The sequence below is a fragment of the Haliaeetus leucocephalus genome, unplaced genomic scaffold (genome assembly GCF_000737465.1).
Source record: "Haliaeetus leucocephalus isolate CR32 unplaced genomic scaffold, Haliaeetus_leucocephalus-4.0 Scaffold784, whole genome shotgun sequence".
Classification (NCBI taxonomy): Eukaryota; Metazoa; Chordata; class Aves; order Accipitriformes; family Accipitridae; genus Haliaeetus; species Haliaeetus leucocephalus.
The window spans coordinates 964,949-1,037,037 of record NW_010973220.1 but is presented as its reverse complement, the minus strand read 5'-3'; the positions used below and the strand labels follow the sequence as shown (position 1 = coordinate 1,037,037).

At 36.1% G+C, this 72,089-nt stretch overlaps 1 protein-coding gene across 1 annotated transcript; it reads left to right on the top strand.

The window, feature by feature from the left end:
• Nucleotides 1–50,329: 50,329 nt before the first annotated feature.
• On the top strand, nt 50,330–57,062 carry SLITRK6 (SLIT and NTRK-like family, member 6). Its single transcript, XM_010581505.1, has 2 exons — nt 50,330–50,867; nt 54,159–57,062. Exon 2 carries the CDS (start codon nt 54,174–54,176, stop codon nt 56,697–56,699), a length of 2,526 nt encoding a protein of 841 aa, XP_010579807.1. The 5' UTR covers nt 50,330–50,867; nt 54,159–54,173; the 3' UTR covers nt 56,700–57,062.
• Nucleotides 57,063–72,089: the final 15,027 nt, after the last annotated feature.

Below are 72,089 nucleotides of genomic sequence, written 5' to 3'. Positions count from 1 at the left end.
CCAAAGTTCTTTAACGAATGTTTGAGACATTGACTATAATTTGTCAGACCGTCACAACAGGTCACAAGCTTTGCGCTGTCCTCCTGTTGGCTCCTAAATAACTTTCATTTTCCCCTCATTTTACACTCTAAATGTCTTGCAGACCTGACAGTTACAAAACAGCACTCACACCATACCCTTACCTCTGACTTTGATATCACAATTCCTAGCACTGTAGATTTCTCCTGTTCAGGGACCTCCCACCCACTCCAGTGAAATCTTTTGACCACATTCAACTCTGAATGAAGACATTTACCAATTCTTAGTGCCATGCTGATACTTTGGCTTAATACAACTTCATGCAAGGAATGGAAATAAGAAGTTAAAAATACTCTTGCAATTCAGTTGAACAGTGTTATTCAGGTATTGATCAACCCTCAGATATACAATAATCAACACAGTAGGAGAACAGGTCTGAGCCTGTTTATTTCATAATTGTCCACAGAATTCTCCTCTAAGATGGTCTGGATAGAAGCACTTTGGGCTTCTGTATCTGAAAACATTATTCCATTTCATTGGATATTCAGATGTCCATTCTTAATTGTGTCCATTGCTTGCTGTTATATTAAATTTGGCCAATATGCTCTTCTATGTATATATGAGAATATTATTCTTGCAGTCAAAAAGTACTAATTACAAGGCATATCATTATATACAATTACTTTTCACTTTCCTCATTTAATTTCATGCTGGTACAATAATGCTTTTAAGAAAGAAATTACATTCAGGTAGGAGCCAATGACAACACTTCACCACATGGTACTGAACTATTTGCTGAAGAATTGTGCTTGATACCATTTAAATAGCAGTTCTTTTTATGGTTTGTAATTTGCTAAGGAAGTTTCTTTATACTGAAACATTCATGACTTGGATCTATACAAGCAATCCCTTGCTGCTTCTCTGGTTTCACAGGTTCTACATTAAAAAGAAGTCATTATTTAGGTATCAGCAGTATTGGAAACATAAGAAAGCTAACTTTGTAAAGAGTTATCTTTTAAGGAGAAATTCTGGATGTTATAGATTCAAATGTTTTGCCTTGGTAACATGTGATGGAAAGCAAACAAAGCAAATATACAGAAATAGATAATATTACAGAGATTCATGGGTCTGCAGAGATGTTTGACTTGATTAAAGTTCAGATGAATAGATTGGGAACATCCATTATGTAACATACAGTGTGTATCTCCTGCTACCTGTATCAACATAAACAGTTTACAAACAAAAATATTAATGGCACTTCAAAACTACCTTTCTTTAGGGGGAAACCAAACAAAGGAATCAAAGATTTTCAGTGGTTTATCATAGTTCATCTTCTATTACCTGTACAAAAAAAAATTTGGATTTTAAGAAATCAAGTTAAACAAGGTTATGTTGAGCACTGCTTAAATTCTGCTTGCTTGGTCCTTTATGTCTCTATGGAAAGTTTGAACAAATTTTTTTCTATGTAAACCACAGGTAAGTATGAGTTGATGAAACCAGGAATCAAAATGCCATGCTGTATGAAGGTTTCTACTATGAACTCAGCTTTTTCAACAATGTGTCATACAGGAGTTATTCTAAAGAACGTGTTCATAGGTGTGTCACGACCCAGACTGGACAGACCAGGGAGTCGTGTTTAATTCGAAATTCCCTTGGGCTAAATTAAGGTGAAATGACACCAAAAGATCCGATCAGTTAAAGATTTTATTCATGACAGAAGCAAACTGAACTGGGGAGGTGTGGTAGTAGATGGCAGGGTTTCTCACAACAGGAATTGGCATAAGACTACTTGTGTAAACCATGTAACCCAGGGTAACCATATACATCAGTTCAGGGAATAATGAGATCCCTCATTGAGTCACGAGGTTCAGAGCAGACCCCCTTGCTTTCCAGACTCCTCCTCAGAGAAGGGCCCAGGGGCAGCTGGATCCGCTCATCTCAGACTTGGACAACAGTTTATATCTTGAAACGGATGAGGTGTAGGGATTGTGGAAAAGGAAAGAGAGTGATACCAAAAAGCCGGTTGAAGAAACTCTCTAAGACTCATTTTGGAGTTTTAGAAAGCAAGCATTCTTTATTGCAGCGCTGGATGCACGGGGGATAGTTCCACCTAGCATGCATACCACAGCTTTAGCACAAACAGGTTATATAGAATAACTAATTGCATATTAATCAGATTAGTATACATATACATAAAAATAATTGCAACTGATTATCATAGTACTGCCTACATCCAATCATGCACAATAAAGGATCCATCTGAGTTGAAGGGCCGCTTTTGCGACCACTGACCCATTTGAAGTTCTTGCTGGCTGTCCTTGAAGTCTTTATTCTTGTCCTTGTTCTTTGATCTTGAAGTTTAACGCAGTTTCAATCACGTGGTCAGTTTCAACATTGTTCTCATCTGGCGTACAGGAACATCTAGTCATAAGAGCAAAGAACTGCAAAACTTATGAGTAACTACCTCTACTAGTTAATTGCTTGGCTATACTTTTGTCTGTTGTTTCAATCATAGTGTTAGTATAAGATTTCTAATAATTATTTACCAAATCTCACTTTTAGAGTCACCTAGCAGCAAACCAGTTTCCACGGCTGGTACAAAATATTAAAACCATCAAAATATTTAGACATACCATACAGAATGTATGGAAATATGCTATCAAGAGAAGAAGACAGAGAGAGAGAAAGGAAGAGAGAAAGATTTCACAAGGCCTGGGTCCAGCGTTGGTTCAGTCAGCCAAGGGGTCCAGTTCTGGTGGGCTTGTGCACCCGGGGCTTCAGTTTGTGTCCTTTTATCATCCTTGCCCCTTCTTCAGGTGGGCACCCAAACTCGTCAGGCTAACGAGCAGTTTGTGAGCCTTTGGGTTTGGGGGTCGTTTGTGGAGTAACTTCTTCCCTGCAGAGGTAGCCATTGTTTGATCTTTGTATCAGAACAGCTTATCAGAACAGGGAGCTGCGCACCCTCCAGCACGCCCTCCCCCTCCTGTTGTTGATATCTGAGCTGATGGGCTTTTCACCTTGGTTCCTTGCTGTGCAGGGTTTGTCTTTAAGCAGAACTTGCCCCACAAGGTGTATAGATGCAAATGCTTGAGAGTATGACCACTGATACAGCCCTGGGAAGGGCCCAGACATGATGTCCCTTCATTCTGGTTCCCTTTGTGCCCCATGCTCCTTTGTGGATGCGTAGATCAGCTTTTATCACAAAACCTTACACCCTGAGGTGTGGATTCATATGTACTGACATATATATTTCTTGGCCTCAGGCAGTGATTTCCAGCCAATAGTTGTTACAGACAGATTTTGTACCCCATTATCCTTGTTTTCTTTAGGCATGAACATTTAGAAGCAAACATTTAGAAGACTGAACAAACTCATCCTGATGCAGAACTATCATCCTTGCTATTTGATGATTTTAAGTAAAGAAAAAGCAGATAAACAGTGCTGCATGAAGCAAATCTGAAAATTGACAATGAATATTAATTTCCTCACGTGAGCAGCTGAAGGCTCAGGGGCAGTGTTTTACCTGTGAGTGCTCAGAACATCTGTACTCCCAGCGTGATCAGCCACAATCTATCTTTTGGTTAATTTAATGTATTCTTTATATATTGTGTTTGAATGTGTGTTTGTTGGCTACAAGGTGGCCTAGTGTGTGCCCTACAGATCCTGTGGATAAAGAACAATGGGAATCATGATTTCTGAGACTCATTATGTAAACTGCTCCCTCAGATCCATATTATACTACATTTGAAAGTCATTCCACATGCTCAAATGTTCATTTTCATAGCACTTCATTTTTTCCACAGACAACCTACACCATGACAGTCTGTACAACAGTGTGTCACGCTGATATAATCCAGTGAATAATACAAGATATGTGACCCAAAGGCTTTTTGTTCCCTGCAGCAGTTCTCCTGGTAATATCCCTGCAGTAATTATGAAGAAACTGGAGTGATGTGCAGAAGTACTCTTTCCTCTGACACCCTAGGGAATTCTACAGAGACACATCCTTGGACTTAACTAGATTGATGTCCTACAGGTCTTTTTTTAGTAGAGTGTATGTGGATAATTTTTTATTCTAATGTCTGTGGAGCTCGTCAGAGTGATGCCCTTGAACCCCTGCCAAAGTGATTCCCTGAAGGCCTTGTATTAGATAAGCATGGTTCATCCAAAATCTTTCAGAAAAGCAAGTTTATTACTGTTGGAGATTTTTAAGAGGGTGATGACTCCTGCAGTGTATATTTGCCTACAATTTTAGACTGACAGAACCCCTGAGAATATTCCATACAGGTGTTTTGTCACTTGTATTAGTTTTATTCATACAGGGTTTTTCCCCTTGTCATTCTCAAGCACTGTCGCTAACTATTCCTCTCATTTATAAAAGCTCAAGTGTATTTCACGTCTGATGTCACAGTCTTATCAAAGACTGCTTTTTATTAATTGAGTATAGGCAACATAGCAGTGATGCTGCAAATGTATCTGAAGACCTATAGCTGTGGAAATATACCAAAGCTGGTATCATGGAAGCCACCAAGAACAACCTCCAAGTCAGAATCCAATAAAATCAGGGGAGATGTGTGACTTGGGCCAGACAAGCTCACCACTGTACAGCTGGATGCGGACCCATACTGAAAGAAGTGGGAGGTACAGATTATTCCTTCCATGCTATGCAAAATAAAAAAAAAAACCAAACATTGGTGGGGAGTTAAGATTGTCAGAGTTGATGTCTCCATCTTTCTTCTCAAGATACTTTCTAGGGTAACAGTCAGGGGAAATTCTGAAGATACTCTGACAAAGAGTTGGAAGTAAAAAGTTGGACAACAAACCCCAGTACTGATGAAGATAATCCTGGTTTACTTTACAACCCACTGGTGGATCAGGGAACATATACCTTTCAGCTTTGGATGGCAAAGGGATCGCCAGTGATTTAGCTGTTGAAAAACCTGCCTACATAGGTGCTTACAGATATTTCTTACCACTGCAGAATTTCCCAAAAGTATTTATAAAAGAGACAACAACTGAGGGCAGACCTAACATAATATCCTAAACTCACTTCTAGGATAAACTAATTTTGATCATAAATGCATTGCTTGAATTACTATTAATTACTTGATTTCTATTTTTTGCAATCTTATTAAAATATGTTTTTGTATATATTGCACACAGATATACATACTTTTTTCTTGTTAATGACTTTCTTATTGTCCTTAAAATAAAATCTCAACCTCTCTGTTGTCCACCTAAAGCCATAAGAATCACTAATACCTTCAGAGAATTTGTGTCAGACTCTACCATACCTTTCCATACCCTTTCTCTCCTACAGCTCGTTGAATGCCACTTTATTAAGATCAGTATATAATGACTTTTGTTCTTCTTATCTGCCCGCAGGATTCTCACTAAAGATAGTAGTAATTAGGCTAATGCAAAAGAAATGAAACAGACTTATGATCTTATGCCTGTCCAGGAGATATGTATTCTAGCCTTTACTTCAGGCATTCTACCCATTCTTTCACTGTTCAATCCATTCATGTGTCTACTGTGTAAATCCAAAGCTCATGTCTTGTAAGTGAGATTAGTGAAGATTTGTGACATGGAATTATTTAACATGTTCACAGGCTCACATGGAAATATGATCACATAGAAATTCTATTCCAGATCCACAAAGAAATGACCTAGTTAAAAAATCATACGCAACAAATGTAGCATCAGTTAGATCAGAGCATTCAAAGTATCTTGAGATAAAATGTTTCGAAAGTATGCATGTTTTAAGTTTTGCATTTTGAGATTTAGCAAGGTCATAAAGTTTTAGTAGAAACAGTCTTTCAGTACTGGCAGAACAGCAATGTGGCAAGATACTAATAATGGACCTCGGGGTTTGTAAAGTTTTCATAAATTTAATTTGAAGGCATTCACTCTTTTAACTGCAAAAAGGACACAGTAAGTTTTGGGTAAATTTAAACACACACACAACTAAAGTGTCTTAACAATAGTTTGGTTCATACCTTCCAACTGGCTTTTGAAAATATTATGTTCTTTTTCACTCCCAGCTTTATGGTTATTTCTGCAACAGTAGTATCTCTTTAGAGCTTCTGAAATGGAAAAGCAGCTCTGTAAGGTTGTGAATAGTTCCCTGTTGCCCTGGTGATTTGCCATTGCATGCAGTTTCAACATGGTTTTTATATAGCTCCATATTAATACTTGTGTATAAGCCACAGGGAAAAAAAAATTGATTATTTGCAATGTGGTTGAAAGAAGCAGTGTATAGCAAAGTGCCATGTGGGGTGCTGAAGATGTAACAGTTGATGTTCATTCACTGAACCCATGAACATTAAAGCTCATAATATTCTTTGGAATACAAAGAGAATGTAGAGGTGAATTGAACAGTCTGCCTTCCTTCCACTGAAATAAAAAAAGGGGGAAAAAATACTGTTTAGCTTTTCTTTATCCTGATAATTTTCATAAATACAATCCACAATTAGACTTGATAGCTATGCAACTGTATCAATTCACAGTGACCTAACATGCCATTATTTGTTTCCAAAATGCAATACAGCCAGTAAACCCACACTAAGATTTAAAGACATAGATTTTTACAGTTAATTAGGTAGCTATGTCAAGTCTCACATAGTGGACATGAAACCCACATATCATTGCTGGGAAGCCTTCTTCACATGGCTCCATCACCATTCCCTCATATGTGCTGTAGAAGCTGTTCTACATTCAGGAAAGTCTTTGAGATTCCTTGTGCCAGAGGAGAGGGATTCTGTAGGACATCTGAGAGTTTCTTTCCTTGTCCTGTCAGTTTGTGCACTTTTCATGGTGTGGTTACAGGATAAAATTTACATGAAAATCCATGAGACCTGGCACCAGAACTCACCTGTGCGTTTTAGGAAAAGGGTCTGCTGCCACCCCAGAGCATGTTCTCTTCCAAGTTTGTGTTTCAAAGGAATAGAGAAAATCCAGAATTTTTTAGTAGCCACACACATAGCTATATCAGGGTCTTAAGCTGAGCTGAACTTTGTCCCTGAAGCTTTGAACAGAAGCCTCTGAGATTCACCCTCTTCTTAAGTATTTCTTACTGGCTACCTCTTATCAACCACATTCTGCCTCTTCCATATTTCAGCCTCAGGCAAATTGTTCCATCTAACCACTGTAACCAGGTGTAAATTGTTCTTGTACTTCTAGTTCTCTCCATATACTACATAGGGAACAAAGTTATCTCTACTATGAATCTTTTTTCTAAAGATAGGCTAAGAACTCCAAAATTGTTTTTTAGATATTAAGTAATCAGATAATTAAGGCATATATATGAATTGGTTTAGAACAAAAATCCCAATTTTTTTTCCTTGCTAATCTTGAAAAATATATGTGTTTAAAGGTGAAGCCAAGATATTGCTGAATTTAAAGATTTTTATTGTTTGATGCACATTTTAGAGAGGAAAATCCAAGGAAGGGCTAGCGATACAGTTCCTGTTAAAATTACAAAAATATTTTTATAAATCTGCAATACTGTTTCTACCTTTTTTTTTCTTTATTATGACTTTTTGATGATTTGAAGGAATGGAGAACTTTATTGCATCTTAGCTATTAATCTTAGAAAATTTAATTATATGTTCAAACTCCCAAAGTTTCTGGAAGAAAAAAGATTTCTTTTTTTTTTTCATTTTGGCCTTTTGTGTTTATTTAGTTATTAAGTTACTGAAGTTTGGGGTTTATGAACTTGAAAAGGGAAATTGACTTCTATAAGTTGGGCTGACCTTAAAATTTAAAGCATAAGGGCATGACCAAAAAAGTCAACACTCAAACAATATAAACATAAATTATGCTGATTTGCTGTTTTTGCAAAGTGACTTTCATAATTACACCTTGTATATTGTGAATGACAGTAATTGTGCATTGGTGATAAATGTTTAGCATAATGTAATAAATTGTTGGAATAGCTTAATCATGCATTTAAAAAAAATTTCTATTGTGGCTGTGAGAGTTAAGAAATCAGCACTCTACAAACATCATCAGTTAAATACTGTATGTGATCCAAAATGATATTCAGACAATGTGGAAAGAACATAATTGCTTTTTGCTGCAGGTATACATATTCAAGTAACAATTCAGTTTGTGAGGATGAAGATTATAAAAATGTGGAAAAACATAATGAGGCTGAGAGTACTGCTCTCTTTTTTTTTTTTCCTCTCCTGTTAAGAGAAATCCTGCAATGTAGCCCTACTACATTGGCAAGGTATCTTGGCTAGGGTTTACTAGCGCTGTCATAAAGCTTTTGTTCAGCATGAAGTACAGCAGAGACCTTCTGGGCTTACCCAGAATAAACCCTAATGACTTCTTTTTCTCTGAGAAAAGAGTAATGACCCACTTTTTCTGAATTAGTAATATACATAATGGTATCAATATCAACCCCCAAGCTGCTCCACCTCCCCCATAAAGTAAGCATATAAACCAGGTGCCAGTCACCAGAATTTTTTGCTTTCAGGGATTTATTGTGCTTAGTAAATAGTGCATTACTTTTATGTACAAGAATTTACATAATCTTTAAAAGTATAGCAGACTGTGACCTGTGATAGTGGAACTGGTGTACAAAAAAAATGTGAGCAAAGGAATTTATATCGATCCAGGATAATAACATTAATTCATTGTTACATCTATCTACTAGGCTCCAGTTACAAATTACATGAAATTCACATTTCAGTATGAGCCCCTCTAAGTTTAAAGAAACCCTACCAAAAATCATGAAATGAAAGGCTCTAAAAGTTTAAATGCTGTGTGGTCACTGCAGCATTATTTTACCTAATCTAGCCATCTAAAATTAGGCATTTAATCTAAAGAAATTGTCTTGACTCTAAAAATAGGTACTATTATTCTAAAAGAACAGAATAATTCATTTCAAATAGAAGTAGAAACATAAATTTTATTGTCTCTATAGATGCAATTGACTACATCTGCATTATAAGCAGGTATGCTCAAGGGAATCTCCCACAGTCATAGTCTCCAGCTGTCATTGCAAACTTGAATAAAGCATACAGCAACTCCCTTCCAGCCTCCATGCAAAATTTCCTTTCTGTAGAAATGTGAAACAACAGAGAGACATTCCTGAGCCCTGTTATGACATAGACTGAATCTAAACAGCCAGTTTGGGCTAGATGCCTTACTTTTAGCCAACATATGCTTGATGAGTTTGGTAGTGCAGAATTTTTCATTTAAATTTTACACACTTTATGCTGTGAAAGTCTGAATTGAACCTGTTCATTCTATATTCTGTTTATAGTCAATGGAGAGAAAGAAGCATTGTAACTTGTTCACTTATGCCTAGCTAGTCCTAGCTTTGGATGCAGTAAATCACACCCCTGGTGTGCCTGGTTTTCCTTTATTGACAACAGAGTGTACAGAGAGTGACCAAAGCATACATAGTTTTCTGTACGTAGACAGGTAAGTACAGCCTTCTGTGATACATCCTATCCCCAAATGCTAATAGATACAGTATAAAGCATGTGGGAAAAGCAAATATGTTGTTTTGTTTCATAGAGATTAAAACCACAGCATGAGAATAGTTTTCTTTTCCAGATCCTTGTTTACCCAATAACAGTGTACAAAGTATTATATTTTTGTAATAATATGTAGATTTTTTTTTCTGCATTTTGATAGTATTTAGAGTATCTGGAAAACCAGTATGTACACCTTTATGTAAACATAAGCTACAAAAGCTTGGTCAAAATCTATCAGAATTTATCTATCAATAACACTCAAATCTGTCATTAAATGCAGTTGCTTATGATACGAGATTTAGTAATCAAAGATGATCACACAGCAGCACTTCTGTATTTGGTTTAAGATAAAAGTTAAATAAGAAGAAACAATATTACCTGACATATTTTAAATATTTTCTTCTTGCTTAATGCGTGTAAATCAATCTCCTGAGGACAGCTGGGCTATCGTACTCTTTCTTCCACAAGTGTCTGGTGTTTTTAATAAACATTAAAGACATTACTTTGACACTGCACTCAAAACTTTTTATTTCTATTGCCATGTCTTTCCCTTAGGCTCTGGTCAGTTGACATTTGCAACTGCCTCAGAAAGAAAGATCAGTCTACGCTCTTTAGCATTTATTGTAACAAAAGCAAAAGATAGAAGGGTGGAGTGAAAAGCAAATCATTCTGGATAGGAAATGTATGTATGTGTTCTCATCACTAGTTCACAAAATCCAGTAGTATTGGCACTAAAGATTTCAAAATGCATAGAAGAAAGGCCAAAGCTGGTTGAAATACGCAGCTAACATTTCTCTCTGATGTTCTGTACTCTGTGTTAGTGAAGTTATAAAGGCAAGGGTATTAGTTAAATTATTTTGTAAGTGAACATAGTACCTCCAAGGTGCATTTTATTGCAGCTCATGAAGTGGCTATGGCATACAGAAATTCTAAAAGAAGCATTTATAGTCAATCAAACAAAACAGAGGAGCTGAATAAAAATCCCGCAGAGCCAGAGCAAGAAGGAAGGGTCCAAAATATATATTTTGTTTTATGCTACTGTGAGAATGATATTTTGCTAGAAATCTTATAAAAGCTTTCATAAAATATTTTATTTCTTTTAAAAAGATTAATATTTGTCATTGCACACAGGTATAGTAATGAAATATGAAACTGTTTTAGTCTGACATACTTGGGAAAAAACCAACAAACACACCAAGGATGCATATCCAGCATAATACAAATAAATGTCCCTTTCTTTTCTGATTGGTTCTGCATGGATCATTGTAAAACAGGAAATTTATATTTATGAACTTCACTAGTGTTGTTTGCTTTAAGGAAAAATAGCACAAACCAGTCTCTGCAGAAGACAATCATGGAGTTGTATGATTGGGGCATCAGTATTTAGAGACTGAAAGGAAGAGGACAAGGAGCAGTAATATTTTGTTTGGACTTGGGAGAAACTCACCGGCAAAAGTGATCAGATACTGTAGGACAAGCTAGAAACAGCAGATCTACTTAGGATGAGGTGTTTGAGAGGATTATGCTGTTTCTCAAGATACTGTAAAATCTGGAGAGAGAACACTCTCTGCTCTCCCAAGCAAACAATATGGTTGCCCCTTTAAAATAACTTGGCAATTACAAGCTCTTTGCATTAAATCCAATGTTGCTGACACTAAAAAAACTTCCAAAGCAGTTAACAATTGCTACAAAACGAGGACAGTCTGGAAAGGTGGAAACAAGAAAAGCTGTCATCTGCAGTACAGAACAGTGCAGCAGTTACATTGTAAGGAGGAACTCTAAGGCCAGAGGAAAATGCCAATCCTTTCATCTGCAAGTGGTAAGACCTGGAGTACGTTACTTTGAAATGGGTTGAGCGGTTATACTAATGCAACTAGAACATATGGTTCTGAAAAAGGTTAGATCACAGCCATGAGGACTGTTAAAGGTCTATCATTTCAAAGCCTACAATTGATTTTAGCTTCCATCCCCTCCACACCAGTTATTTTGCTTTGTATTTGACTTGGGCTTCTTATTTCTAAAGGAAGAAGTCATTCACTCGTCTAAGCTCCATAGACAAGGCAAGAAAAACAGAAACCATTCAGACCATAGAAGACCTCTGCTGTACTGATCGATCTCTCCTGCATCTCTTTCTGTCATCGAAAAGACCTTTTGCCAGGACTGCATTTTTGGCTTAGCTCAGGAAAGTGATGAAAAAGTCAGACGTTACCACTATGTTTGAAACAACAAAGGGAATAGAGAACAGCAGAAAGTATTGAAAATCATTTTGAATGCTCACTTCATAAATAAAGCTACAAATGGTCCTCTCTGATCAATGACTTCAGGGGCTTCTAGCACAAAGGAGAACAACAAATTCAGATCACTTGTTATGCTTGTAAAACTGTTCCAGAGTCCCAGTATAGCTTGGTAGAAGAGGGAGATTGATTGACCTTTAGAGCAGCAAGACACAGGGAGAAACAAATGTTCTGTATTTGCTGTCCTTGACATATTCCAAATCCCTAGCATTATGGTTAAGTGAACTCTTGCTAAGACAAGAATGCATAAATTCATGACAATTCTTGCTGTTGCCAAAATAGTTCATGTCTCAGTAAGTGACAGAAAATCTGGCTATTATGTTTTGAGAAAAAGTTGAGGGCAAGATATGTATCTTTAAAGATACTTCCCTTGTATGTATACATACATATATACTAAATTCTCTGATAATGACTTATGTCACTGTACATCTCTCCTCATTTATTACTGACAGAAAGCATGATTTCATTATGCAAGGAGATTTTAAAAAAAAAGAAGAAAAGAAACCTCTCTGCAAACTTTCTTTGAAGAAATAGTAGTGACACAGAGTATTTGGACAAAGAAGGAAAAATATGCTGCAACAGCTCTTAGCCAGGGACTCCTGCTTTTTAAGGTAGAAAAGATAAGGATTTCCTTGGTTGTATTCCAAGGAAATTTTCTTCTAGTACTTGCTTGTTGAGAAGCAAGGTCAGTCTTTCCGTATGTCTTTCTAAATGAGAGGCCTTTTGCTCATCCACCCAACAACATAGAGCTCCCGAGACCACTGCATTGTTGATGATGAGGTTGCAGACCTGCACCACAGCTTTGCCCTGTTCTTCAGAATGATTTCAAGGCAATCTGTCCTTTCAGTGTAACTATTCTTTCATTTCTACCAGTTCTTTCCATAAATCCTCAGAAATCTCAAGATTGCTTCCTATTACCTGGAAAAAAAGGGAAACTGAATCTTTACTCTTACACAGTGAGAGAAAAATGAATGTCTTCTCCAGGTAAGGCATCTCAGAAATACGATCAACCTCTCAATGAGAAAATATAAATTCCTGCATAAAGCTGGCTTTTGGAAAATATGCATAGTATTAATATAAGCTGCTTGATAAAACAAGAATATCTGTAAGGTTCTCTGAAATGTAATGTAGACACAATTAATTTTTTTGCATGTGACCATGATCACGAGTAACCACTGAAGTACCACCCACAAGAAAAAGGATTAGGTTTATACAGAAACTTTCTCAGATAATGACTCACGGGTGGTGACTTGACTCCCAAAGCAATGACCACCCATCCTCACCAGTTTCCAAGAATGCTTTAGTGGTTTGAAGGTTTCCATTTTTTTTTTAACTTCAGATCAACATGCACAATCAACAGCATGTCAGATCAACAAGTTGCCTGGCAGGAAGACACAGAGAAGTCATTCTTTTGAATTAAGCAAAGTGTTCATGTGCCACAGTGATAAAAATGCTGTAAATATCTATACTAGACAGATGAACAGAAAAAATAAAATTAAGATGTTTTCATGTAAGTGACTCCTTATTTCAGAAGCAAGCTCCTTTCCAAGGAACATTTGTATCCATTTTGAATGAATAACAGTAGAGCCAATACTTCATAGCAAGGCTGTGTGTCTGTCTTCAGGTGGATGTTTTAAGGGAGCCAACCACAGAAAATATACTACTTCTTGGGGAAGCCACCTACTGGTATTTTTGAGTGGTTGCATATCTGAACAAAACATGTGATTAGGGACCTTGTATTTTGTGTTCCACCAGTAGGATCTTCCTGTTATGACTACATGTTTTTGGTTTTGTTTTTTTTTTATTTCACTCCTTACATACCCATAGTCCTCCCTCTAATTTTAATGTCTTTGGGTTCCTGCTTCTGCAGAGATCACAGAAGAAAAGCAGCCTGCCAGTAAAGTAACTGACTCACATTTTTTTCACAAAAGAATTGAAAGATGAAGGAAATTATGACAGTATTTATTATGTGTCTAGCATAATGAAAAGCATATATAAACAACAAAAAAACCCACTATTATGGTGAAGACTCAAATCATCCAGATGACAGTTTGCATGTTAAAATAAACTATTCCAAAATAAAAAGAATATATCTACTCATCTGAAATTACAAATGCCTACCTATAAGGGAAACACCCAATAAAGGTGCATTTCCTTTTAAGGCAGTTACCGAAATGAGATAGGAAAGCAGGATATTGTTTCTTAATGCATTTGCTAACTAATCCCACTCACCTTTCATACATGGAGATTGTTTGAATTCTTACCTGGGCACTGTTTCCTGTGCTTTTTTAAGCACATTGTCAGAGTGCAACTTATTAACAGTTATGATAAACACCATAAGAAGATTGACAGAAAATGTATGAACACTGTCATTGAGAAAAATTATTTTGATACATCATCTAGTAAGTCCTATTCTCTATCTCCATCTACTGGAGGATTCTTAACAACTAACAGACTCTGGAGGGTTTTTTTTTCTAATTCTTCCTCAATGTATCTGTTATTTTCAAGGAAAGCTAAGCCCCATTTCAGAAAAAAAGACTTAAGGCTATCTGTCTTGAAAATAACAGTTTAAGCATAATCTTATTAGCTGAATCTGTTTAGAAATAAACGTTCTTATAAACATCTAAAGTTGCACAAAATAAAATAGTGACCTGAATTTATGAGGAACCATTAAAAAAACATACCCCCCCCCCCCCCCCCCAAAAAAAAAGCACCCAAAACCCAACACCTCTCGCTGGCTTAGACAACAGGGATTCCCTAGATACCTTCACCTGAATTGGTGAAGTTTCCTACACTCTAAAACTTCTGTAACTGTAAGGCTCTATCTATATTAGTAGTAAATGTAACTCAGTGAAGAGTGCAGCAAAACAACTAGTGCTGAGGACCTGGCATCCACATTACAAGCATTTTGCAATGTTTTATCCTGACCTAGTTGTAGCCTGATTCTGTGTGCTGAAAACCCATCAGCAGTTGAAATGCCTTAGCTGTTAGTGTCATTCTTCTGGTAAAGTATAATCTGAAAGATGTCCATTGTGTACACCCTGAGAACACTGCATGGAGTGCACCTTAGCAAAGTGAGTACAATTGGGCAATTTTCTTAAAAAATGAACAAACAAAAAACTCCTTCTGATCTAAACCATAATGCACAATGCGGCTGTGCTGAGAGGTACCACTATGCGGGCAAAGCTTAGCGTCTCATGTCATTCCATATTCAGGGTTTCTTTCCAAAGTGGTCCAAACAAGCCAGCATGCTTGCAACTAACTCACTTAACACAAACTGACAGCATCACTTTCAGCATAAAACACAGCAGTCACAGCCAGTTTCATTTAATATCATTGTTGGAAAAATTGAAGCTGTACATTCATAAGTATTTTGGACATAAAGTGGGAGGAGACCTGTATTACATGTCTTCCTAAATTCCAGAGTATAAGCCCGCACCCTCTGTTTTCCAAGAAGGACATCCTAGCTGACTGAGACACAAGTTCTTTGGATGAAGGAGAGGTGATATGTTGGTTATCCCAGCATCTCCCGCTGAAATTGAATCATTTTTGCAGAAAGGAAACCCAGACTCAGAAAATTAGAAAGAACCAGTGAATTAAAAATAGGGAACAGAGAAAAGTTGAGGGTCTGGTATCTGTACAAAATGCCTAAGGATTTTGCTTTGAAGAGCCATGGAATAAGCTACTGCTATAGTATGAGGAATATAGACTGGAAAGTAACTTTTTGCTATTACTAGAACTTCCTTCATTAGCTTGCAGAGTTGGTCTCTGTCTCAATCCTGTAATCATTCAGTTTACATGGTACACTTGCAAAATTAGAAAACATGTTAAAATATCTCAATCTTTGCTTGCAAATCCCACTAGAGTAGCCACTCTCCTCGAAAATATGAGAAGTGGGGTTTCAACCACTTCAATACAATAATTGAATCCAGAACTTACAGACACACATCTAATCATGACCCTATTATGTAAATAGGGAAATGATGCCTCTTCTTTGTCCTGGTTTCACTGTTTTGTATTCTCCATCAGTGTATGTTAGATATTGCAAATGCATGCCTTACAGATTAGGCTGCTTAGTAGAATCAGATGCAGGGAAACACAGTTTGCGAGTCCTTAGCTACTTTAGACATTGAGATGGTTTAAATAGCGTAATACCTTTCCACATACTGAATAACAGCACATTCAATAACAAAACAATTTAATAGTTTTTTGGCAGCTAAAGAACCTTGCCGTAGGTACTTAGGATAATAGAGACCAGCATGATCCAGGAATACTTCTATCTGAGTAAATGGCCAAAATATGTAAAGCTGTATGGGCAAAATGCAATATTTCAGGTCCCCTATTTATGCTGATGCGACAGAAAGTACCGTGTGTGCTTTCTATCAAATCAGTAACACACTGGACTCTGTCGGCTTTATAATATTATATTTTCAGGATTTCAAGAGAGTCCATCAGGCTTTTTAGGTGAGAGCTTAAAAAGAAAATGAAAGCTGGAGCCTTCTACTGTATGCCTCTGTTCTTAATAAGCAAGAAGCCCAAAATGGGGAAATATGATTCCGCTTTCAGCTTCAAACAACTTCAGTGTTAAACCTTGGGACTCAATAAATAGATCTTTTGTTTTATTACTCAGTCTGTCTAGTGTTAGACAGAGAAGGAAACATGATGCAATCAGTGAATTTGGGGAATTCTGCAAAATAGCATGAGGAGAGGTTTACAAAGGATAGGGGGTTGAAGGGGTTGCTTGGAAAATGTAGGCGAGACATGCCTTTTACAGCATAGAAAGAGTCAGGGCAGAGTCTGTGTTTTACACAACAGGTTCTGTGTTTGTGCTGTGTCAACTTTTAGGAAGGAATTCCTTTCACTGAAACCTCAGAGAATAGCTGCAAGAATCTTCCACTAGTCACAATCAAGCAAAGTTTTCCAAATTGCACTCCTGGAGTTAGTCACTTATATTTAACCTATGGCTGATTTAGGACACCTAAACTTTTTGTATTTTCATGCAACATTTGACATCACAAACTCTAGACTTTGAAGCACAATTCATAGAGTGTTTCTATTAATTTCAATAATAATTGGATTAAGCCCATACAGTTCATTAGAAAACTTACTTTCTCAGGCTCTGCTGCAGGATGAGTAGATCATGATAGGAAGAGCGTCTCTACTTGTGCTCTCTCTCTACGCTCTCACCAACAGACTTTCATCACATGCAATTGGAGGTTTAGCACTAGAGTTACCTCTTTAATATAATTAGGAAAGGTTATTTTCTGACTTTTTGTCAGTTCAAAGTTCTCAACTCATCAATATTGTTTATACCAAAATGCTACTTAAAAAGACTTTGCTGCAGACTACAAAGGAAACTCTGAATTCCTGTTGCACGTAACATAAATAGAGAAAAAGGTCAGACTTTCACAAAATACTCTTTAAGCTATAATTGAAAGCAAGCAAAAAAAGTTGTCTTTTTTCCTTTGAAGAAAAAAAAATCTTACAAATTTATTTGAGATTACTTCGTTATACTACATAGAAAACACATCTTTAATTGCAAAGAACTAATTAATAACTAGTTAATAATTATTACTACTGTTTATGATTTATATTTTTAGTTACAAACTCCTTTGGAAATAAGTAGAAGTCATGAAATATTTATCTATGAGATTATACAAGAAAATACAATCATGTTACCCAGGACACATGCTAATGACTCAGAGGGTACTTTAATTCACAGAACTTTATGGAACTGTCAATATTTAAAACAATTATGTATTAATTAAAGAGCTGATGGAATAATCTAGGAGAAATTGTCATGCACGAGTATCAATATAATATGTGTATTACTTTCCATGTCCTTTTTTTTCTCTCCAGGTTGTACTTACCTTCTGTAGTTTACTCCACTGCGTATCCTCGAGGCCTGATCCTCTGAACATCCAGACCAAGTACTTAATCATAGCACTGAGAACTCCCGATTGACATAATTTCTGAAATCCTGTTCTGTAAAGGAAGATGAGAGAGCTGATATGCTCTGAAGTTTCTCTCAGATATTGATTTAGGATAGATATTGCCAGAATATCCATGTGGGGCTTAGTAGTCATCCAAGTTCTGGAAATAGAGCTATAACTTATCACTGCTTCCACTACAAAATTTGGGTTTAGTCACTATTGTTATGGGTAGTCTCATTATAGAAGCACTTCAGGAAGTGGAGTATGCTAGTACTAGTATTTATCACCTACTTTTTTTTTTTCTCTATTCTTTGTAAAAAAATGAGCTTTCACAAGACCCATTTGAGTATAGGAACATCATTCTGCCAAAGGGAGTACGTCACGGATGTCAAATGCACCTGCAACAGGCACTAAGTAACAACCACAATTCACTGCTATCCTGTTGTCTGTAGATGCTCTTTTCTTGTATTAGCAAGTACTGCAGTTTATTCACAAGTCACTGTGGTCATCTATTGACTCATATTCATCTAAACCTACAGACACTGACATCAAGTGTGCAGAGTGAAGAAAACACCATCAAACAATAAAAAAAAGCAAGAGCAACATAGTCCATCCTGTTCTTCACCTCCCCTTCCAAACCCACAGCTTTCACTTGAACCTGAAAGCTGTTTAGAAGAAAACGTTAATCTTTTCCCCCTTGACAGGCTGGCAAATATTTAGTGTGATTCATGACTTTTTGGGTGACAAGACACTTCTGAACTGTTTCTGAAGAGCTGATTAATATAATTGGAGATTTCACTCTTGGTATAAGTAGCTCAGGAAATTTAAACTAGATTTATGTTGCTGCTTGAAGGCACTATGTGTGAGCCTACTTCCCCTCTTTCTTCTTTATTGGTCTACTTAAATGGAAATGCTGAGAAAACAAGGTCATAATTCAATAATTCACATGTCACAGCATACAACTATACTGATGACTTCAGAGTTCAATAGGAGGGATCTCATATCATCAAACTTATCAAGTATTTACCCAAGTCTGAAATATCTGGTTCTTACACCAGATTTTATTGTGTATTTCTTCTCTCAAATGAAAAACGAATCCTCCAAACAAACAAAAAACCCCTACCAAAACAGAAAGCAACAGTAAACTGTAATCCATCTGCAGAAGAGATAAAAGCTAAAACACATTTCTACAATTAAGCCCTGTGAGGAATTACATGGTTTATTTGTGTCAGATATTTCTGTATAGGGATTTAGTGATATGCTTTAACTAAAAAAAAAACACAACTAAAACTAGAACATATCCTTCATAAAAACTATTAAAAAGAAGAAAATTAGAAGATATGAAAATTCAGACCAATGGTCCATCTAGCTCAGTAGTGTCTTCAACTTCAACTGCAAAATGGTATCACAGAGTAAACACAAGACGAGTATGTAGGGTACTTGCACTAATACTTTCTCAGCTTCTGACTACTTTCAGCATATATTTTCTAAGCATGCTATAGTTTGTCTTGTTTGTTAGCCAGAAATTGGTCTTACTTCCAAGTGTTTCCAAGTTTCTTGCCTTTCAAATTTCTTTTCAAACCTGTGTCACTGTCGTGGTTTAAGCATAGCCAGTAACAAAGCACCACGAAGCCGCTTGCTCACTCTGCCCCCTCAGCCACGGTGGAACGAGGAGCAGAAACTATAACGAAACGCTCGTGGCTTGAGACAGGGACGGGGAGGGATCACTCACCAATGATGGTCACAGGCAAAAACAGACTCAGCTTGGGGAAGAAACAAAATCAATTTCATTTACTACCTATCAAACCTAAACAAGGACACTGAGAAGTAAACCCAACCTTAGCACCCCTTCCCCCAGCCCTCCCTCCTTCCCGGCTCAGCCCCACTCCTGGTTCTCTCTCCCTCCTCCCCCCGGAGGCACAGGGGGACGGGGAATGGGGGTTGGGGTCAGTCCATCATACCTTGTCTCTGCCGCTCCTTCCTCCTCAGGGGGAGGAGGACTCCGCGCTCCTCCCCTGCTCCGCCGCGGGGTCCCTCCCACGGGAGACAGTCCTCCACGAACTTCCCCAGTGTGGATCCCTCCCACGGGCTGCAGTCCTTCAGGGACAGCCCGCTCCAGCGCGGGCTTCCCCAGGGAGCAGCGGCCATCTTGTGGGGCCTCCACACCGTGCTCCGGCATGGGGTCCTCTCTCCCCGGGCTGCAGGTGGGCATCTGCTCCCCTGCTCCCTTCCGTGGGCTGGGGGGACACAGCCTGCCGCCTGGTCTCCCCACGGGCTGCAGGGGCATCCCCTCCTTCCTCCTTGCCCTCAGGATCTGCACAGGGGTTCCTCTCCCATCCCGATCCCCTGACTCCCGGCAGGTTTCCCCTCTGGAATCTGTTCTCCCAGAGGCGGGTCCGGATCCCAGCTGGGGAAGCTTCCAGCAGCTTCCAGCAGGAGCCGGCCCTGCGGACCCTCCCTGCTACCAAAACCCCGCCACACAAACCCAAACCAGTAATTTTTCTTGCATTTACAATATTTTTTTCACAGACCTACTGCCTTGTATTGTAATAAAAATTATTATTATGGTGATGATGAAGTAATTTAATTTCTTTGTTTTGAATGATCCTTCCACTAAAGTCTCATATTCCAGATTGGTATTCAAGATAGAAAGTATCACCTTTTTCCTGCTACTGTACAATTCTAGGTGCCTGTATCTGGGTGGTCACAATTAGATAGGATGATTCCCTGTATTACCTTCTATAACTGCAAACTGAATAATTCTAGTGATAATAATACTAATGATACATTAAGTGGCTTGAGTATTATTGGCATGGACAGAAACTGTTAGGTTGATTCTTTCCCCTGCTTGCAAACTTTCTTTTGCAGTTCTCTAAAGTTTGCAATAATTTACATATAAATAAGGTTAGGCTTCATAATTATTACCACAAATGACTTATGTGCCGTGTTCCTGTAAAAATTTCAAGAGCCATCTTACTTACACTGGTGTTGATCTTGTGCTGTTGGAAAGAACCTAGTGCATTTTTATTGTATCTTATGTATAAAAGGATCTAAGGCCCAGCCTATATAATAAAAATTATCACTAAGACTCTTTGCTAACCTTTCTTTAAAGTAGTTGCACTACTGTCATACTACAAAATTGACTCATAATCTATATGACATCGTAATTCTGTGCACATACTCTCTTATATGCTGAACACTGATTTTCCCTGAAGAAAAAAATAAAAACATATTGACTGTGTCCGAGGCAGTTAATGTTTTTGACTCCTGAAATATGTACTTACTATGGATGGAATTATAATTTGCATTTTGATTATGCTTTTATATTTAAAAAACCCACAACCTTCTAATCTCTAGGTTTGTGTTATTTAACCAGCATATATTTTCTTATAACTGTCCTCACTGATATGAACACAATTTCAGAAAACATTATCACACAATTTATTGATCTGAATAAATACTTTTTTATTTCTTGTCAAAGGAAATAAAATTTATGTAAGATACATGTTACTTGCTTCCAAGATATAAAGTTGGGATGCTAAGCACGTGTGAAGTTTTGCATCACAAAACAAACAAAAATTCAATTTCCATAAGCTGATATTTCTTTAAACTTCTCCTTTCTTTAAAACTGCTCAGTAGTTTAGCTTATTTCTATATCTTAACATCACCTGTTCCTTTCATTTTTTAAAGATAAGTGAATACTAAAAATTAAGTCAGTCAATGCTTTTTTTTAAAAAAACTTATTCTCTTAAAAAAGTCCCCTGAGTTGGTCGGTCATACTGTTTCACCATTTCTCTCTGCGTTCATCTAATATTTGTCTTTTCTAAATCTTTATCATCAGTTCTTTGGACTGTCCACATCCATTAGTGATCTCTTTGTTTTTCTCGGGAATTATTTCCACACACCTATTCATGCTCTCTTCGGCTTTCACCCTCATCTTCAGAATTGACAGTCCCAGGCAAACAGCTATTGACAAGATTTAACTGTTTTATTATCAAGGTAGAATAAATGTCCACAAAATGTAAAGGTAAATACCAAAAGCAGGTTTTTAAGTATTGTAAAGTTTCTGCTTTAGTAAATGATATAACACAAAAAGTTTGGAAGTATGGCAAATAGTTGAAGTTCTTCAGACCTCAAAAGTAGTTGCGATTGCAAAAGAAGACGAAAGTCTGTGTCCTGGTTTGATAAAACCAAAACTGAGAGTAATAATAATTAAATGCTTTTCCTCTCTATAGATAATAAAGTCTTTGAAATGAGCCACAGTAACTTGAATACAAACTCATTAGATTTTTGTGCTGGTTTTGACTGGGATAGCGTTAATTTTCTTCATAGTAGTTAATATGAGGCTGTGTTTTGGATTTGTGCTGGAAACAGTGTTGATAACACAGGGATGTTTTCATTATTGCTGAGCAGGGCTTACCCAGAGCCAAGGCCTTTTCTGCTTCTCCCACCACCCCACCAGCGAGCAGGCTGGGGGGGCACAAGGAGTTGGGAGGGGACACAGCTGGGGCAGCTGACCCCAACTGACCCAAGGGATATCCCACACCATATGATGTCATGCTCAGCATATAAAGCTGGGGGAAGAAGACGGAAAGGGGAATGTTCAGAGTGATGGCATTTGTCTTCCCAAGTCACTGTTACGTGCGATGGAGCGCTGCTTTCCTGGAGATGGCTGAACACCTGCCTGCTGATGGGAAGTGGTAAATGAATTCCTTGGTTTGCTTTGCTTGTGCACGTAGCTTTTGCTTCCCCTATTAAACCGTCTTTATCTCAAGCCACAAGTTTTCTCACTTTTACCCTTCTGATTCTCTCCCCCATCCTGCTGGGAGAGAGTGAGCGAGCGGCTGTGTGGGGCTTAACTGCCGGCCACGGTTAAACCACGACAATTTTGTAATTGTGCTTGCTACACTTTGCCTTGGCTCATAGGCAAGTCTTTCAAACTGAAATGGCCAATTATAGTTCAAGATCAAGTTTAAAAATATAGCTAGCAGAATGTTATGGATTACATGTATGGAAGTAAAGTTTAAAAGTTGCAGCATATGCACAAAAGTGAAGCAGATGAATTATCCTTGTTTATCACAATCACCTTATTCCTGGATTACTCATCACGACTGTTTGGGGATTTTTCTTCAAAAATCTCTGATATTCAGATGAAAACTAAAAGGCATGTAATCATCCTGAAACGTCCTGAAAAGAAACAGTTTTACTTAAAATTAATAATATGGCATTTTTAATGTATATGCCAGAGAGTTTTATATTTGACATATCTATGGCATCTAAACTTGCAAAATTAATAGACAGGTCCCTTTTTTTATTGTCTTATTTTGTCAGTGGGGTACTTTCACCTGTAGGAGGATGAATGACTTCTGGCAATGTTTAAACATGTGGCAGCTAGAGATACCAATGACTACATCTGGCTGGGGTAGTTTAAGAATATGCAGAGATGAAGCACTTTTGTTAAGCTGTACAAGCTGAAGCTGGGAATGTGTCAGCATTTTAGTTCTGAGAACTGAGATTTTGAGGAATGTCCCCTAATCATCCTCTCTTACTGTGCATTGCTGCAAATCACATGCATTAGTGCATGAAAGCCAAGTTCCTTTCAGATGAAGCGAAGCATGAACTCTGTTCCAGCCTGAATCAGGACATCGTGGCAGACCCAGAGACTTGTTCTTTGGACAGCTTTGAACCAAATGTTCAGGCCAGACAGCAGACAAAAACTTACCCAAAGTAAAAACCCTAATCATGCACACTGTAGATGCAGACATCTTATATCAAACTTTTGTGATCTGCTTCTGTTTTAAAAATGTAATTGTTCGTGTATACACAGGCTAAGAATACATCTTCCAGTCAATGAGGATATAGTCCTTCCTGTATTCATGTCCCCATTTCATCCACCTGCTCTTATCTACCATGTGTATATTTCTTTATTACGGCTGACAGACTCTTGGAGGATTACACTATTTCCTAGTATTTCATTTCAACCATTCTGTATTGGTCCTCTGAGGTGACATTAAGCCCTACCATAATAAATAGCAATAAATAAATAATATTAGTGTTAACAGGAGAAAATAAATTAGATTAGATTACTAATTAAGAGTTTGGGCAATTACTAATCCCGCATGCATTCTAACAACCAAAAGTTCTGTACTTAATTGACAGAAAAAATTTAACTGAAAAAAATCTGCCAACTTCATTCAAATTTTCAGGAAAGTATACATATATATATATACACACATATATTATGTACATATAATAGACCAAAGTCACAATAACTGGATAATTGAGAACAAATTGTTTTGCTTATCTAAAGTTGTCTGGAGTATATGGTTTGTTGTATCATTTTCAAGGGTAGGAATGGGATTCACAATATGTACTAGAGTTGTACTTCAAGATATTTTGTAAAATAGTCTATTAAAATCCAACCTTTTAATGTAAGACATTTGTAGCATCCTCATATTTCAAAGAAAGCCAATCATTTTCAATAACGTATTTACTTCTAAGCTGCTGAAATCTACCTAAGCTTGTACACTGTGTAGCACAAAATTACTTCATATCAGTTTTTTGCATACCATTATAAAAGTTTTCATCAGCTAGCCTGAAACTGGTACATTTAAATAGAATTTTCATGTACATAGTTCTTTTGTTTGTTTCAGAGTGCAAGGTAGGCATTAGGGATTGGAAACAAGTATTTCTGCTAGTACACAGGGACTAAGAATCTATAATTTAAATTTCACTTACACAAAAAAGTTCTTCCAGGAGTCTCACTTCTATACTATACTAAGGTTATTTATTGATTTGCTTTACTAATTCAGAGGAATAATAATGAGTCTTGTCTTTCTCACTCTCCCTCATTCCCTTTTTAATTGTCACCATAATTTAACAAGATGTTATGCTGTCAGAATTTAATTAAGCCTCTCAACAATGCCATCTGGTGGGGTTAAAAATAAATTATTTAGAGCTCGTATCTTACTCCTGACAACAACAGAGAAGAATTATTCGTAGCAAACTCTTTCAAGGAAAAGGCAAAACAAATAAACAAATTTCCTTTGGTCAGCTTTACTAGTTTAGCAGTACTAATTACTGAGGTAAGATACGCTAAAATTTGGATTTCTTAGGTCATCTAAACCAAAGCTGATTATATGCATAGCTAGTGCCCAGACTGTGTCTTCCTATTACCATTACCTTCCTACAGAATGACATCCATCATACCCTCCACTTACAGCAGAAGACACTTATAAGTCCCTTCTCCATATTCATATATGGTGGCTTTATGATGTTAATGTGACTGTTGCACCAGCTTATTTTAAAGGCCTTGTTGATGCAGCAATATACCTAATTAACTTCACAGGTCTTCCTGGGGTTGTGGGCTCCTGAACATCCCCACAACAACTGTTTTAGTTCCTCAAGGCCTCTCCTTTGCAGCAGATTAAGTCATACTCTCCAAATGTCATTTCAGAAACTGCTTCCTAAGTGCTTGATCCAGAAAAGCCATCACAGCTGGCTACCTCTACTCTGTATAGATCTCCAACACCATTTTGGAGACCTTGCACTTCAGACAATCCTGGTTACCTTCGTATCACACACTAACATACACCCTTAGACTCACACTATTTAAGTGCTACTTCTCAGGGCTGGGACACTGCTTTCATACCATTTACATTTTTTGCACTACCACTCGTCCCCAAACCAGGTGTAATAATACATTATTATAAATTCCACAGATGTACCATGTGGCACCCAGAGAAACTTATGCCAAGTGCTATGTAGAGTGGACACAGGCAGTCCATCCCAGAGAGAGCAATCTAGCAGTGTAGAAGCAAACCAATCTGGAATACTTGGCAAAATGAAGAGGTCTTAGAGAGAGAAAAATCCCCCATCACTGCAAATGTAGCTTGTAAAGTCCTGTTTCACAGCTACTGAGAAACATGAGGGTACCAGCTTCAAATATAAAATATTTTTATATTTTATATCCAAACTGGTCTTAGAATAATAGAAAAACATATTATTTCATCAAGAATCTTACCTTACACAAGCTGGCTGCAAAGAAGCCTTTAGGGACAGTTCTTCAAGCTTTGAGTCTTGCAGAAGAGCAAGAGTGAATAGTCAAGGAGACTAAGTGTGTGTTAACATCCATACTCCTCTCTGGTTCAAAGACACATGAAAAGTAGTTTGAGATAAAATTTACAGCAACTGAAGCCTTTCAAAAAAACCCCAAACATATTAAAACCCCATTTCTATTACTCTTATATATCTCTTACATCAAAATCCTGAGAGGGACCTTGGTTCATTCAGTCAGCTGAAGAACAGTAACAGTAAGTGGTAAGATCCGGAGTGCATTCAAAAGTCAATGCTTCACTGCATTTCTGTAGTGGTAATAAAATGAAGAAGAAAAAATAGTTAAATTTTATATTATATAAATCAGTGGTAAGTAACTGCTGATACTGTTCCAGTAATGGTGCAGTAGTCTTCTGCTACACCACTGTTTGTCTCTGTATTAGTGACAGAACAAGACATGGTGGTATTAGAATTGCCCTTCTGTTACCATTTGGAAGGATGAAACATGGGATTAACAAAGTGTGCATGAGCCAAACATGAAAAGGTGTGCCAAGCTGCAAACCTAGGAACTGCATACCAGGAAGGCACATAAGGCAGCCATGAGAAAAACAGTGTGAAAATTTTCTGACATTGTCTAAAAAAACCCAGTATGCTGTTAGATCATAGAAATGAAAGTGCTGAAAAGCAGTTCAGGGCATCAAAAATTCTTACTGTCAAAATATTGAGCAGATGCTAAAGCTTACAGATAAAATGAATACTGACAACACATGGGAATGTCTGGATCCCCTCAGGGAAGGTCTCCTAAATGTAGACAAGTGACAGAAACTGATTGAGAAGTACAGATTAAACTTCTCACTGAACAAAGTTTCATTAGGATATAATAAACAGCTGCAGTGATGGCGAGTAGCCTGTTTTCACCAATGGGTAGCTTTTTGCTGACATCAGTTGAGAAAGACCTAACCTGCATACCTGAAGTACAGAATTTACTGTATAAGAGCATATTTGGAACACAACGCTCATTACTCGTGCTTCTGAAACAAGTCCAAAATGCTAGGAGGGTTATGATACAAACCTAACTTGGCCAGACTTTTAAAAGTTATCTGTCAAAAATTTGTTGTTGTTGTTTTGGTAAGCACCCTCAAAAGACAAAAAGTGCTTTAAAAAAAGTTGTATTTTAGTATATGGCAGAACAAGTAACTGTAAAAAGTAGAGGCAACTCAGAGGAGATGAGAATAAACCAAAAAGGATCTTTTGCCTCTTGTGTTCTTGCAGGCTAATCGTTTGCTCCTGGCTTGATTTCAGCCTGGAAATTGTTTCTTTTTCCTATGTTGGGTTTTAGGCAGTCCCTTCTGGTTCCTACAAATTCTTTGTTTCTCACACTTTGACCTTCATCCCTGGGGATGTTAAAGCATTGACAGGACAAGTCCCTCAACAACAGCATCCAGATTTGAAATAGGCCCTGCTTTTAGTGGGGTTTGGGCTGATGATCTCTATACTTCCCTTCCAACCAGAATTATTTTATGATTCTGTGCTCCTTTAAAGAGCAAGTGAGAGTCAGGTGAGCCTTACGAAATGGGGGAGGCTACCCCTTTCTATTGGGAGCAACTGAGTTTGAGGAGAAGGTTCAAGAAGAGTCAACCGTCTGGAGAAGACAGAATTGACAGACATGCAGCAGATGAGGCTGCCACCTGCATCCCAAACAGAGATGCTGAGAGGATTAATGAGCTGTCAAACAGGCCTCAGTGGTGTGGGAAAGGAAAATTTCCTAGGGCCAAAAGAGGATTTTTGGAGTTGGCTGCTAGCCAGCAAGTGGCTCTTTTCATTCATGTGAAGCCTAGAAGCAAGAACCTATCCGAAAGGACACTGCAGGTAGGGAAGAGTCTCACTAACGTTAAGCTAGTAGCTTGGAATTGGTTTCTTTTAAAGAATGAATTATACAGGTTTAACTTATAAAACATTGTTGTTATATTTGTTATAATAAAATAATTACTACAGTACAATGTTTTGGGGTTTTGTTGTTTGTTTTTTTTATTCCTTTCTTTTTTCTTTTTGTTTCCTTCTTTTCTAGTTTGTTTTAAGGAAAAAAAAAAATAGGAATTTTAAGCAAATTGCTCTGAATGAGTTAGGGTATTATCTCCCATGCTGCAGTGCTTCAAAACTGAAAACCCCTTAAAAGGACTTAGTGAAATTGCAGCACAACATAATTGAAACTTACTGTATAATATACTGGACATGGAAAATAACCTAATTTGGACATTTACAAAGTATTTTTTGATTTTGAAAGTATGAGTCTGAAGACATGTTGCACAAAAACAGTTCCTCAGAAAAGTTGACTGAATTTTGTAAACTAAAATGAAATAAGCTAAAATCAATAAGGATTTTATTTCTCAAGTGGTGTTGGGTTTTTTTCCCCCTCCTCTTAAGATGTGAATAAGACATGACCACTAGAGGGCAGAGGTGGATAGCTTTTTAAATACATTAAGCCGAATTCCTTCTAGAAGTACTTTTTTTTTTTTGTGACAAGTTAGCAATTTTGGACTGGTAATGAATTCCTGAGCTGGCTACAGACTACAAAGGAACGAAAGACAGATTCAAGTTCAAACGTTCATTTGAATACCATTAATTAAGGTATGCAAGTCAAAATAATTTAAAATAATTACTAAGAACATAATGTAAAATAATTGAAAAATTACTGATGAGACATGCAATCAGTAACAGAATAAGATGGTGGGAAGAAAAAAATATGAGCATGATAAAATAATTGTGAAAGGAAAAAGTGATACTAATTGGGAAAAAGGGAAAGTAATATTTCCTGATGTCCGGGGAGGGGGGAAGTGTTGCTTCAGATTGCTGTACTTGCTGAAATAAAATACAGTGTTTTAAACTGAATATTTTATATATGACTTATTTCATAGCTTGTTAACAGAACTTATCCATACTAATTGCATTTATATAGCATATCCTTCCAAATATCTTAGGATGATTTTACTATGTATAAATACAATTAATCTTACAAAAGGTAAATATAGAGAAACTGATGTTTGGTTCATTTAAAATTTTCCAAGGTAATACAGTGAATATTGGGTTTTTTAAGAACCTAGCATACAGGGTTTCACCTCCTCCTCCTATTTACTCCCAAATGCCTAAGTGCTTACCATTATCTCTTGTTGGTTTTGTTAAATTTTCTCAGGTGCTAGATTGGGAAGAATGTGACCTTTTAATTACGTTTAAAGATGCACTTACTTATTTTCTATTAGCTCAATGATGTCTTTTATAAAGTGTCTAGAAACATATATGAGACAATGCTAAAACTTATTTTGTCATAGTAAACATGAATATTTTTCTGCGCTGCCGTATTACTCAGTTATACATAGCTAAACAGTCATTTGTTGGCTGAAATTCAGCTCACAGTTTAAAACAATAAAATATAGTTGTCTAGCCCCCATTTCAATGGAGAGCTGGGATTCAATTCGGTTATCTAAATGCAAACTGTTAAAGTTGTATGAGACAACTTAGACTACCTGGGAAATCCAGAAGGGTTTGACAGCTGTGATGGTCAAACTACATGAAAGCTGCACCTTTTGGAAGGCACCTGGAGCCCACAAAGGATATGCTGGGTCACCATGTGCATCTACGCAAGCAACAGGACCGGCCCCAGTGCTACCCTCAAAATCTTGTTTTGGGGTAAAGAGGAAAGCACACCTTTCAGATACATACAATCAAGAATTTATTGTTAATATAAATAAAATCTTAAGAGTCTAATCAGTATGAGTCCACATCTAATTGTTGCAGAAGGATAACAAATAACAATGTAGTTAAAACTGTTATACACTTCTTTTATACCCCTTTTTCTGGTGTTATGCTCACCCTTCCCCTGCTCCTTCAAGTGCTAAGGTTGGTGGCTTCATTCAGGTGGTATGTGGGAGAGCATTACAGTCTTCAGCCTCTGGAGTCCTTTGTCAAGAAGAATATGATGTTCATGTTGATGGCTCCTAATTCCTTTCTCTCAGACCCAGTTAGGATCATTCTTACGTGCTTGCTAACACACTTTTACATCCTTGCTCTTTTCTCATTGGTCTGCAGTTCTGTATTACTTCCAAATACACTATGTACAGTGCCTTTTACCTATCTTAGATATTATTGCTTTGTTCTCTTTGTTATTCCTAAAACGAGTTTTTTTCCAACTCCTGGTCTGTATTTCTTTAACTGATACCACGGGTGAGTTGTTAACAGCTGTGGGGTCTCCAGTGCCAAGCCTGTGTTCCATCATGTGCCTGAGCTCCTCTACACCGCATCATGTGTCTCTACTTCTGAAGGCTTCTGCCATCACACCAGGCCTGCCTTTCTCTGCACTAATGAGTCATTAATAGCTCATTCTACATAGAAAAACTGCTTGTTACTACTATCTCTACAGAATTATGGTTCTACCACAAAGAGATACACAAAAGTAGAACAAATTAGCCCTAGGCATCTGGTCAATTAGAGAAACTGCTGTCACAGCTAAATTAGGTAAAACAAAGCTGCAAGCAGGTCAACGAAGTTCAGAAAGAGCAGGCCTGACAAACCTGAGGCCTTGCAAACTGTGTACAAAGCTTATGGCATGTTACTAGCAACAAGCATACCATCTTGCTGTTCTACATGGTTTCATTAGTCAATAAAATCTAGAAAGCTATGCAGCTTTACAGCTAATTAAATGTAGGACCTCACTTCAGCTGTCTCAAAATTGGTGCCTAATGACATTTTAGATGCTCTTGGGATTGCCACTTAGCTCCAGCTGCTGTTCTTGCAGGGTGCAGACCTCCCATAAATCCTCTTCCTATGCACGTGCAGATGTTGTAGAGGCTCTAGGGTACCTCAAACACTGGACTGACTGCCCAGGCAACTGAGCCCAGCCCAGCCCAACCCTGTTTTATGATTTCAGGGTGAATTAACAACCCTCTAGGTTCTGCTGACAGTCCCAACCTGTTGCTGCAGTGGGATTGGAGACACTTGATTCACTTGAGCCCAGCCAAAGGCAGGAATCTTAAGCTCTGTGCTGCATACTGCAGTGTATACTTTTTTAAAATTTAATTTTTGAAGAAGAAATTCTGTTTAAGCTTTATAATTTGTGTGTGTGTGTGTGTGTGTGAAGCAAGTAATTCTATACTCATAGATAGCAATAAATGGTGTGGTTTTATAACTCCTATTTCAATTCTAGTTTATAATATGGATTGGGCTTCCTCTGCAGTTTTTCCTTCATGGGTACACAAATAACATCTATCCTCCCCACCCAGATATTTATTCTCATGAAAGTTATAGAATATTATTGTCTTTGGTGTTCCCATCTCTCTGTTAAAATTGGTTGTAGTTTCCAGTGGATTCAAAAAATTATCCTGCTCTGAAGGCATTAACAATGAAGAAGGCAGTTACGTAAATATAGAACATATACAAAAGATGAATGGGAAAAACAGAGATCATGATTACACTTGTCCATGTCCTTACACTAAATACAACCGTCAGAGAGAAGATTTAATGTCATTTAATCAATAAATTCATTTTTTCACACATACGCTAACAGTAGCAAAATTTCTATTTCCTGGGCTGGAACTTAGTTTAGCTGGGTGTATTCAAATCCACAAGGCCTGATGGGATCATCCACGGGTACCAAAAGAGCAAGCTGATGTGATTGCAAAAACAATACAAAATATGGAAAACTCTGGTGATTGGGGGAAGATTCCTGAATGGAAAAAAGATCATATGTTATGTCTATCTTTAACAAGGGTGAGAAGGAGTACCTGGGGAAAGGTAAGTCAGTTAGCTGCACCTCAGTAAGTGTAAACATTATGGAGAATGACCTCTTGGAATTAATTTCCAAAGATGCCAGGTAATGACCACTTAAAAATTCCTAACTTTAATTTCACATAAGCTCTTTCAACACTGAAAAGAATATTCCTTTGTCAGGATCTACTTTGAAAAGCTAGCTGCTCTCTTTCAACTTTTGTGCTTGTGGAAAATTAGGCACACATTGATCCAGATTTTCTGGGTGATGTGCAGTAACACAATGTGTCATTCTATATCAAGATGCCTTGTTACAAAGGGTCTGGTAGTTTGAATTCATTCATCCATCACAACAAATGCATTTGATTATCATTTTGGGTCAGTTGATCTGTCCATTAAACAGATGAGGTAGACCACCATTTGGTTAGTGAAAGCAATTCTGCTATAAAGTTTGATCCACCAACCTCAGAAATATTAGAGAGGTGCATAATGAAACTACAGCCTGAAAAAAGGGCACAATCCAAAGATCCTTAGACAAACACAAAGTGAAAATTCACAGATAAAGTCAACCCAAGAAGTCCGTCAGCAAGTCAGGAACATCAGGGGACAGAGTTGGTCAGAAGCACACCTACAGTATAGCCCAGGGCAGTACTGGGTGCCCAAGCCTGAGCTGAAATGGAGCGTCTGGGTCCACAGGCAGGGGTTTCATGTGAGACTGGCCAAAGCCAGTAAAGCTTAATGGTGCCCTCGGGGCCCTGACTATGTAATGGAGTGTGTAGTTCAACATGGGAATATAAATTACGATATCTACAGGAGTTCTAGGGGGAAAATACCTCTTAAATAAATATGTATGTGCCTTTACAATTTTTAAAAACAGACATAAGGTAAATTTCGGGATGCTTACTAATTTGAAGGAGTCTTCCTCCTGTTTATCATTTCCCTGCAAAGTAATTTTTTCATACACTGAAAAAATAGTTATCAAGTTTACAAGTAACATCAAGGTAAGAATGAAAGAGACCACATGGTCTTCAAGACCGCCAGCCAGTAACCACATTGTAGAATGCATAAACTGAGATCACTGTTTGCTTATGGTGATTCTGAATGCTTTTCCCAGAATTAGAAGTGAAGCGATAGAAGAATGCGTGGCCTGAATGAAGATACTACAGCTACTACAGCATGGACTATATCAAGGTGCAGTCAGGACAAAAAAGACAAAGATTTGTAGACTCAAAGTTCTGAAGCCCAAAGAAAAAAAAGTAGTCATAAGGAAAGCAAATTTGTTAGGATAGCCAGCATCTGATTAAATATCTTCCATGTGTTTTAGTCTGAGAACACACAGCTGATCTAAAAACTCACTAAGACAGCAAGAATGATTTTCTGTTCATCCACATTCTAAATTAAATAAACATGTGTTCATTAATGGAAATAAAATAATTCTGTTCCACGTATGATAGCATCTATTTACATAATGTTTCAACTTTCAAATAATTCAAGATCTGTACAGATTATTACAACAACTTTAAATATCTAATGTGCTTGATTAGGCTCTAGCAAATATAAGAAAACATACACCACAGTCAGCTAAAAATAGAAAAAGGAAGGAATATTCTTGGTGAATTAGCCTAAACTCAGATTATTCAGCAACGGTGCATATAACAGGATATTTAAAATAAAGCAGTAACACTTAAACTGGCATTAATCTACTGTTGTACTTATTTGTTACTGTTATTTTTTATTATTGGAAAGAGAAGAGCTAACAGGTCGTTAAAGGCTAATAACTGAAGAAACTTTTCTGAAATGCCAACATTTGCAATATAATGATATAGGAACAGTTTGGAAAAGGTTAAATCAGTGACAATGAACAACTTAAGACAGGTTTGTATTTCACAATGTTTTTCTTACTGGAGGATAAACACAATGCATTTGAAAGTTTATAACTCTTGGCTTTATATTTCAATAACCAAGTCGTATTTTATCATTTATGCTGTTGTAATATTACATCATGTCATATACCAAGATTTCATGACATCTCAATGATTGAAGAGTTCATAGGTATTCAAAAGTACATAATGATCATTTATCTGGCTTTGAGGTTTTTCTGTAACCAGTAGTTTACCATGTTTCATTGTTCATTCCTATATTGGATATATGAAATTAAAGCTATTAATATGTGTGATATCTTAATCAAGGTTTAAGCTGAAGCAGTCTTCAGAAATGCAAATTCCACATTCTTCCAGTAGGTTGAACTTGTAAATCAACCAACACCCAATTAGATTTTTTTTTAGTGAAGTACATAGAAATTTCATCAAAAGTTTCATGGGCTTCTTATCTATGAAAAGGTCATTGTTAAGAACTACAGGGACAGAAAAGGTGCCTGATTATCCTTCTTTATCTCCTATTCTGTTGTTCCTCAAGAAAATCTTGAACCCACTGTCTAAGCAGTGGATTACTTCAGATATCCTTTTCATCAACACTGGAAACCTCCTTTACAGTGCAAGAACTTGTAGCTAACATTGGATGGAATTCTCAATGGAAAAAGGAATGCAAAAGATAAATAGTTGTATCACTAGGAAGAAAAAGCTGCAAACCCAAATGCAAACCTTTCCTTAAAACAAAAGTACTGTTTTAAAATCAAAGATGAAGAAAAAAAGTAATTGTATATGGTGTCACTAGATGTTGACTGTGGGTAATTCCTTCCTTCTTTTGAAACCGAATATCCTAATGTATCTACACGGGGCACTTTTCATTGAAGCAACTACCACCCTGCAGATAACCTTACTCCCTAATAAGCCAACAAGCCTCATAGAAGCAAGGGAAGAACTGATTCGGGTACACAAAACCTTGTTCTCTTCCATGAATTCAAGAAATTTAGATTTTACTGTCCCTGACCAGGAAAACTGTAAACTGACAGTTTAACAAAATTTGCAGGGAAGGTTTCATTCTAACACTACAGGGAATGCAGAAAAGACATTCATGGTCTGTTTTATTGCTGTTTTTACAGATTAGCTAAATGATCTTGGTATTTATATATGATCATTTCTCTCTTTGAGTGGTCATCTTTCGCAATGACAGGTATAAATAACTATTGATAACATTTGAGCTCATTTTTCCCACCCCACTACTGACACACAAGGCAGAAATGCACTTCCATACTTTTGGTGCTTAATGTAAAAATAAATACAGAGAATAATACAGAGATTGCTTTAATTGTAATCAACTGTAATTTTCATAGTTGTCATGCTAATTCCTAGGTGGGTGGTTTTTAATATTTCAATTTTGTTATTTAATCTGCAGAAACACAAGTTAAAAAAAAAAAAAAAAATATATATATATATATATGAACACCTGGTAACTGGGTGGAGTATTTCTAGCAAACATTGCCAGACTACTATTTCACTGCATTACTGTAACTCTTAAAAAAATTAATCAAAATATTATGAGCATGAATAAGACCACCAAAACTCAGATATGGAAGAGATAAGCAGAAGCATGCATATTTATAGTTGCCAAATGAAACTGCTTATTCAGTGAAGTGAATGGCAAAATATCCAAATATTTCAATAGGGTCAAAATTGAAAACATTCTAAACCGTGCTAGATAGTTGCATACAGATACGTATATATATTTCAACAGATATGTTATTTCATGAAATATGATTATTACTTAAAATTGTAGAGAGAGTGATAGTAATTTCTGATGTTAGTATCAAGCTCCTATTCACTCAAAGGCTTGTCATTTGGCTGCTGTGAAAAACATGTTGAGCCCTGAAAACAAATTCAGCCTTGCTGTTCATGCCAGGGGTCATCTATTTTCGATTTACACATTTACATGGTTATTATTTTTGTAATCACTAAAATATAAGATGTTAACAGGAATTGATTCCAGGCGAACTTTACAACATCTCTTCTCTTAGGCTTGTCATGACTGGATAGATTTTACTACCTTTACAGTAGTAGTATATTTCTTCAGATAGCTATTGAAATTTTGCCAAAGACACAGTCAGTATTGGAAACTGATTGTGTTAGGAAACATGCAAGTGCATAAGAAGATGTTCCAAAGAACTTAGGAGGTAAATAGAGAGAAGGAAAATCTGCTATTCCTCAGCAAAGCATAGATCAATTTGGTAAGCTAAATACATTACTTATTGCTCTCCCCAGCATTTCCAGTGGTATTTTCTTCACTTTTTCACATTATATTTGAACTGAAATAAAATTCTGATCTTTTCTTTGATGATACTTTTTCCTTAACATTTTGGTATCCTGGATTAATCAACAGAGGGAACAAATAACAATTTTTGTAAGTGGTTAAAATATAACAGTGTTAACTAAACACGGGTTGGGAACCGTCTGAAGGCTGATCAAGTTGTACAAACCTTTAAATGAATCTAAAATAGAATAGTTTAAATTCATGGTGAGCATATACTAGGAGGTTTAACTCCGGTGGATTACAGTTGTCACAAGAAAAAACAGAGATTTTCATTTTCTTCTTCTCCAGTAAGTTAAGCATATTGTTTGAATTAGTAAAAGTGATGTTCATATTTTAAAAATACAAAAAGACTTGTAAAATTTTCAGAACTGTCCATTGATGATATTTTAGTTCAGGCATGCTGCCAGGAGAGGGTGATGTTGAACTATAAATCTAAAGCAATCTCGTCTGCCTTCACTGTTAAGTTCAGTCTTCACTTGAATCTATCTACATTATTTTGCACAAGAAAGATTACCAAACTTTCAATTTTGACAAATACTTGGTTCAAAGAAGACAAGGGCACTGTAAGGTTTTCAAATATACTCCATGTAAATTTTCAGAATGAATAGAGAATGAAAAATACCTCTGTTGAATCCCCATCCTTCCAACCCCGAAGACAAACATTTGTAAATGAGTCATAGTAATATGATTGTATATTATCAACGTATATGTGTATTAAATAAGAGGACATATAATTAGTACCACAGTTTAAAAAGTCATTAATGTTCTTATAACAATTTTTTGTTCTTTTCCTGTTGAATCACTTTCCTGATGTAAATTCTTATTCAGTTACAAAGGAATTACAGATTATGAAGGACAAGTGATGGTATTTGCTATGGTGGTATGTAAAATACGGTGGAAAATTAGTTATAACAGATTTTTCATATAAACTGGGAAATAAGAAAGCAGAATTGTTGCTGTGTTTTTTTATCAGCCCCCCATTCTTTACTTGGTAAAGCAGTAGTCTGTAATATGAAATCATGGTCACAGTCATAAGACTCCTTTGCCCTGTGCCACCACCTGACTCTCAAGTCAACCAGACTGTATTTCAGATCCAGCACCTTCATGCTGAGCATCTGCCAGCAGCCTTGTACAGATTGACCACTGTTCTCTTTACTAATGAACAAACAGATTTTTGCAGAATTTACGTTTCTCACTGATCTGTACTTAAAAACTGCTCCTCTGTATCTTACCTTTGTGATGCAGAGTAATGAGTAGAAATGCACTACACTGGATGAAGAAAACAAGTTTTACATACTCTGAATATCTCTTAATATCATTCAGAACATTGGGCGTCAGCATCTTATGATATTTTTTTCTTCCTCAGTAGGTCAAATTTTACAGAATTGAAGATGAAAATGAAATTAAAATTGCAAGTTAATACTGGGAAAGATGTGAGCATGTTTAATGGTAACATATTAGCTAATACTAATTGGTCAAGTAATGTTTTATATAATACTAACTATTAAAAAAAATCTTGATAAATGGATGTATTTCCAAGAGCTCTGTAGGGTCAGCAAAAGCTTTTGTAGAAATTAATGGGTGTTTTTCCTGTTTACTTCAGTGTTAGTTTTATTGAGCCTTCAGCAGTTGAATCTTAATCAATGTCACCTGGGAAAAAATGACACACAACAGGACAACAGCAAGCTAACACATAGCCAACACACTCCTTATCTTTACATTCATATGGACATACCTATGTATACAATAGTCTATATATAGATCTAATTTTTTATTACCCACATTGCATTATTTTGCTCTGCTGCTTAAAGTTCAAATTTAGACATTTATGGTTATTTAGTATAATTTATTTACTATCTATATAAATAATAAATGAATCATTAGTGTTCATGCTCCTGAACAGTTGATATTTTCACAGTTAAAAAAAGACATGCAGCTAAACACCAGCTATGAAATGCAATTAATATTTAGAGAAAATGAAAAAAATTAACATAATGCTAGCAGTTTCAAAAGAATAAAAAAAGTTAACAGAAACTGAAACATAAACAGTTAATGTAGAAGTTTGAAAACAAAATGTGGCAGCATTGTAAGGATGGAAAAATACACTGTATTTTTTCCTACTTGCATCCACTGAGACACTAGAGATTGACTGATTCTAATTGTGGTGTTTTAATAGGAAAGTGTAATGCATTTTAATGAAAACATATCTGTTTGAGCTTGAGATTAGTGATTACTTAAGGAATGTATGTGTTCATGCTGAATGGCTGTGAAAGATGATCGATACTTTGATAATCAGTGTACTGGCATCAGCCCCTTGATCTTCAATGTTTGCTTGCTTTGTGTTTTAGACACACTAAATATAATTTTGCTTTAGTATTTTTGAATGACAATTAAATTGACAACTGAATCAATTTGATCAATTTTTGGCAGAAGACCTGTCATCTTCAAGTTAGGTTCTGTATGGATTTATGGTTTGGTCCATATTTTAGCTAGAAGTTCATTGAAAGTGTCCAGTACTTCTAAACTAACATCCATCAATACGAGAAATCTTTTCTTTAAAATAGTTTTAATAATAAAGCATATTTCCAAAATTATATACTAAATGTCACATAAGTGAAAACATTTTTTTTTAAAGAGCATGAACTAATATACTAGCAGCTTTGATTATCTGTTTTGTAGATTGTATGCCAGTTTTGGCTGGGATAGAGTTAATTTTCTTCACAGTAGCTTGTATGGGGCTGTGTTTTGGATTTGTGCTGAAAACAGTGTTGATAACACAGGGATGTTTTAGCTGTTGCTGAGCAGGGCTTACACAGAGCCAAGGGCTTTTCTGCTTCTCACCCCACCCCACCAGCGAGGAGGCTGGGGGGGGGCACAAGGAGTTGGGAGGGGACACAGCTGGGACAGCTGACCCCAACTGACCCAAGGGACATCCCACACCATATGACGTCATGCCCAGCAATAAAACTAGGGGAGAGGTTGGGGGGTGGCCGCTGCTCAGGCACTGGCTGGTCATCGGTCAGTTGGTGGTGAGCAAGTGTCTTCATTTGCATCACTTGTCTTTCTTCGGTTTTATTTCTTTCTCTTACTTATTTTCCTTTTCATTGCAGTTTATTATTATAATATTTCAGTTATGAAACTGTTCTTATCTCAACCCACGAGTTTTCTTACTTTTACCCTTCCAATTTTCTTCCCCCCATCCTGCTGGGGTGGGGAGTGAGCCAGCAGCTGTGTGGTGCTTAGTTGCTGGCTGGGGTTAAACCACAACTGACTGGAAGAAGAAATATCAAGTAAAGTAACATTCATGGCATACATTTTTTTCTTAAAATGATATCTTTCAAAACTGGATTATGTCATTATTTTCAGTTGTGAGGAGATCCCTGGCCATGTTACCCCAGATCATCCATAAATATCAGGAACAAATCAAAGGTGAGTCTAGGGGCCTGTAAGATTGAAAACTCTAATACTTTTTAAATGAACATTTAGTTATCATAGTTGGCATTAAATAAGCTTCTTAATTTATTGCTATTTCTATAAGTTAACATCACATGGCTTGTGTACTATAAACTGTATTACTTTAACATGGCATTTCAGAGATATACGCTATGTTTTCAGATAATTAAAGTATTATTTAAATTTCTCTCCATGGTAGAGAAACCATATGACAGTACATGACTTTGTATAAGACTAATTACATGCTAATTATTATTTTATGAGATATAGTAATCCAGTTCTGAAGATTATTGTGAAGTGATGTGCCTTAAAATTCCGAACCCACCAGATTTTGGATTCCCAAAGCATTTCACAGAATCAGACAGAATCACAGAATCATTGAAGTTGGAAGGGATCTGCTTAGATCATCTAGTCCACCCTCCCCAGCTCAAGCAGAATCAACTACAGCAGTTTGCCTAGGAACATGTCCAGTTGGGTTTTATATATATCTAAAGATGGAGACCCTACAAACTCTCTGGGCAACCTGCTCCATGGTTCAATGACCCTCATTTCAGTCATTGCACCACCAAAAAGTACTTCGTGAACTGATCTAATCAACTGATGATAAACTGACAACTTCAATTCTAACAAAACCATGATCACTTTTTTGCTTTGTTTGTTTATTTGTTTCTTTCTTAGCTGACTCCAATAGTTTTTGGTGTTGAAATTAATTTTCTCATGTTTATATAGCTGGCAGGATGAAATAAGTTGTATTTTTTAAGGAGAAAGTATACTTTTAATAATGTAATATTCATTAACCACAAACCAGAGAAATTTTGGAAGAAAAAGACTAAGGATCTTTCTAAAATATTACTATCTGAATGCAATGGCAAATTAAGAGGTATTCTCTGTAGGTATGAATTGAAACATCATGCAAATTCAACTGAAAAAAAAGTGATAAGCTTAAATAGTGATAATGGTCAAGCTGATCATATGTCAGAGTTGAACAAGATGTTGTTCTATTTTGTCTCCTGAACTGAGATTACTTCCTATACAAAGTTGTGAGATTGACAGTCCTGTCTAGGGGAAGGAGGCTATTGTGGCTCTTGAAATTAATGTAGCTCTGACAGAGAAGTTTTCTGATAGAACAGGTAGTTTTAGACTGCAGCTGCAGACATTGTCCACACAAATGCCTGTCTCTGACTTTACTCTGTATAGTTCATACCTTCACCCTGATCTTAACAGAAACTATTTCTTATGAAACCCCTGAAAGGAGATTAAAGTAGGGAAGTCATAATTTTGCATACGATCCTTTCATTTTCTCTGATGCAGATAATCAAGATCTCTTTTTACTCTCTTATAGAAAGAAACACTAATTAGTTTATACCCAAAACTCCTCCTTCAGATGACAGCAATACTTTTCCCCTTCAAAACAGCAACAATTTCAGCCTAAGACCTATATACTGCATCTATCTTTGCTTTGACAGCAGATGAAGAAAGGGAACTACACATAATTAATTATACCTATGTCCATGTTTGAAAAATGTTTCACACATTTGCTCTTTTGCTACTTCTTTCAGGATATAAAATCTACAGGAGATCACAGTGCAAGCTATAATTTTACATTCTTATTATTGATAGAATAAGGAACTTATCAAAATCTTAATAGATTCCATTTTTTGTTTTCCATGTGACTTCAAAATTTTCTACAGGCCTTCTCTGAAGTATGGAGAAGAAATTTGTGCTGTGGAAAACTGAGAAGCATCTGAGTGTTTGCTGCCACTCATTTGTTACATGTAGCATGCACATGTCAGTTATGTGCATGGTTATGTGCATGGTAGAGTTCTGAAAGAGTTAAAATACCAATGAAAAAAAACAAGTTCAGTTCTGGCAAACATATGGTCATCAATTACACAAAAAGCCTCCAAAAAAGGAAATTATTCTCAGTACTAAATCTAGATATTTAATTTTCTAATTAAGATGGATAATATGCAATAATGGCACTCTAAATTGAATAATATGGTTATTCCTGAGAGTCTTTATCTTATTGTTTCAAAAAAACCAACTGCAACCTGAGAACAGAGGGGGAGGAACAATTTATATTTATTCAGTCAGGTTACACTGCACATTGCACAGCACTTTCTATTAACTCACTGTCCATGTTCTTTGTTTTTCATTGGACTGAGATGGTGACTACCCTGCTGTAGGTGATTTTGATTAAAAAATCCATCCCTGATGTCATGCAGAATACCAGTCCCTACTACTGACTTAGTAGCTATCCTACAGTGAAGCTCACACCTGCTCATGGTCTGTGACTTGGTGAAATCCATATGGCTGTGCACAGTTGCCAGTAGATGGTCAGTTGTAGTTAGATCTTTAAGTCAGGCAAAGATTTAGGAAAAATGAAGTCAGAAAATTAATTTGGAAGCTGCCCTTACTACAGGTTCGAAACAAAGCTGCTTTATCTATAAAAACCCACATGAAAATGAGGCTAATTTAATTGCAAAGGTTAAGTGTTCATAAAAGACTTTATACATAGTCAAGGTACATAGCAGGTAGTGTGCAGGGCAATAGATTTTTGGAAGCAGAAGTAATGTATATATTCCTGCCTATTGTATCTCAGTGTCACTGGGGAAAGGTAGGGGTGTGCAACAATGTGACCACAGCTGGTGAGATGGAGTCTCTCCATAAAGTCACTACTTTACCCTATTCTTATCTTCTCCAATAGCAGAAAGAGCAGCAAGTTCACTCTTCCTGACCTACTTTCTGCTTTTCTCTTTACTGGAAATAATCCCACTCCTGTCCTTATCCCCTGAGGACAATAAATTGAATTTTTCTTTCTTCATCCTAAAGAGGATTTTCTTCCCTTTTACAGAGGGAAAATGTCTGGTTTTTCTGTACTAGTGTTCTTCCAAGTCCATGTAAGACAGCCAGATTCACCAGATCTGAACCACAAAGGACATTTCAAGGTAAGATGCAGTCTGTTATATACGAATAAAAATTCTTATTCTCACCTCAAAGGTGAACTCAAAGGTTCATTTGGTCTGCACTATCTGACTGCATAAAAAACAAAGCAGGAGTCCACATCTGCCTAAATAAAAAATAAAAAATAATACTAAAGAAAGTTATATAAGCCCATTCTTATTTTGGAAATAAAACAGAACTTAGCCTAATGAGTCTGATGTTGGAGTCAAAGTTGTGCCATCAAAATTGCAAGCTAAGCTATTGATATAGCATGCTGAACTGATCAAAAAGCACCTCTCAATGCTTTTCAACACCTTTTATGCACCTAAGACATATATTTTTAAGCATAAATCTGACATTCCTTCTGCAAAAAATGGGCTTAGAGATAACTATGCACTTTCTTCAATAGAAACAAATCCCCTAGAAACTCTTAAAATAATATTTTTTTTAATTCAAGAAATCGTATACTTTTTACTCTGTCCATTGCATTTTTCTTCTAATGTGTTTATTTCTATAGGGACTAACATGACCATCACATTTTCAAAATTCGCCTCCTAAAGATAAATGGCTGTTTGAGAATAGAAGCCAAAAATGAAATCATTGGCAGATGTGGGTTTGTGTGTTCTTCCCACTTTGACAGAAAGGCTGAAGTTTGTTCTAAATCTGGTAGATGTAATTTCTTTAATGGGGTCTATTTGCCCTGTGATAATAGTGTGAACAGAAACAAGGAGTATGGCTACGTGGCAGAATGCAAAGCTAAGGAATTTACTCAAGGAAGTAGCTGCTCACAAGAATGTCTGAGGATTTAGATGCAGGGATTAACTGAATAAAGCTGGCCTCCTTGGTACATTATTTTCCTTTTTGTGCATTTTTAACCAAATAAAAGCATTCCAGGGTGGACAACAGAACACAGATCTGTCACACCTTTCCTGAATTGTATCTGTAGTCAGGTATATTCAGACTTTTTATAGCTTGTGTGCTTCCCATTAGAACCCAATTCTCTTGCAGTCTTTACTCTTCCATACAGCAACTGCATCAGAGAAAGGTGACTTTACCTACAGACTTTTGGGAATTAGAGAAAAGCCAAAATATGGAGAATTTTTTTCCAGTTCTACCAGTTCCTGAAAAGGCTGACTACTCAGATATTGTGCAAAAGAGGAACGTGGCCCCTATGACTTTAGAGACAGGGAGTTTTATTGTACCTCCGTGTTGTGGGTTAACCCTGTAGGCAGTCAAGCACCACACAGATGCTTGCTCACTCCCCACCCCCAGTGGGACAGGGGAGAGAATAGAAAGAGCAAAAGGAAAAAAACTCATGGGTCAAGACACAGATAGTTCAATAAATGAAGGAAAGGGGGGGGGGGGAGAAAAAAGGTGCAAAGACGATCACTCACCACCTCACACGAGTAGACCAATGCCCATCCTGTCTTCAAGGAACTGCTAATTTCCCAAAAATGGCCCTCCCTCTTTATTGCTGAACAACACACTATACGGCATGGAATATCACTTTGGTCAGTTTGGGTCAGCTGTCTTGGTTATGTCCATTCCCAACTTCTCGCCCACCCCCAACGTACCCACAGTGGGGCAGAGGCGGAAGAACAGGAAGCCTTTACACTGAACAAGTACTGCTCAACAATAGCCAAAACACTGGTGTGTTATCAATACTGTTTTAGTCACAAATCAAAAACATAGCACCATATAGATTGCTGTGAAGAAAATCAGCTCCATCCCAGCCAGATCCAGTATACACTGTTAGCTGCCAGCCTCAGAAAACTAGGATAGGATTTATCTCAGCCATTGCAGATGCCTAAAAATTACTTGTCCAAGTCTAAGCTAAGCTCTAGACATCTCAATGAATTACAGGGACTTCCAGAGTAATGCATTCCAAAGATAGGCATCTTAAGGTAGACAAGACAAATTTTCCCTGATTTGTCCATACATTTAAAAAAAGGACAATAGGTCTATGAACTTGGACTTAACTAACAAACTTTTAGATTGAAAATTAGCTCACATCAATATTGGGAAGTCAGAGTGGTGAGGGGCATGTTTCCAGCTGTTGGGATCTATTACTCTCTTGAACACTACCTATGACTTTACAGATTCAAAGAGTATTCTTTGACCTGCGTGCTCACTTGCTTCAGTTCCTATATTTACATATTTGAAGCTGGAGTGCAGAACACAGGTCAGTGCCTCTGTAAAAGATATGTATTTTCAGAAAGAAGACAAAATCATCTTCAAAGCAGAGCTTAAATATTAATTCATTAGTACATTAGACTTGTGTTGGGTCTGTGAGTTTTACTGAGTATGTATATAGTATCCTCAAGAGAAACTAATTGAGTGCTATGGCTACTTGCAATGTGGTGATATTCCAAACTTGATTGATTACTGCAGAGCTTACTCTTCAGGTGTTTTTCCAAGTTGTCTCATATCATCTACGTTAGCTGGATTTCTGTGGAACAACAGTAGCGTGTAATGTACAATTAGGTTAGGCACAGGCATGCATTATCAGGAGCAGGCTTAGGCATAGTCAGCTTGTAGAAACTCATTTGTGTTTAACAGGATACTAATGATAAATATCAATGCATTATTCATAGCCAAAAGGAAAGCAAATCACTTTACACAGTAATTTCAATATTTCATGTTTTCCTATTCAGACTTAGTGAAAAAACTAAGAATAGTAATTTTTTAACACTGAAAAAAAAAGTAAACTTATGTAAATTATGTCATATCTTTTGTTTTGATTATTGATTACTGCACACACAGTGATTAATTTTCCCTTCTTTTCCTTTTCTTTTAAAGGGTTTATAACATATTAGCATATCTGCACTTTTGCATGCTAAAGGTAAACTTTTTAAACAATTGACAGATGAATCTAAAGTTAGCAGTTCATCTGGAACTGTGAACTTCTTAGGTTGTAATTTGAAAAAGAACATCATAAGTACACTGCAAACTCGTACAGCATGTGAATTTCTCTACTGTCCATCTCTGAAACAGAAGACCAAGCGATTGTACTTTTAAAATAATGCAGTACAGGAGATAAAATTATTCCATTACTTATTTTAAAAGCTTTACATATTTCTTGTACCTTTGGGTTGCTCCAACTATTGGTATTGAAGTGGTGTTTTTCCAAGGGTCTTATGAGAGCTAGGCATTCAGCTACTGTCAGGCGTAAATGTCAGAAAATCTGACTATACTTCAATTGAAATATTTGTAACTGTAATGTGAGGCTGACTACTTAGAGGTGCAGCTGATAATTAATTGGCTGACTGTATCATATTGTGAAAATAAGTAAGTAGAACATAACTAGCTTATATAAACTTATAAGGATTTTTTTTATTTTAAATTTTATTCAAATATACCTTAAAGGATATTGACTGGAAGTCCAGAGTAATCAGGAAAGAAGTCAAAAACCAAAGAAGTCAAGGGAAATTCTGTTGATTTCACACTGGGTTTTCCCTTCTACATGGACAAAAAGCACTTTACTCCATTTGGCTTTAAAAAAGTTTCAGATGGCTATGTGGTAGTGGAGAGGATCATTTCACTCTAAACCTACAGTAATTTAAAGTCAATGGGCAATAATGCTTCTGGGGTTGAAAAGTTACTAAGAAAAGGGAGTACCGGTAGATTAGTAGAGAAGCTTTTAGGCTGCTAGCATGCTGTGTAATGCCAAACCATGACTCAATTTTTTATTTTTTTTTTTTTTGGTTCTTGGGTCATTGGTAAGCAGAGTACATTTTAAAAAATAGGCACCTGATTCATCATAACTGAAGACTGCAAGTTCTCAGGTGACTTTTTTCTCTACAGACCAGTCATCTCTAGGCATTTTTTTGAATTGACATTCAAATATTGCCAAGGTCAGGAGGAGAGGACAGGAGAGAAGAATCTACCTGTTCCAAGAGTTTGAATCAGATCAAGGGACATCTGTCACTCCAACACCAAAATTAATGAACAAGGTGGATTATCTCAGAATGGGTTAAGAGATTTTAGCTTTTATATTAAACTCTTCCTATACTGTGCAGAACCAGGAGTTCTCTGTCAATGAGTAAACAAAACATAGAGAAGATTCAAGATCTATTGCACAGATACTGAAGAAGGAAATAGTGCAAATTAAAAAAATGTTTACACCTTTACAATGAGCTGAATAATACAGTAAAGCAGGATTACTAAAGAAGAAGTATGTAAGAGAAATCAGCTTGGTTTAATCTGTTTCCAAAATAAAGACTATTTACAGCCACTGCATCATATTTTATTAAATGACTAAGAAGCCACTATCTTGCAAGGAGTCACGGTGCTAAGGGTAGTAGGATAAAATACATTGTTCACTCCAGCAGGAAATTTAAAGGACCATATGACTTTTTATCTTGAAAAATGAAATATAAAAAAAACATTAGCTTCAATGTACCTTTCTTCGAAATACTTTACTTCAGGGAATGTCATTTCTGCATGGTGATGATTATCAATGCATACAATGTTATGTATGTATGTATATGTGTATATTAAGTATGCATATATGGGTCTAAATTCACTTAGTTACTTAGAAGCTGCATTAGGATAATAGAAAGTTGTTCCTTTAACCTGATTGTTCTCTCATAAACTGGAGAACGTTTTCAGCAGATTTTTCAGATAATTGCCTCTCAATAAGGGTCATATAAAAATTAAAACAAATATTTACTTAGAGAACAGTCACTAGGCTTGCACATCACTTTTAGAGGGGAATCCGGACCTTTGTTTACATAATTGCAATGCGTTCATGACTGCAAAAAGCCACACACTGTGTTCAGAGCAGAAAAAGATTTTGAATAAGACCTATCCCAATGCATAGAAAAGGTGCAATAATTCTGTGAAGGAAGTAGGTGTTCAGTAGCTGAATGAAATAAACGGATGCCTACAAATTAAAACCCTCTCTTTCCTAATGCCAATCCTAATTATTTCTTTCCCATTCACTTGGCTGTAATGAAACTTACAGTTTAAGAAAAACTTTCCTAATTTCCTTTGTCATGGGAGAGAAAGGCTCTGCATTGGCTTTATAGTAGGCACAGGTAGCTTCCGTAATTGTAGCTAGGTTGTATTTTGCCTGTATTTTTGGTTTGTTTTGTGTGTGCTCGTGTGCTATGTTCTCTGACCATACTTAGCCTTGGTGACTGTCTCTCCATATGGAATTTTCATGTATACTATGTATATGAGTTTCAACAGAGTCCCTCAGCCTGCTTTCTCAGGTATGAATGTTCAGATGGTACTTAGCTGTTCCAGAAGAATACTTCCTTTCAGTATAGTATCTTAAACTCTCAGACCAGTAATTATACAGAATTCAAAGAGCTGGTGTGCCAAGAAATATAGATGAAGAGTTGCTGATACAGAATAACAGCTTCATGCAGGCAGGGCAGGATACATTATTTGGCTCATACATCTTGTGTGGAATCAATGGCTCCTTATGTGCATACTAAGAAGTGGTGACGAGTTGTGAATGAGGGGAGAGGGGAGCTTTACCTTCCACTGAAATAGCAAATGCAGATCCTTATTCCTTCTGTTATTTTTAAACACTGAATTTACAAATAAATAATTAGGGTACCATGAAAATTCACATTTTAAAGACTAATCTGTAAGTTGTAGGCCTAATTTTCACAACTGAAATATCCTTTATATGGAAAACATTCTTCAAAGTAATCTAGAAGTGGTACTAATAAGTTCTGACTGAAAAGGTGTGAGAAAGCTTTCCACTGCTTCTTATGGGTGTCCCTGTAGTCTTCAGAATTTTCCTGAATGGAGGGAATGTATTGCTAAGAAGAAAACAAAGGATTCCAGAAGAGCCTTCCTTGGCATTTTCTCATCATACCAAAAATTACAAATTATGTAATTCAGGCTCAGGTGTTTCCTCTGAAATGTATACAGTAAAAGAAACTTGCACAGCTTACCATATAACACTGAATTTAATAAAACATTGTACACAATATTGGAACATCGTCTTTTAAGGATTTTATATAAGGCCTATATGCTTAATAGCATTACAATTTCTATCTCTACATATATATATATTGATAAGAAAGAAAACTCACCAGCTGGGGGAGAATTCTACACAATATATGTATAGTTAGAGGGGTATGGTAATTTCCGATCTATGGAGATGCTGTGTTTTGTGAAGAGGTAAAGAGCAATGACATAAAAGCTTAAGGCCTTTTTGGAAGTAAGTAAGCCTGACAGTTTTAGATTTTATTTATACAGCTTCACAAATTTTAAAATTGTCAGAGCAATCGATATAGGTGAATGCTTAAAATATAGGATACAAACTCCATGTCAGTTCAACACTGTCCATGCAGATGCACTTGCAGAATCACATTCTTTATAATAACCTGCTTAATGACTCATAAAACTGTGGTGGGAAAACAAGCATTAGCTGTATTTTTATAAACCTGGTGAATACACAGTTTGTGGAAAGACAACCATTATTGATAACCATTCTTGGTGTTTTTTAATTGTGTATGGTTAGGAAATGCTGTTCAATTTTTAGTAGTTGATTGCTGGAAATATTTTTGTGATCAGGTTTTACTCTTGCGGATGTTAACTGAAAAACAAAGAACGATGTTTTCACTTTTGATATGAGTATCTATATATACAGATGTTCTCCACCTGAAACAATCAACCACAAGTGTGAGCACCTGTAAAATGTTCAGTAAAAATTATAAAGAATCTGACTTACAATCCATAAATTCAAAATTAATAAAGAATATACTGATTTATTTGGCCAGACACAGATATCTGAGAATCTTTGAACATTAACAGTAAAATGTCTACAAGTCAAGATAGAGTGGCAAGGTTCATTAAAAGCAGCAAAATGCAATCAAATAAGTGATGTGTTGAAATGAATGGAAATCAAATTGTAACTGTTTCTTAGGAATATTTTATCTTTGTTTATTACTTTGCTAAGTTATATATTTTATCTGTAGAATATTAAGTGCTAAAGAACTCATCCTAATAAGCCAAGGCATATATATGTATGCCTAATATAGATGAATATATGTATAAATGTGTGTGTATATATACAGAGGACAAGATCTTGATAGCCTTCATGACATGGAACAGTACATCACAATACCCCTTCAAAGGCCAATGAGGCCACCTGGAGAGCTTCCAGCACAAAAGAAGTTACTGGAATCTGACTGGTATTGAGGCTGTAGTAAACAATCTGTAAAGTAATCCAAGATACAATAAGAACAAACCAGAAATGGTATGGTCTACAGGGTAAATATGCTGAAGCACCAGATCTATTGTTGCTCACCAAAAGGTTTAGCGGCTCCGTGGCAGTGGAATGAACAAGGAAGTAGTATTTGCAGCATATAAAACAATCCCATGCAGTGCAGGAGGGATGAGGAAAATCTTCTTTGCATGGAATAAACATTTTTCTGTAGCCTTACTGTACCTGCTAATTACTTGTTTATGAGCACAAAGAAAATAGTACCTTAAGCATGATACATGCCTTTAAGAATAGCCCCCCCCTCCAACTGTTTTTTAACAAAGCAATATTTCATGCGAATACAATACAATCTCACATGGACAGATACCAACACGCTATGCTAACATCTGTAAAACAGACAATTACAATCAATGCAGTTTTCTTCCTACAGCACAAGATGGGCAGTTTAAAAAGGACTGACGGCAATCATTGTGCAAGCATAACGACTAAAATTCCACTGCTTTTTTTCCAGAAATAAAGTATGTACAACTGTACATAGTCATCCACATACTCATCCCTACCCCAGTCACATTGAGTGGATTGAACTGAGAGCTGTACTGTCTCATTTATATATTTGAATAATCCTGCACTTCATTGTGATAGACATATTTTCCAGAGGACAAGGTTTCCCTTGTGGTGTGTTTTGTGGAGGGTACTGGGGCTGGAATGCTTTCAGTTTCTAAAGCAAGCATTTGCAGATATAAACTAAATGCAAGATCTGCCTAAGAGAACAAACTGCAAGAGCTGCAGTGGATGTTTACTGTTTTGCAAAATCAGCCATTAACAGACCTTAAGCAGTCTAGAAGACATTTAGCTGAATTTAACTTTCCGAGGTTCACTTAGATAAGGGAAAAAGGAGGTGAGAGAAATTGCAGGAGGAGGAGGAGCTGATCTGTCTCAAGGTGGAGCTGTATCTTGTATTAAATGACATTGGCAGATTAAAGCTCTCTGGTGGGGAAGGGCTTAAAGGCTGAGTCAAAAGCCAAGAAGTCTCTTTATTTACGCCTACCTCCCAGTCCCTGGCAATCTGACTAATAACAAACTGAGCTAACAAGAAAGACTAGAAAGAGCAGAGAGAACACAGAAGCAGCTTGGATCTAAAAATCTGACAAACCAAGTGATCAAGTCAAGCTCTGCTGAGCATCTTGTTTGTTTATTGCATCCAAATGCTTGCAAACAGTTAACTATATGCAGAAAAGTCAGCATAGCTGTGAAGTATGCTGTGAATTTTAATTGAGGAAAAAGGACAACTGCTTACAGGATGGTCTAATGTGCACGCTGCCTGGAAGATTTTTTCAGTCGAACTCTTTGTACTTTGTCTTCTGAACAAGGATTTTAACTTTATGGAGCTGTAGTATTACCAGAGCGTGCAACAAAGTGAAACTCAGAAGAAAGTGTGCATTTTTCACAGGGAAAAATTACATCGCATTGAAACAGCTGCTCCAACTGTGCATTACTGAGCGTTTCAGGGAGTGTTACTGCTGTACAGGTAAGAAAGATTCCAGTTAGTTAATGAGCTTAGCAAATGAGGAATTAATTTCTCAGTTCCAGTTAAATTTATTTTTCTGCATGACTTTGTATAACATTTATGTTATATGATGGCAGTTTATATGGTATTTCAAACAGTCTGCCAGGTACATTTATTCAAACTGCCAACTGTTTAGAATGTGTGTAGTAAGGAAACACTGATTTCAGATCCCTTGAGGGGGGAGGAATGGGTGTTTGCTTTTATTTCCTGAAGTGCAAGAATGGTCTTAAATGCATCATCTGACTGTGATTCCCTTCAGAATTTAATAAACAATCCTGAAGGCTTTTAGAAATTACCATTTCTTAGCTTGAGGCTTTGAAATTCTTCAACATGCATTTTTAAATAGCTGAATTAAAACAACCAACCAACCAAAACCCCAAGTACAATGAAACAAGCTATTTCAATGTTTTAAAAACACATTGATTATTACTTGTCAAGCATGGGATGCCTTTGTTATAAGATGACTGCTTCTGGAAGTATTCAACTTTGCCTCGTAGAAAGGACTGTGACATTTTTTAGTCTTTTAGAATTCCTCCTGCAAAAAGCTTAGTTAGAGTATGCAATTAGTATTGACTTACATGAAAGCAGAAAAAATGAACAAACTTAAGTTACCACGTAGAATTTGCTGAAAAACCTCCCCACATGAAACAGAAAAAGGTCAGCTTTGTCAAGTCTTTTTAAATTAAATTTTGTTTTATTCTGAATTCTTCCAGTTAAATGTTGATCATCTGTTACTTGAAAGCAGTTTTTATTTTACAATAGTAGCCCACCGAGAGCTTCATTACATATTCCTGAGTGTTCAGACCAAAAAAAAAAAACCCCTGGAAAAAGGAAAAAACAGAATACAACTCTCCTATTATTTTTTGTTATGTGTATGTGTGTGTGAGAGTTCTGGCAGTGCTGCCCACAGAAGTATGACGATGATTAAAATGGGAATGTTTTCCAATTGGTTACAAATGTTGTTACTTTTATCTCTGAGAGGAGGGCTTTCATTTTTATAACCTAATTTCTCCCTATGCACTAGAATGCAAAATGCTTTCAGATTTTTTTTTTTCCATTTAGTTTTGCTCAGGGACTTTATAAGTGCAGTTTAAATTTGGTGCAGATTGAAGCTGGAATTCCTGCAGAAATAAAGTCTAATTAGTCATACAGTAGGTTTGAAGCTGGCATCTGTGTTTAGAGCCTGCATTTTTTACCTTGGGTCACTGGAAAGGATACTGACGCATGTAAAGCAAGAATAACTCTCTAGCGTAATATGATCCCAGAATTATTCTGCACACTTCAGAATAACATCTTGACATGTTGTGTCTTATCCAATACTTCTTGGGAAAACAAACTTAAAGACATATATATTAAACATAGGCAGCTGGAGTTCAAGGAATGTTATATGAGACAACAAAATTATTTGTTCTACTGAAACAAAGATAAAAGGTCATATTTTTAGGGACACTTTTTCTCACACTGTGAATTGCACTTACTACTTCTAAACACATACATCTATTCCCACTTATCAGGAACTACTAATGGAGAAAAACATAATTTGCTGTGCACACATTTGCTGTTGCGTTTGTGTGAGCATGTGTGTAATACTCATACCACAGCACTTAAGTGCTTGCATATATAAATCTTTGCAATCCATTTTAAGGGAAGCCTTGAGAAATGGTGTTGCTTGTAACAAAGGTACAAGATAATTAAAATATGTATTGATGAGATACCAAGTCATATGACCACACTGTAAGAATGTTCATGCATGTAATTGAATAGATTCTTGTAAAAGGTTCTAATCTTTCAGAAATTATCACTTCAGCTGGTTAATTGTGTAGTGACATTCTGTACTCCATGTTTCACTAGCTTACTCTGAAAGACCAAGTGACATTTATTAGATGGATTATTTAAGAAATGTGCTTAGTTCAGTCCTAGAATAAATAGCGCACCCCAAAAAAGTTCTTGTGTTTTAAATCATCCATTCCACTGTAAGACTTTTTTTCTTTTAGGAAATGTGGAAATATTTAATTAAAGATTATAAACAGTGATTTCACTCCATCTCATATATCAGAAATTACCATTGTTCTTGCTAATTAGACAGCCTTGACAGAAAGAAACAGAGAATCTTCAAATGGAGTGTAGCATAAATTAATTCAAACCAATGATAACTAATGCTTGATTTCAACATGTAAATTTTGCTTGTGACTCCATAGCTGAACTGTAATGATGCATTTATCAGGTATCCCAAAGCTCAAGATCAGCTTGACAGATGATAATTTAAATTACGTAACATACGGATGATACTGGTGATCATTTTTAACTCGTAAAGCACAGTTAGTTGAATGTACCTTTCAGAATTTTTGTGGTAATTAATGATTATAATAATTGGAAGGAGTCTAATAATTAATCTAAAAAAAAAAAGTTTGCCCCTTGCCTACCTGTTTCTTCTGACATGTACTGCATTGTCAGTTCTCTCTTCTTTTCTATTTTAATTGTATACACAATTATTTTATGTATATTATATACAAACATTACACTACTATGTGCTGTGTTCCCGCTGTCACTAAATATCCACAATCTATAACATGTGCATTAAAATTTAAGTAAAGAAAAAGAATTACTTTGTCTACTTCCCTTTCAGTTTGGGGGTGCAAGGATTGCAGAGGAAATATCTTTTGATTTACGTACATAATGTAGAACCAAAGGAGAGATTCCTTTTATCCTGACTGAATGGGCTTTTGCTCACAACACATTGTTGAACCAAACTAAATCTTATTTCTTCTCTTCAGCAGCTGGACACCATTAAGTTGAGCTTAGCAAGGTACTTTTAAAATTTACAGTGTTATATGGTGACACAAAGCAACAATCCAAAATATTATATTAGCCTTGATAAAAGTTACTCAGGGCAGTAACTTGTTACTGCTGTCCGCTCGCAAAACATTCTATATGGTATATAAATAAAGACAACACACTCTTGGTTATCTCCTACTTTCATGTATCAGCATGAGAGTGCTGAAGCACTCCCCTTATGACTGTTTATTGATTCAGTACATTAAACTAATTCTATTTTTCTCTGCTTAGAAAATCATTCAAATGTTTTGCATAATATAATACTGCTTGAAAGGTGAGGTAGCTCAATGACAAGTACTAGGAATGGTTATTGCTCCCCCCAACCCAGAAAAAAAAAATCAAATAAAATCAACCCTGTGAAATCATGACTCTATTACTTTTTCTTTTTCCTTTTTTTTTCTTTTTTTTCTTTTATAGAATCTGCTAGGCAAGATGAAGCTCTGGATTTTTATTCTATATTCAGTTGTGGTTGCATCTGATCCCTTCCAGTCACAGCATTCTTTTTCTTCAGTGAGAGGATCTTGCCAGAGTTTGTGTTTCTGTGAAGAAAAGGATGAGACCGTGATTATAAACTGCGAAGAAAGAGGCATCAAGATGGTATCAGAAATAAATGTCCCACCATCACGGCCTTTCCATCTTAATCTGTTAAACAATGGCCTGACTATGTTACACGTGAATGATTTTGCTGGCCTTGTGAATGCTATCTCTCTTCATCTTGGTTTTAATAATATTGCAGATATTGAGCCTGGGGCTTTCAATGGTCTCAGCCTTCTTAAGCAACTTCATATCAATCACAATTCTTTAGAAACACTTAAAGAAGATACATTTAATGGATTGGAAAATTTGGAGTTTCTTCAAGCAGACAACAATTTCATCACAGTGATTGAAGCAAGTGCCTTTAGCAAGCTCAACAGGCTTAAAGTGCTTATTTTGAATGATAATGCCATTGAGTATCTTCCTCCAAACATATTTCGTTTTGTGCCATTGACCCATTTAGATCTTCGTGGAAACCAGTTACAGACACTGCCCTATGTTGGCTTTTTGGAACATATTGGTAGAATACTAGACCTTCAGCTGGAAGACAATAAATGGGCCTGTAACTGTGATTTGCTGCAGCTGAAGATATGGCTAGAAAACATGCCTCCTCAGTCAATAATAGGTGACATTGTATGCAATAGTCCTCCAGTTATCAAAGGCAGCATCTTAAGCCGGTTGAAAAAAGAATCACTTTGTCCCACTCATCCTGTCAATGAACTTGAAGATCCTTCAGGGTCACTGCCCTTGGTTGTAACGACCTCTATTAGTGTTAGTCACCTATCAACTAAGGTGATTCCTATCCTGAAAGCTCCTACTAAAGAACCAAGTTTAACACTTCATACTTCAAAGCCTACTACTCAGTTTCCAGGAATCTATTGTCCCGTCCCCTGCCACTGCACCAGCCATATGCTCTCAGGAGTTCTCATGCACTGCCAGGAGCGAAATATTGAAAGCTTGTCTGATTTAGGACCCCCTCCTCCAAATCCTAAAAAGCTTATTCTAGCTGGAAACATTATTCAGACATTACTGAAATCAGATCTTGTGGACTACGCCAGCCTAGAAATGCTTCACCTGGGGAACAATCGCATTGAAAACCTTGAGGAAGGATCCTTTATGAATCTGACTAGACTGCAGAAATTATATCTTAATGGCAATCACCTTACAAAGTTAAGTCAAAATCTATTCTTTGGCCTTCAGCACCTTGAATACTTGTACCTTGAATATAATGCTATCAAAGAAGTTTTGCCAGGGACATTTAATGCAATGCCAAAACTTAAGGTCCTCTACTTAAATAACAACCTTCTGCAGACTTTGCCACCCCATATCTTTTCAGGTGTTCCACTAGCCAGATTAAATCTGAAAACAAACCAATTTGCTCATTTGCCTGTGAGCAATGTCTTGGATGAACTGGATATGCTGGTACAAATTGAACTTGAAGACAACCCCTGGGACTGTACATGTGATTCAGTTGGGCTGCAAAAATGGATACAAAAACTGAGTAAGAATACAATGATGGGTGATATTTTTTGTAAATCTCCAGGACACCTAGCAAAAAAAGAATTGAAATCTCTGAACAGTGAAGTCTTGTGTCCAGGTTTAATAAACAGCCCTGCCCTACCAACTCATGCCAATTTTGTAGTTGTGACAACTTCTTCTACTACTACCAACACCGCAGACACCATCCTGCGATCCCTTACAGATGCGGTCCCACTTTCTGTTCTAATATTAGGACTTCTAATTGTGTTTATAACTATTGTATTTTGTGCAGCAGGAATAGTTGTTCTTGTTCTGCATCGGCGACGAAGATGCAAAAAGAAACAAGCGGATGAACAAATGAGGGATAGTAGCCCAGTTCACCTTCAGTACAGCATGTATGGGCATAAGACCACACACCACCACACAACGGAGCGCCCAGCCGCAACTCTCTATGAGCAACGTATGGTTACTCCCTTGGTTCAGGTCTACCGCAGCCCATCCTTCAGCCCCAAGCATACTGAGCAACAGGAGGAGGGAAGTGAGAAGGAAGCTAACGATTCCAAACATCTCCGCCGAAGTCTCCTGGAAAGAGAGAACAGTTCACCTCTTACAGGTCCAAATGTCAAATATAAGGCTACAGATCAATCTGCTGAATTTCTGTCTTTTCAGGATGCCAGCTGCTTGTATAGAAACATTCTTGAAAAAGAGAGAGAGCTGCAGCAACTAGGGATCACGGAATACCTAAGAAAAAATATTGTCCAGCTCCAGCCTGACATGGAAGTTCATTATCCTGGAACACATGAGGAGCTGAAACTAATGGAGACACTCATGTACTCCAGGCCAAGAAAGGTTTTTCTAGAACAAACTAAAAATGAGTATTTTGAACTCAAAGCTAATTTACATGCTGAGCCTGACTACCTGGAAGTCCTGGAGCAGCAAACATGAAGTTATAATACATTGGGCTGGGGCCGCATTTCTGTAATTCTATTTTAAGTTGAAACCATTGTAAATAAAAGTGCCTTATAATAACATGTCGACAGTCAGAACTTAAGCACAGCAGTAATCCTAGCAAAAAAAACTCAGGGATCACTGTGGGAAGCCATGGGTTTGTGTGCAGGCAATATGTCTCACCCCAAGTTAAACATGAACTTTGTGTGATTGAACTGTGGGAGGAAGATTGCCTATTGCAATATTCCTCAACATTTTAAAAAGGTGTGTATGGCACTCTCCATTCTGTACCCAACCTATGGAAAAAATATTTGTTACCTTTACTCTTTCTTTTTTCCCTCAGTTTAATTAGATTCCTTTTAAAAAAAACACCTGTGTTTGTAGTTATAAAGTTAGAGTGTATTGGTTAGGTTAGTACATGCACTGCATACATGACCGTTGTCTACAACTACACCTAACATACCCTTATAATAAATATGAAAGGAATTGAAATGTTGTCATACTAAATGTCAGTAAAAAAAAAAAAAGAAAAAAAAAAAAAAAAAAAAATTTTTGTGTATGCACCCAGAGCCTGCAAATATTTAAGAATTTTACACGGAACTTCATCATGTGCATTCTGTATCAGTATGTGGAAGGAAAAATATGTAACTATGTTTACCCAACATCTTCAAAGAAGAAAAAAACAAGCCTTTTGTTACTTTCCCTATCTGATAGCTTTACCTAAGTTTGGACAATCTTTTCTTGAGCTGCTGCTATAAAATATTGTGCATCACTGGTGTTTCAACTCATAATCCTGGGCAATTTGAAAAGCTACTGAGAATCAGCTGTAAATATGTTACTGTGTTTAATAAGTTTGATTTTTTTTTTATCTTTCTCTCTCTCTATATATAAATAATTTCTGTGCTGGCTTTAAATATTCTTGGAGGAAACGAGTTTGCTATGGCTAGGAACTTCCAAGTGCAAATACAGGTCCTTTACCACCCTACCCAAAAGCAACTCCCGGTCAGAATAACCGCAACAATACACATACGCACGAGGAAGATTAATAGTATTTAGCTGTTTGTACAAAAATATGTTATATTTTCTGAAATTAGAAGAAAATAAAGTGTTGTGGGAAAAATAGGTAAAAAAAGTAGAACACTGCAGGTTTATTTTTGCAATGAATTCTAGCTAGATTTATATTTACTATTTATTCTGTATAATTTTGTATTTTTTTTCAACTCACGAGAAAAGAAAAAGCTTATTCCTGGCTGCCTTTCAAGCAAATCAAGGAACTGTTCTCTAACAATGAAAAAGATAAAAAAGAGTTTTTTAAAAGTCTTTTTTCTTAAAGGTAACTTTTTAAAGAAGGCAACAAATTCTGCATGCACAAGTTTAGAACTGTTTTGGAATTAAACACAATGCTTCTCACTCTTGTCGTGTGGACAGGAGCATCTTGTCCAGAATGCAGTAAGGCCATTCAATTTCTGTGCATGACTGACATGGTGCCAAAAAACAAATTCTGACCTGCATTTATCTTCCTCAAAGAAAATCTTCTGTAAACTGACTATGCATGAACTTTTTTTTCCTAATTTCTATTTCTAGAGTGAAAGATCAGCTTAGTTATTACGTCTGCATATGTATGCTAAACTTAGCATTGAAGTCTTGATAAACTCAAAGGATGTATTCTTTAGTTCAGTTTACTGTTGATGTCTTACCTATTTGTATATACAAATGTGAGCTCTTCGTATTCTTTGTACATACGTTTCTGACAGAAAATTTTCCTATACTACATACGAAAGTCAGATTCTCAGTTCTTTCAAATTTGCATAGAGATAATGACTTTGATGGTGCTATACCAATTTCTGTAATTTGAGGATCTGACCACATGTCTCTGTTAAAAAATCAACTTCCTTATTAATATTTTTGAGGTATCATCAGTTTGCTATGGAAGTCAGACTTGCTGATTTCCAAAAATCAAAATGTCAGTTATTAGAGAATAAGTATTATTTCCTCTTTCTATGACTGAGAATAATTTAGTTCAGAAAGCCTGTGTATTTAGGAGGATTAGGCAGAGGAAATCTGGTGACAACATATTTGTTTCATTGCTACTTTTATTCCAGACAAGTAAAGATAATGCTATGTATTACTTATGCAGGTAAGGGTGAGACGAAAGCAAAAATGCAGCTACATTAACTTTACATTAACTTAGGTATCTAGTATTATTTTAGCTGTTCTTGCATATTCAGGACATGCAAATGGGCTTCATGGACATGCCATAGAACCTATGGAAACCCATGCCCTGATCTGAAGGAGCAACTGGAGCCCAAGTGGGATGGCTTATAGCATCAAAATGACACTAGATGTCTACATGTAAACAATTTAGTTTCACACACAAAAAAAATCTAAGTAACTTTATTATTTGAAATAATTAAGGTTCAATGAAAAATCAAATTCAGTCAATGGAAGTGACAGTAGAAAGCTTGGAATATTGAATCAGACCTGCTATTACTGTTCTTTTTTGAATTCTCAGAGATCTCAAATCAATGTAGAGAAAAGAAACAGAACAAAAATGTACATGGTACTTGATAATAGAGTTTTGTATTTCAGTGTCTTTCATTTCAGTAGTTACTTCCATTAGTAAAAAATGGGTGTAAAAATAATACCCAGCAATTGGCAAGATGCAGGGAAATGATGATTCAGGCCCTCAGGCTTAGATTTAAGAGAAATAGCTTCAGACTACAGACAATTGCCACATGCACAGATGTCACTTTGCTTAGCTGCTAACAGTTGCTTGGCAGAATGTTAAGGACAACTGTATGGCAAAACATTCTTCTTAGTTGCAGTCTCAAAGCATCAGAAAGAAGAGTGAGCTAAATTCATGTCAAAGCAACTCAGTTATACAGCTGTATCAGAGCATTACTCAGCAGAATTAAAGAGAGCTTTAGCTTTTAGCTTTCCCTCAGCAGGGAGATTCACATCATTCATTATATAAGGGCAACTGTACTCTGTGGCAGTGTGTAAGGCTGCAAGTGGTTTCGCAGTATCCAGGAATCACTAGAATGTGGCATGTCATCCACTTCCCTATCATCTGTCCCTACTGGATGTCATGTAGTGATAGTTTGTATGACAAGGAGAGAGGGGGTCTGCCCATAGCCTTACATCTTAATAACATTCTCAGACAGTGATTTTCCAGGTATGAGGAAACTTTATATTGCCATAACAAAAAGGGATAAGAATTTGGCCTTATATGTTTATTCTTCAGCTGAAGAATATCGATATCTGCTGATAAAAATAAAATAATGACATAAGGAAGGTATCATGTACAAAGAAAGAAGGATGCAATATCTTTTTCTAAAAGTTCCTTGGAACATTTTCATTATTACAGTTAGATATGTGCACTTAACGTTATTGGTGTTTGCAGAAAGTTGGGAGGGATAGTCAGAATTTTTTTTGTTAAAAGCATATTCTCTTTTTTCTTTTTTTTTCTTTTTTTTCCTCAGTGACAGTTAGAGTGGTTTGATACATTTCACTTAGCTAGAATAATGGAGGTTGGAAGGCAAAGTATGTTTGACAGTCTGCAACAAAGTGGATCCGTTTTTCTCCTGTCAGCACGATAGTTTAATTGAGTGCGAGAACAGTGCTTCGTCAAGCACACTGGTGTACATGGCAGCTATGTTATTGCTGTTAGGGTACCTCAAGGTAACCAACACTACCATTTTTCCCCTCACATTTGAGTGAAGAAAATATATTAAATAACACTATAGACCTCTTCCCTAAATAAACAGATATTAAAGCAATTTATTGCACTTTTTTATTTTAAACTGGTTTTCTCCTTTCAACTTCATAAAAGCCAAATGTATTTCTTTCTTTTTCTTCCTGTTACAGGTGTATTTCATGCAGACTCTTAATACTGATACTTGAATGTATTACCTGCAGTGAGGCCTCTCCAAGTTTCTGAACAGAAAAATAACAAACCCCCATCCCAAAAAAACCTTCCAACAAAACCTGTAAAATTACATATAAATTGGGGTATTTTCCTATTCAGAAATGGTCCAATATTTTAACACATTCTTCTTCATTAGAATGACAGATCAACCTTTCTGTAACCTAATTCCAGACTATAAATGAATTCACACTTTTTGTCTGTAATGTGTCACCAGTTTCGAATCCAATGCTTTTTCACCTGCAGTCCTTGTTTCTCTGACTAGAATCTGAGGATCAGGTTTTGGCATGGCAAAGAAGTGCCCAGTAAGACCCCAAACAGAGGATGTTTACAATGTGCCACTTACCTACATAGAGATTACTAATTGTACAGTATGCTAAACTGAAAAAATAAGTTTGGCTGGGATGGCAAATCATCCTATAAAGATCCATATCTGGTGTGTTAATAAAAAAGGGTATTTACCATAAATAAAACATTATTTCACAGGATAAAGTAATAGTGGCAAGGGAAAAATGGAGACTGAATCTCAAAGTCATCATCAGAAGGGATTCTGGATTATCATTCTGAGAATGCCATTGTCTACAGCAATATACTTTATCAGCCACACCAACACAATCTGCAAGTTTCACGTAGATGCACTGAAATCATCATGAGGGAAAAAAGCCAATCAAGCACTTGTCTTAATTCAAAAGATCAGCTGAGAAACTTTCTTAAAACTGGCACATTTCTTTTCTCTTGTGCTCCCCAACACAGAATACCTTCATTTCCATTACTGAATTTCCTGCTCAGCCATAGACAGCCCTCTGGCAGTATAATCTACTGTTGCAATTGAAACTTACTCCTTGGAGAGGTTTTGCAGTGTGTGCATTGTTTTCAGTGGTCAGTTCCTCTGGGACTTAGGTTTGGTGCACCCTGTTGGATTTGAGACAGGGAAGATGGATCTATTACTGGTCTTGTATTATAAGTCAAAAGACCTGTCCCTTTTTGATTGTCTGAATTTTATGATATCTTGTTCAAGGAGTTGGTATCAAATCCTTTTGTTCCTTGAAACAGAAGTGAACTGTAGCTGGAACCAATACGGGGAAGTTAATTGCCATACTGAAAAGATATAGCATGGTGTTTTCTTTCCTGCACATCCCCTAACAGTCAGCTTTGGCTTTTTGACACAGCAGAACAAATTCTTAAAAGCCACAGTGTAATGGAAAGCAGCTAACCTTGAGGAAGAAAGTAAAATGCCAGATGCTGTTCAGCTCTATGAAAGCAAGATGCAATGAAGAACTTTTTTTTTTATTTATTCAGCTTCACCAAGATGGAGCGCAAACACATGTGCATAGCACATTTCATAAAACATTTACCAAAGTTTTGTGTTTTAAGACATTAACTTCAAAATATTCACAGTATGTTTCTCTTATTACTACTGGAAGGACTACTTCTACTCCTGCTGTTACTTTTAGCTCATACAATGGAATGATGGAATACAGAAAAGAAGAAACAATTTGGTTTCATATTTCAAGGAAAAGTGTTATTTATTGTAACTTCGGCTGTTTGCCTTTGTAGATAAATTCATCCAGATTATTTCAATTTGAGATAAATTGTTTTACAAGTTAAGATTTTTTAATATTCTTCCAGTTGTAATTAATTACCAAATAAACTACAGAAGAGTAGATAATTAATTGTTGAAACAGAAAGAAGTCTGAAACCTTTTATATATGCAGAAATCCTATGGAATGTTAGCATAAACTTGCACTTTAAAATAAACTATAAAATTGATTTTGTTAGCTCATAAAAGTTATTATTATTTTTAGCTTTAAATTAAGAGACATCTTAGCATTCTTGCAGTTTTTAAAATTCAAAGCCAACATAACATTTCCATAATGACACATATTAAATGGTTCCATACTAAGACATATTAAAAAAAATATACTGTCAAATATAATATGCTACTCCCCCCATCTTTCCCTGCTGAAACTGTGTAGGGAGCTGTTCAAAAAAACACACATTTCCTGGGCAAGGAGACCAAACAAGATGAATTCTTTTGTATCTTTGTTATATGCACTTTTGGGGGAGTAGAATATTATGCATTCCCTTCCCTGTGGTGCAGTATGTTCACACAGCTCATATGAGATGTAATTATCTAAAAAGTTCAGACTTAAAACAATTAAATGCATGACATTCTTAACAGAAGGGATTGGCCTAACTAGTAGTCTATGCAATCATGTTCTTTTGTAAGTGGAAGGTTGTTGCAACTGCAGTTTTTTAAAAGATCCTGTGTGTCACATATCTTTTGAATATATCTGCTAGATCAGACCCCAAAGATCCTCTCAAATCTTTAGGAAACTTGATAAGACACAAGATTCCAGGCTGCCATTTCTGGGCTAATTTATGTGCATCCAGACACCCTGGATCTTTGGGCACTTGGAGGATGGTGAAAAACCTCTAAGGTCACATATATAGAGGAAGAATTTTTGAGCAACAGTTAAAGATTTAGATTGCTCTTTTCATCTGGCCCGAGATGTTCAATATCCCACAGCATTGTATCATATGATTTAAGGATGAATGTAAAACATGAATAAATCAGAAATGCAGCATTTAGATGCCACTGTTCACAAAAGGTAAATGATTCCATGAGATATCATGAAATGAAGATTAAGACATGGAGATTTTAACTGCCTCCTGTGTTACATAAATGTCTTTAAGTAATATATCATTTCAGGAGAGATGGGGGAGAGGTGGTGTGGTCTATTGACCACTCATGCATTCAAATTTCCTGAAGGGAAATGCTGTGCTGAGGATAGCTATCTTCATGCTGCCATACATGATATTATGAAGGCTGAATCATGTTCTATAGATTCTAAAATAATTCTTTATTATAGGCAGAAATCTATCACTGCTCTAAGCACTGAAGTGCCATCTGATGTCAACTGGACTTCTTACAGGCTCAGATTCCATGATTATTTTTATTCATAAAAATGACTGCAGAATAAACAGAAACTTTATTATTTTCTTATATAAAAGCAATCTTGTAAAGAAAATTATGCCTTCTGAATTTTTGATTCATGTACTGATCCAAGGGCCATTAAAGCTAAGGAATGTCTTTTGGATCTGGAGTTATGCATCATAATCTTAGAAGTCTATGGTTTTGTCTGCACAGATGTATATAGAAAAAAAAGTGCAAAAACTTCAGGGTGTTGCTGCACCAAGATTTTTTCCAGCCAGCATGAACTGAAAGTAGACAAGACCAGTGGCTGTTGTTAACTATAAGGCCCAACCATATATTAACCTCTCAAAAATTATTCTGGAGACTCCCATGACACTGTCACCTGAAAAAGTGAAAGGTATGTGTCTGTTTTTTCCCCTCATTTTTTTCTAACAGCTAAGTATGTAAAGAACACAACATAGTTTATAAAGGTCAATATCAACAGTTAACACCTAAAAGATATTTGAATAATAAGAAAACCTTCTTCACTAGGAGGTGTAGTGCAGCACTGATATATGTTATCCAAACTATCTGTGGAACCTTAGTCCCCAGAAGGTTTTCAGGACTTTGCTGTACAAAGTCACAGCTGGTCTAGAGAGCAGTACTCCTGCTCGAAGCAGGAGATTGGACTAGGCAGCCTCTAGAGGTCCCTTCCAGGCAAAATATCTGCGGTTCTAATACGATTCTGCAAAAGATTTTTTGAGGGCAAAGTAGAAGAGTCTTTCTCTTCTATACATAGGCTTCCTGAAGTTAAGGAAAAAGGCAATACTCACTAAACACTGTTGTGAAATAAAAGCTTTTCGACTAACTTCTGTAAGATACAGAGAAGCAGTAATATCGATGCTGCATCAGATTAAACAGTACTTCTCTGATGTTGGTCAGAATATATATGACCTGTGTTTGCCTAAGTTTATTATTAAAAGCTTTTTTTTTTACATGACAGGTGATTTCAAATTTCTAAATAAAATGCTGAAACTATCTGAAACTCTTGAAGAGTGATCCATTTATGTACTAGTTGAATTAATGAACCTTGTTTTCTTGACATACTGGTGTTGTAATTCTTCATGCATTTCAAAAGTAATGATAATCTTACTTTTTCAAAGGATCTTCCAGGCTTTAACAGTTCTTACTTTATGTATTCTATTTGTCTGAAGGCCAAATTATTATGCTTATATGGTTAATGTACATTTTAAATTAAAAATATTTTTTACATAAAATGCTACTTTGAATCATTCGAATTATGAAGCAGGAGTTGGAGCAAGGTGCTTCTCTAAATGTAACTGATTTAATCAAATCAGGATCTATTTGATATAAATAGATTTTGATTGTTAAAAATTATATGACAAATTGCTTAGCTCTACAGTCAAGGTTTTGGGGGGGCTGTTTTTTTTTAATTTGCTCACGATGCTTCTGGCAACAGTAACCTCATGGAGAACTCTTGATACTCCTAAAGAAAAGTACCTAGTATAGTTAAACAGCATTGAGAATCACTGTATCTAACAAATTACCCTAAAAAGATTATCTTTTCAGTTTGTTTGCTCTATTCCCTGGGTGGCATTGGATGTACACTCGGCTTTTATTGTTTACTCAGCTTAATTTGCCACTTAGCTGGGATCAGATTTGCAACTGTATCAATGGAATTTTTTAACAATATGAAATATCTAGGCTTTGATGATTGAAGTAAGCATACTTCTTTCCAATAAACACATCATCACAGATGTGTTTATTGATAATTTATTAAACATCGATTATCATCACATCTGTTAATTGTCTTGGTTATTACCATCTTCTTTTGGGTCATGAACCACTACAGGTAATACTGTAAGTGTCACTTTCTTTTCCCCATCAAAAATCTAAGAATGACAACTCTTCAAGAAAGATGAATATTAGAAAACATATTAATTCCTTTACATGTGATGCAAGTATTCAATGGGACTACTTAGAAGGACTTATTTATCCACATACATATTCTCAAATGGAAATCTCTTTGGTTTTAGTTGGACTTCAGATTATCTCAGAAAATAGATCATGCTTCTTGTCTTCAACTTTCAAATCCTATGTTTTCTTAGACTGTGTTGTTAATGAAAAGAAGGTATGAGCAATATTATTGGTAAGCAGTGGAAAGAATATCAGACCTCTCTTTGGTCTAAGTGCAGTGCTTCATTCTAGTGTTAATTAGTAATCAGTCTTTTCACAGTCCTTGTATGGTATGTTAGCTATTACCTGAAACCAGATACTTTCATACAGATTAAGAGAAAAAATGCATGCAATTATATTTTCCTTTTTCTTAAACTATTCTCTAGGTATATACTTTACTCAGTCTTGGAGACTGGATACTAAGTGGAGCTTTGATTTGACCTAGGATGGCTGTTAGTAAGTTAGTAATACGTACTTGTGTCAGATCACCCTGGAAACCAATTTTCTCAGACATAACTATAACTAGAAGTGTTTTCTTGACTTTTTTTATGAAATTTTTTTAAATAGAAATTCATAATAATGTCCATTCTTATGATAGGTCTGTATTATATTAATCTTGTAAATTAAACCTCTGAAAGGTAGTACAAACCTGGATATGTTTCTACCAATTATTTAGCCACCTGAAGATGAAGTGAAAGATTCAAATTATTAAAATAATCACAGAGAATCATCCAGAAAAATTTAATGAAACAACTGCTACTTTGAGCTTAAACACAGACATAAGAGTTCAAAAGTTTTTCAGAAATGGACACAAAGGGGCTCCTTACTCCTACAATTTAAAATTAGAAAAATAGACACCAGTCATGTAATTTTTGGTATTAATGTCAATCAAAAATATGTTTCTTTTTTACCTACATGTGACAATGCACTCCCACAAAGATTTAAAAATTTCTCTCCCGCATAAAAAGTTTTTTCAGACAAGGAATGCCTAAACAGGCTATGGAAAATAACAGATTTAATGCACAGGTATACATCGTATTCTGTTAGTACTGCAGTGAATCCACAGTCTCACTTGTAATAGGAAGATCCAAAAGGACTGAAAAACATAAGCAGTGTTTTAATCAAAACAACTGTAAAAAAAAAAAAACAAACCCCAAACACAAAACCCCCACAAGAAATAAGTCATTAAGAAGAATAAAAGGGGGTAAAGAGAGAAGATATAAACAATTCAAGTATTTTTCTGTTGCTCTCTGCATAGCCTATCATATATTTCTTTTCAACATGTTTTGCTGCTTTTTTCTTTTCTTTTTTTTTTTTAAATATATGCATAACTTTGTGGCCCAAATAAATTTAAGTTGTGTGGTTTTAGGTGGCTTCTTTCTAGGTGTTTGTTGCTCACCACTGGACAATGGTGCAGTCTCTATCCTGGGCTTTTAAAACAAAACAGATGTCTAAGGTCCTCATAAACTTACTAGTGTATAACTCATTACTTGGGTTCTTTTCTTTTTTGGGGGTAAAAACATCACAATACAAACAAGTAAGGCAATATTTACATGGGGAGGGGGGAAAGAAAAGGAATTACAGCTCAACCTGGCTGGGAATTTTCTGACAAAGTACAGCTTGATGGAAAAAATGTGTTTTCAAAACCCTCAGTATTTCACACAGGAAGACTTTTTTGCCAGAAATAACACCTAATTTTTTCAGTTGAACACAGTTGTCAATAATTAAATATTTCAGTTTGTCAGACTGTTTTGTTTTGACATCACCTACCTCTAATCTTTCACAAAACCTTATGGAAATTTTAAGAGGTGAGCCTGTGATTTTTTTTTTCTGTTGAAAAAGTTTATTCATTAAGCAACACCTTCCATTATGTCTTCAGAGTTTTCCATCTAGCTTTATTGCTGGAAGGCCTAGCCACACAAAAATAATAGTTCTGATATGAGTTTCAGTGGCTGTAACAGCCAGAATTGGATCAGGCAAAATTAAATAGAATGTTTTACTTTAGGAATTATAAACTTTTTTTTTTTAAGTTCAACATATTTATGAACAAATTTTCATAAATATTTTGCTATTTTACTTTCTTTTTTGGTACAAGCTTAAACAAACTTGAAGTTCAAACTTTTCTATTTGACCAACTGTGTGTGAAACACAACAAATAATTTGTGCAGTATACTAAGATTATCAGTTCTCATGAACCTAATGTAAGAATACAAATTACTAGGTTTGAGTGCCAGACTCTTAAATACACACCTGACTAAGATCACCCACACCAACTGACTGCCAAGCCTGTGAGCCTCTTCTGTGGCTGCTCTTGGATCAGTAGCAGGTGATTATTCCAACCTCCTAAAGGAGATCACAAAGGAGATGACTTGCAGCATGTACTTAATGTTCACATGAGAGATGAAAGAGCTAGGCCACTGATTCCCACAGCCTCAAACAGCTTCTAGTGGTGGATCAAAATCTTTCACTGCAATTCCCTTCTAACTAGTTTAGAGAAAATTTCATGGGCATAAGAAAAAGAGAGATGGTAACTACTGAGAAATGCCTTTTTTTTTTTTAATTAGGAAAATATAAAGTCAGCCTATGTGTAAGAGCTTTTTCTTCAGCTTTTGGTGGGTTTGGATTTTTTTTTTATTGTCTCCTTTTCAGAGTATCTAAGTCATAAAATCTGTGTAATTTTCCTTGATATGAAGGAATAAATATCATGACAATTCAATGATTTATCTGTAATTTAATATTGGCTTTTTGTATAAAAATAGTGATTTTAGTTCTTTTCTGCTTAATTTGTGTATTGTACCACAGAAACTTCATTACAGTAGAAACACCACGTTACCAGTATACTGTCAGTAGTCCAATTATCAAGGGATTTAAAAACATATAAAAATGGGTGATCAAGTGGGTATTTCTAAGATCTGAGAGGAAATAATTTAGTAACCTGAAGAAACACTTTGTACTTTAGTACTTGTCTCTTGTAGAGGGTACTAGTACTTTCTACATCACTTAGAAAAGAGAATGGAGAATTACAGAATAAAAACACTGAACTAAACATAGTAACATTCGGATCATCTGATTTTTTAAGACCAACTTCTGTGGAGCATAAAAGAGGAAGCTGTTTCTTGTATTGTTACATAATTATTTCTTCATTTCCATTTCAACATCATCATCTGGCTGAGTCTTCAGCTTTACCTGTGAGACATTTACTAAAGAGAATTCTTTTTCCTGTTACCACCAACAAAACAGGAAAAAAAATCTGAGGGGAAATAAAAAAGCTGCTCTGCTAACATCTATCTGCTGTGGACATATGTGTGTTTCTCTACCTATTTACTTATTAGTCTTTCTTAAGATGTGGGTGTAGTGATGGATCATTTTTTCTACTCCAGCAGCCATTACATGTGTTTGTCAATCATTCCTACTAAACATGCATTGGAATACACAAGTTGTCTGGCCCAGGTTAAGCTTCAAATTCAGGAAGTTTGATAAGGAATTCCATCTTTGGTAACAGATTTGGATTGTTTGTATAAAAGAAACATGTGTAACAGCTACCAAGTATTATCTTCACAGTTGGTAGTGCATGTTAGGTGTATTATCAAAGATGAAATCCCAGCACTACCTAAAATTATTACAGGGTCTGTGGGACCCTCCCTAGACCCAGAGAGCTATGGCTCTTCCAACTACTGACACAAGGATCCCCCACTTGCTTTGATAATAAACCTGTGTTATTAGTGAGGATTTTCTGTATTACATAATTTAGACCTTTGGACAGTTAAAACAGTAACTGGAATAACAATAAATTCTCAGCTCCATGCTTATGATGTGTTGCCTTTTCCCTATTAGAAAATTTGAGTAGACACTGAGAAACCTTTCCGGTGAAGTAGACAGCCAGGTAGGCATCAATAGAATTAAGTAGTATATATAATGCAGAAACAAAAATTAACATTTAAGCAGATTGACTTTTATACTATACCTTAACCAATCTCTCATCAGCAAAACTGAGCGAGGGTTCAAAGTGCTATAATCAGCACCATCATTTTCATTCAAAGAGCACAATTTACAATAATCTTTCTGCATGAACATTGGGCCATAAGGCAGGAAGCTTTTTTTCTTTTGCATTTTATTTATTTATTTTTATTTATTGTTTCATTTATTAAAAAATGTGGGTTTGCTGCAGCGCTATTTTTTCTTGAACCACTGTTTAATGGTTTACATTTTTTTTCCAGAGCAACAATCTTTTCCTCATTATATATCCTGATTTTGAAGTTATCAAGATGATTTTTAAGAAATAAAAAAATCTGTATTTCCTCATAGCTTATACTACTCACCTACATTTTCTCCTAGAACCTCATTTTCCAAACAATGGCAAGACTGTACTTTGTGCTATTCGAATGAAGATCTACTTCTATTCAAGCATAGAGTGGAGTGCCTCATATATGTTGGAGTATAGCAGAAACAAAGTTAATCCTTCTAAGAGGAGGCAGTGCAAGGGTTAAATCACAAGAAATAAAAAATACCTAAGGGCTCTCTGTTCTGTAAATTTAAGCTTCTAAACAGGGTAAGTTTTAACAAAAATTAAAAAATTACAGCACTGATGAGAAACAGCTGAACCTCACCATCTATGAATAGGACTTTTTAATACTATTACTTTTTACTTCCATGTGATTGTCTTTTTAGACATTAAATTATTCTTCCCTGCCCTCTTAAATGTCTGTAAAGCACCCAGAAACCTATGATTGTTCTGTAGTTAGTATAGGATATTTGGTGTTAATGCATAGTGTTATACATTAGTATATATACACTATACTGATCCAGAAAACCCATAGGGGATAGAACTTGAGCAAGTGCAGGACCAAGGCCTGCCATTTTAATATATTAAAGGAAGTATTACAGCTTTGCTATTCCTGAAGTAGAGTCATTGAGAGTTTAAGAAGTAAATTTAATAAATTTCCATGATTATTAATCTTTTACTGTAACACTAGTCATATGCTTATTCATTCATACTGGCAAAGGCATTGTAGAGACTGGATATCGCTCTAATAAATAAGTATTTTACCAAAGGCTTACTCTATGTAAAATGGATTTTTTAGTATATATGGAATAAAAATGTCCCTGAAATGATAGCGTGAGTCCTTTATTTTCCTTCACCTCTGTATAATGATTGTGTCCACATGAATGTGGGAAAGGGAAATTAATAAAATGAATTTGTCTTTAGTGATTGTTCCACTTGACTTGCAGAGCTGAATAAGAAAAACAAAAGGGCAATAAACTTACACTGGGTTCTTCTTTATTTTCCAAGGCCCTTTGATAAAGGTAACCTAAATGACCGAAGCTCTAAAAGCACTGCTCATTCCTTTTTCTAAATGACTCCAGAGAGATTTTCTTACAGCTTGTGGCAAATAGAAGAAAAAAAAAAAAAAAAAAAAGGAAAAAAAAGAGAAAAAAGGCTTTTAACTGTCAGCCTTGTTAACTTACTGTGGGATCTGACAGGCAAGTGACATTTTCTTTGGTTCATGGAAAAGATCCCATTATAAAGTTTGAATTCAGAGTTCTAATAACAAGAATTTAACTCTCTCTCTCAGAGCTGTGTCAGCTGTGCAGTATCAATGAACAAACTGTAGATTCATGGTCTTCAGTAATCATAAGTTCATTATATTACATAAAGGTACTTTTGCAGATTGAAAATTGAATTAAATAACTTAACTCTAGGATGTGACTTCTTATTTATTTCAGTCAAAATTCAGTAATTCCCAAACTTCACTCTTCCATTGTTTTAAATCTGTATGTTTGTATTTGCCCTGGCACATAACATACTATTTGTATAACTGGTCCTTTGTACATGTGAAAGAGAATGAGGTTCATGCTCCGTCATAGAACTTGGATTCTTCAACAATGAATCACAGGCCTTTTTCATTTAAGTTACAGGAAAACTTAAGGTAGGACAAAGCAGCTGTACAATGCTGAACCATTTCTTTGAGTGTGATCACATTTACTTTGTAATAACAATGAAGAACATGTTTTTGCTGTTTGTTGACTTATTTGAAGGAAAAGCAACCAGATATTTAAAAGAAATAAAAGATCATGGACAAAGATCATGGTCTAAAATATATATATGCATGCATATATAGACATGCAGAAGCATCTATGCATGCATGAAGATTACATATAAATAAAAAATTCCTTGGAACCCCTTGGTAAAGTATTAGGGTTTTTTTGGTTAAGGCAGAACAATAAGCTATCCAAATACCAGCAGAACAAAATTATTAGATAGCAATTTTGTAAAAATCGACATTTTCATAGTGGTTCATGTAGTGACCATGATTAAAGAAGACTACTTTTGCAAAGAAAACAGATGTGCAACAAATAGTAATACTTCCTGTTTATTCAAAACCAGAAAGGCCTCAGCTACATTCCTGTTGTCAGGTTTGTGCACCATACTTTAAGAATGATTTAGAACCAGCTGGAAAAAGACCAGAGGACATAAAAAAGATTATCAGCGTCTAGAAAATTCAATTTCTATGAAAAGACTGAAAGAACTGGGACTGTTTATCCTAACAAAGAGAAAACCATGGAGGGA

Bases quoted from the DNA above. Each gene is read 5' to 3' on its own strand.
- SLITRK6 (XM_010581505.1), top strand. From the start codon at position 54,174: ATGAAGCTCTGGATTTTTATTCTATATTCAGTTGTGGTTGCATCTGAT.